General features: G+C 35.2%; 2 protein-coding genes and 1 long non-coding RNA gene across 6 annotated transcripts; 2 read left to right on the forward strand and 1 right to left on the reverse strand.

Moving 5' to 3' along the window:
• The first annotated feature begins 7,498 nt into the window (after positions 1-7,498).
• On the forward strand, positions 7,499-7,873 carry LOC110704063. Its single transcript, XM_021881849.1, has one exon. The coding sequence runs from the start codon at positions 7,499-7,501 to the stop codon at positions 7,871-7,873; it is 375 nt and encodes a 124-aa protein (XP_021737541.1).
• A 62-nt stretch (positions 7,874-7,935) lies between these two features.
• On the reverse strand, positions 7,936-17,210 carry LOC110704172 (DEAD-box ATP-dependent RNA helicase 39-like). Its single transcript, XM_021881957.1, has 9 exons — positions 16,568-17,210; positions 15,562-15,657; positions 15,260-15,448; positions 15,043-15,183; positions 14,550-14,690; positions 11,416-11,558; positions 10,329-10,458; positions 10,197-10,245; positions 7,936-8,826 (listed from the first exon to the last, which is right to left on the reverse strand). Exons 1-9 carry the CDS (start codon positions 17,135-17,137, stop codon positions 8,258-8,260), a joined length of 2,028 nt encoding a protein of 675 aa, XP_021737649.1. The 5' UTR covers positions 17,138-17,210; the 3' UTR covers positions 7,936-8,257.
• Positions 17,211-64,895: 47,685 nt separating this feature from the next.
• LOC110704173 lies at positions 64,896-68,708 on the forward strand. 4 transcript variants are annotated; one of them, XR_002507870.1, is made up of 3 exons: positions 64,896-67,660; positions 68,126-68,208; positions 68,312-68,708. It is a non-coding gene; the product is annotated as an uncharacterized LOC110704173 (long non-coding RNA). The 4 variants fall into 4 exon arrangements; XR_002507869.1 differs by having other exon boundaries at positions 64,899-66,864; positions 67,387-68,208; XR_002507867.1 differs by having other exon boundaries at positions 64,897-68,208.
• The last annotated feature ends 3,381 nt before the right edge of the window (positions 68,709-72,089 follow it).

Consider the following 72,089-nt stretch of genomic DNA (forward strand, 5'->3'; position numbering starts at 1 on the left):
AAAGGGTGGCACCACCAAGGGGAAGGGTGGCGCCGGGCAGCAGTAGCACCGTGGTGGCACCACACAGCAGCAGCTGCCACCCCGTGGAGCACCAACACCACAGCAACAGGGTTGGGCATACTGGCAGTCAAGGAATTGGGCATTGCCTCCCTGCCCTTATCCCTCTCAGGGCCCAGGCCCACAAAAATGGGTAGCAGCTAGGCCCATGACCTCTCAGCCTGGAGTTCTAGGGCCGAGACCACCTCTTCAAGCATACTTTGTGAACGATCCGTCTCAAGCTTCGGATTATATGCTGACCAACATTGAGCAAGCGATGCACACCATGTCTCTTGCCGACCCAAAATAATATATGGACACCGGTGCTACATCACATATGACAAACTCTCAAGGTGATTTGTCATCATATTTTCATTTGAGCAAAAATAATAATAATTTTATTACTGTTGGTGATGGTAGCAAAATTCCAATTCACGGTTATGGTCATAAATTCTTGAGCCAAAACACCCTTAAACTCAACAATATTCTTCATGTTCCCAAACTTGTCAAAAATATTATCTTAGTTAGAAAATTCACTTCTGATAATAATGTTTCAATTGAATTTGATCTTTTTGGGTTTTATGTGAAGGATTTGCAGACGGGGAGCAAAATAGTGAGATGTAATAGCAGTGGTGATCTCTATCCTTTCTTCACCGATCATCAACTCTTTTCAGCCTCTATTCCATCAACTTTTGCGGTCATCTCTCCTAGTGTGTGGCATTCCCATTTAGGTCATCCAGGAAATGCAATCTTAAGTTCTTTGCGTAGTAGTAATCTTATAAGTAGTAATGAGGCTAATAAGCATGTATTCTATTCTTGTCCTTTGGGAAAATTAATGAAAATACCTTTTTATGATTCTTTGACTCATACTACTATGCCGTTTGATATTGTTCATAGTGACTTATGAACATCTCTCGTTCTTAGTACTCTCGGTCACAAGTATTATGTTCTTTTCCTTGATGATGATACAAATTTTTTATGGACTTTTCCGATATCATCTAAATCTCAAGTCTATAATTTGTTCAATCGTGTTAGAGCATATATCAAAACCCAATTTGAGAGAGAAATAAAAGCATTTCAATGTGATAATGGTCGTGAGTTTGATAATGATTCTTTTACTAAATTTTGTCATCAAAATGGAATGACTTTCTGTCTCTCATGTCCATATACATCTCCTCCATATGGCAAAAGCCGAAAGAAAAATTAAGACGATCAACAATATCATTCGCACCATTCTATGTCATGCATCTATGCCCCCATCTTTTTGGCATTATGCATTGGAAATGGCTACCTACCTACATAATATCTTGCCTACCAAAATTCTTGGTTACAATTCTCCGACACAAATTCTTTTTCAAAAAAATCACGATTATTCTCATCTTCGAGTCTTTGGATGTAATACCCCGTATTTTCATACGTATTTTCCTAATTAATTATTATTTTTTGAAAAGGGTATTTTAATAATTCAATTTAGTATTTAAATCTTGGAGCAAAAATGATATTTGAATTTTGGCGCCAAAATTATTTTGAAAACTAATCATTATTTTGGATAAGATTTATTATCCATTTATCCTATTTTAAAAACCAGATTATTTATATTTCAGATATTTTAATTAAGGCAAAAGCTATATTTTATTATTATTTTAATAGGTCCGAAAATCCCAATTAATTAGCTAATAATTTCGGATTTTCCTATGTGAAAATCTGATTTTTATTTAGTTAAATTATTTGGTGAATATTTGGTATTTTATTATTTAATTATTTATTACAATAAATGTTATTTACACAATTATTTTTAATTCCTTTAAACTAGCAAAATATAATCCTGAATACTAAATAGGAAGGTCAAAATTATGAGCTTAGGAAAGCTCAATAATTTCGGTCATCCCATAAAGATTTTAGGAAAATATTTTGGTAATTTATATTTTTAATTATCTCCCTTAAATCTCCTATTTTCCATAATTCTAATTCTCCATCTTTTTGATATCCAATTATTATATTTTCTTGCGATTAATTCTTCTTAATTATTCCCCAAGCAATTCCAATTTCCTTAACATTTTTCATGACATACATACCTTCCATATTCAAGTATACACAATCCCTTCAAATATCAAAACTTTCCTTAAATCTTTGCTCACTTCTCCAAGTAATCTCTTAAACCCTAATTACCATAATTCTTCCTACGTTTTCCTACCATAATTCATGCTCATACTAGCCTATAAATACCCCTTCATACCTCTCACATTCTTCACACCAATTCTCTTCTTTTTCTTCTCCTCAATTTTACACAAATCATCCCGTTCATCTTTGAAGCCAATTTTAGGGTACTTCTGGTCAGTTTTTGGGGTAGCGACGTTTCACAAAAAGTTGTTCCTCTCAAAACATCCTTGAGGTTAGGATCAATAATCACCCAATTTGGATCTATATCGAAGGAGTTATAGCCTCTGAAAGTTCTGCCTTTTATTTCCTATGCAAATCCAATTCTTTTCTTCTCCTTTTCTTTTATTCAATTATTATTATTATGGGAGATTACTATAAAATTATTATGAGTAGTTTTAATAATATAAAATCAGATTTTAATAATGTTCATGTTGAATTAATTTAAGAGGTTCATGTACATTTAGTTGGGAGGGTTTAATTTAATTATTTGTGATTATTTGTTAACCTTATATTGATTAAGGTTATATTTATTTGTAGGGTGTTTTTGATCAAGCTACTTGAGAGTTCTTTTGAAGTGTTGTTGGCTAAGTGAAGATCAAGGTACGTTAGGTGGCTAGATACCTAGAAAGTGATCGATTTGAATAACATGTTTGAATGATTTTATTATGAATTGAATTAAATTGAATTGAATTATGGTTTATGAAATAAAAGTATGTTTAAAAGATTGGTTTTAATAATTAAATTGGAGTATTGATTTTTATAACATGTTTTGATTAATTAATTTATTATTCATGTTTAAAAAAGATTGATTTTGAAAGCAAGTTGGATTTATGGAAAAGGAGTTTGGATTGTTTTCATTAAAGGTTGAATTATTGGATTTAAAAGAGGATTTATTGAATCATGGATGTATTATTATTTATGCTTTATAAGCATGTTGGTAATCCCACTATGCGGATTTGGTTTATTGTTAAGGCCTTGGACTTTGCATGACCGGGTCTTTCCTCAAGAATAGCCTTGTAACATAAGGAGACTAGCTTGGGGGGTGTGCACACTTGGGAGAGGAACTGGTTTTAATATGAGGAATTGGTTTTAAAATAATTGGATTTGGTTTTATTGATTATTGATATTGGAATTATTGAGAATTGGTCTTAAACCATAAGTTTGGAATTATTAGATTATTTATTGGAAATTGGTTTTAAAGCATGTTTGCGAATAAATTGAGTTTAATTATCTTGCACTTATCGTACTTAGCATATTTTGCTAACTCGTACTTCTTATTTGTTTTGGTTCGCCCTATTTACCGTAATGGTAAGCAGTGTTGCTTATTATTAGGTTGGAGTCAATAAATGATGCATTAGAGTCCCGGGATTGGTTTTCACTAAATTAGGAATTTGGTCTTGTATCTATTTGGAGTACTCATAACATTGGTTACTATTATGGTTATTATTAATAAAGAAGAGTATTGAAGTTTCCGCTGCAAAGTATTGTTATTTTTAGTAAGTTGAGTAGCCTTGCGTAATCATGCGGCGGTAATACGCCTAAGTCTATCTCTACGGTATAATTATACGTATTATACTAGTATTTCTGTAGAGGGAGATTTGGGGGTGTTACATTGGATGTTTATGTTATCCTTTTCTTCCATCTTCTAAAATTCATATACTTCAAGCTAGATCCACGCCATGTGGTTTTCTAGGCTATCCTTTCAACCATCGCGGTTTTAAGTGTTATGATACGTCCATTTGGAAAATTATTATTGCAAGACATGTGTGGTTTGATGAGTCCGTTTTTCCACTTTCAAAAATTCACACACCCGAAGATCACACATATGATTTTTTGGGTGATGTTGAACCTCTCGAAGTTTCTTCTTCATGCTGTTAAGAAATTTAACAGAATTAGGTTTAAGTTTTATTTGATAGAGAATTTAAAAGAGCGATTTTTAAAGAACGTTGTTTTATGATGCCTCAAAAATTTGGAAATTGATTGAGTTCTTGATGAAAATTAGTTATACATAACCATAATATATACCTACTAACTAACATAAGAAACCTTTGTTTCTTGATTTGATAACCGACCAACTGCCCCTAACTACCTAAAAAACCCGTTATAGATATTACAAATCCATAGTCCCATACCTTATTTTCGATATTCAGTTTTACAAATTAGTACATTTCCATACAACAATAATTATCTCATGTATTTTGTTAATTATTTCTTTGTTTTATAGTTCCTGTTAGATTATGTAAGCTATGGGTGTGGGTGTTGCGTGGGGATGTGCTGCTATGTTTGGGTGCATTTGAGAGGCAATGTAATGCCGAATTACTTCAATTACTAGCCGAATTTTAAACTCTAGTCCCAAAGTTCATACTTCGATTAACAACAAAGTTGGTTGCTTACGTCTGAATTCTGACCTAGATTTGAAGATTAAGCCAAAAATACAAGATAGATTTCAAACGTTCGTGCAACAATTAAGAAATGCTTTGCGAGGGACGACCGAGTATAACGACATTGCTTCACTCACTCAAAATGTTGGTCAAGAAGACATAATATGTGAAACATGCAACGGAAGAAAAATATTGGAGTTTATGTTGAATGTGCATAAAGTCAATGGTTATTTCGATGCGGCGAGAATTTCAGAGAAAAAGCCCTGTAAACCATTCCCGAATAAGAAATATGACTTTAAGGGAGGTCCTATTATCATTAGCGCCCACTCGCTAAATATGTCACTGCAAGAAATATACTATCAAGTTGATAGTATCAACATGTGGTTAAACAAGAGTATATCAAATCATTCTAAAGACATCTCACGACGGTAGCCCTTTTCACTTTTTTGAAGCTTGTCGTTGTAAGGAGATTGAGGACTATGTTTACACTAATCTAAGTAAGTCTGAACAGAAAATACTGAGTGATCGCCATATATATTTGATTCACCAATGGGGGAATATTTCGAAACTCATTCAAGAAGTGGCGACAAATTTAAAAAGTGAAGAGGATTTTAACAAGGATAAAAGGATAAAAAATTGGACATTGAATACACAAAAGTTTCCACCGTGATCGCGTTACTTAATACGAAAAACGAATGAGGGAGAATGCGATGGTCTTTGTATTACATGTTTTAGCTTGTATGATTTGTTAAATTTTGAAACTTTCTTTCTCCTTTTTTTACCTCAGGAAGATATTAAGCCATATTATTAGTTGATTGCAAATAAAAGTGGTATGTCTTAGTCTAAATTATAATATAAACTCTTGTCGTAGCGCAGTGTTAAATGACTCCCTAATAATATCCACGCGTTTTGTGAAATTTTGAAGGTTTCGGGGCTCGGTGACGAAAAGTCTTGAAAATCCAGGGAATACTTCTCGGGGTCATATAATGCCATTTGAAACCACATATGATCATTATATGTTGTCATAAATGTTCGTGGTAAACTTGAATTAGTGAAATCGGTGCAAGTTGTAAACCAATAAATTGTTTGTTTAAAGGCAAATTGGAAGGTTTCACCCACCCAATTGGACTCCTAAAGGGTATTAGGGAATATGGTAAACATTTTGGCAATTTTTATTTACGGGGGAAAAAAATTCAAAAAATTCCAAAATTAAAGGCTAATATCCACGCTTTTTGAGAAATTTTGGTGGTTTCCGGGCCTAGTGTCGAAAAGTTTTTAGATTTTAGGGGATACATATAATGTTTTTTGGAACCATATATGATCATTATATGTTGTCATAAATGTTCGTGGTAGGCTTGAGTTAATGAAATCGAAGAAGTTGTAAACCAGTAAATTGGTCGTTTATATGCAAATTGGATGGTTCCTCCCATCCAATTGGACTTCCGGAGGGTATTAGGGACCATAGTTAAAATTTTGACAATTTGTATTTCCGAGCGAAAAAAGTCACAAAATTGCAAAATTGAAGACTAATATCCACGCATTTTGTGAAATTTTGAAGGTTTCAGGGCTCGGTGTCAAAAAGTCTTGAAAATCTAGGGAATACTTCTTGGGGGTCATATAATGCCATTAGGAACCATATATGATCATTATATGTTATCATAAATGTTCGTGGTAGGCTAGAGTTAATGAAATCGGTGCAAGTTGTAAATCGGTAAATTTGTCGTTTAATGGCAAATTGGATGGTTCCACCCACCCAATGGGACTCCCGGAGGGTAATAGGGACCATGGTAAAAATTTTGGCAATTTTTATTTACGGGCGAAAAAAAGTCAAAAAAATTCCAAAATTAAAGGCTAATATCCACGCTTTTTGAGAAATTTTTGAGGTTTCTGGGCCCGTTGTCGAAAAGCCTTGAGATTTTAGGGAATACTTCTCAGGGTCATGTGATGCCATTTGAAACCATATATGATCATTATATGTTGTCATAAATGTTTGTGGTAGACTTGTAGGGTTGAATTAATGAAATCGATGAGAGTTGTAAATCGGTAAATTGGCCGTTTAAAGGAAAATTGGATGGTTCCACCTACCCAATTGGAATCTCGGAGGGTATTAACAGCAGGCTCATTAGTAATTTAATTTTGCTCCAGGTATATAGAGTTATGATATCTGAACATTCGCTCATCTTTCACTACTTGGGTTTGTCTAGGATGTAGTTCTTAATTTGAACAAGGCATTATGCATTTTCCCCTTGAAATCTCAAACTAATTTAACAAGAAAAAATTGAAAGTGATCGAAACCAAAAAAAAAAAAAAAAAAAAAAAAAAAAAAGGTTGAAAAGGAAACAATAAAAGTTACTTAGGTGTAAATAGAGAAAATCAGGAGTCAACCCTTGAAATTCAGTCAATGCCGAAAAAAAGTGAACAGGTTTGAGTCATTTTTAAAAAAAAATTCTGAAAAAATTTTCTTAATTAAATTTTTTAAATCACTTTTTAATTTTCTTTACCATTTCTTTCTACTCTAAGATTAAATGAGCATTTAAGCTTACTTGTAAAAGAAGCCCGATTCGCCACAAATCCAAACCATGTACACACCCTTTATCTAACGTGGTTTGGTGATTAACAAATCCAAAATCTTGTACCAAAACCACTCTTCATAGGAACTTATTCCACATATAAAATAAATAATACTAAGTAAATAACAAAGTTTGATCTTAAATTAGTTAGCTTTATCCAAACTCCTAAACTTTAACAAACCCACTCATTGGTTTTTTTTTTTTTTTTCTGAAGGGACCCACTCATTGGTTTTAAAAACACCAACTACGCCACAAAAACTATATTCATATGGAACCTCTGTGCACCTATCATTATAAATAAGAAACTCGTAAACTTGACATGATACACCTTTACCTTCTTAGACTTTAGTCATGGCTCGCCTTCTCTCAGCAGCGAGTTCTTCCTTGAGTATGCCTCAAACTGGATTTGCTGCTCTCACGCTTTTCTTCTGTGCCTTTACGCTTTTTATGTGTGCATCTCACTCCAGAAGGTGGCGACGGTGGAGTGCTTGCTACACGAACAGGGGCAATGAGCCTGTTATACAGCAGCTTCACAACGAAGGGATGATATATAGTCCCACAGAGGCAGGGGAGAACCAGTATGTATCAGGACCTGTTTGGCAGAAGAACATACTCATGGGGGGCAAATGCCAGTTACCTGATTATTCTGGCGTCATCATATATGACTCTGCTGGAAATACCGTCACACCAAACAAGCCTGCTCGACTTGCTCTAACTTGGAAGTAAACTTTAGTTATCAACTTTGTAAACTGATAATCAATTTCATTTGACACTGAAACTCTATTTCATTTCACCCTGAAATCTCTTCTGTATTTATTTACAAGCTGTTCTTGATTTTAAAAATAGCTGCATCAGCAATAAATCATTTTACGTTGATATAATCTATATATCGATTAGTGTTGAACCAATACTTTGTATTATATAGTGAATTGCTAGTAGTATGTCGCAAACTCTTACCCATAATTTGACAAGAATTCTTCTAATTTACAAATAACTTTATAATTACCTTATTCTCCCCCCCCCCCCCCCCTCTCTCTCTCTCTCTCTCTCTCTCTCTCTCTGTTGACCAAAAAAGTACAGTTAACAAAATTTCAATCAACTTTTTGTCACCTAGGATGAACTTCGTCCTCGAAATCCAACAACACTTATCTTAGAGGGTCTGTTTGAGGTAGTTGCACTTGTAAACTTTGAACCCTTGACAGCTTTCTTTGTAGGTTTGAACTGACCAACTACTTTACCAGATTTCGGTTTCGACTGACTTGTTGCTTTTTCATATTTTCCTTTAGACTGAATAGCTACTTTTCCGAATTTTCCACCAGAGCTTTTCCTTTCAGATGCCTGAGTAGCAAACCTTTTATCAGCCATACGGGAGGATTTTGCAGAAGCAGCTCTGCCACGGCTTTTACCAGGCACAGCTGTGGACTTTGCTGGAGCAGCTCTACTATTACTTCTGCCAGGACCTGCGGATTTTTCTGGAGCAGTTCTACCTCTGCTTTTCAAAGCAGAAGTCCTAATGACCTTCACATTACTTCCTAGCTGTTGACTTATACGCGTCCTAGCAATATCCCTCCTCACGCTATCTACACTGAGGGATTCCAAGCACTCGTTTTTCTTGATAGCCTCCTCAATTCGCGTGGCCAATGGCACATCCCTCTTGGCAACCAAACTGGTTACTTTCCCTAATTAGAAAATGTACAAAATAAGAATGAGATCAATCATCATCAAGGATATATTGAACAGACTCACACAGAGACCAAACACACACAGCTAGAGAGAGAATATCTTACTGTGATAACAAGGGATGAACGCAAGAATATTCATTAGGAAATCAGATTATTGACTACAGTTAATATTTTGGTATCCACATAAAAACATAAGCAAAGCAAGTTTATAAATTCATATCAAGATCACGATTTTTGGGTTCTGTCAAGTCCTTGCAACAGTTATAGGAAAATCAAGCCATATATCGAATATTGGGCAAGTTAAAAGACAAAAAACGTTGATTGTACTTCCGCACCATCCAATAAAATGCCTAATCTAATGATCATTTAAAACTAAGCCCCTTCAAGTAAGGCTCGCCTTAAAAACCATACTCTGAGCACCATGTTTCACCTCAGATACCCTTGTCAAATTCTTAACTATGTGATGTGGATCATTTCGATACTAAGCTGAACCCAAAACAAAATAGGACAGTACAAACACCAGTATCATGGCTTAGTGTATGTAACGATGAAGTAGAGCATTGGGTTCATAACTATTGTTAGATTTTAAAAGTGAATTTATAGATTACAAGAGAACATGGAGGAAAAGCTGTCTACAAGAGTACCAAGTAAAACGATATAAAGAACCCAAGTCCTATAAAAGGTCCTGTTCCTAGGCCATGATTGCCATAGTTAGCTCCAACTTTCAAGTTTCAAATTTATTTCTTTATAATTCTACTACATATTTGTGGTGCTGGACAAAAAGCTAAACCCAAAACAATCTGAAATGACAGCAGAGAATCAGGCATATTTCTCCAATAAAGGGCTAAAACTATACCAAACAATAAAGGGCTAAAGCTTACCGAAGACCCAATATTCAATTATTCAGTCAAAAGCAGTAAACCTTAATCCACTACATACTACGTAATTGTTAAGATGGTATTTGGACTTAGAGGTGGTTTGTCCTTTGATATTGTTTTTTTCTCTTTCTAATCAAGAAAACATGCGTACTTGACAGCTTCGTGGGAAGCATGTGGCCAAGTCAGGTCAGCCGGAGACCAAACAATTAGAAGCAGCAGCCCTCAATCCCCAACCACATGGTCATAGAAAATAAGAATTGACCTCTGGTCATTACCCGCTAGCAACAGATCCACAATATGGAAAGGCCATATGATTAAAGGCCTTCGCCTATGTATTTCACACACCCAACTAAACATATATTACTAGTAACTACATGAATGAAAATCAATACTAAGATATATTCAAGAGAACAGGCCTTTACAGGTTTAGGCAAAACATTCATCGAATTGGACAATCAATTATCAATTTCAGTTGCAGTTTTTAGGTACCTTTAGCACCCATACGTGCAGTTCTTCCAGTGCGATGGAGATAATCAACCTGCACAATTGTTACTTGAGATTCAATAATTTGGAAGACTTCACATAACAAATAGAAAGCAAACACTATGCTCTCATACTCACAGAATTCTTAGGAAAGTCAAACATGATAACATGGTCCACATCCAAGTCCAGTCCCCTAGCAGCGAGATCAGAACAGACCAAAGTGGGACAATCGCCATCTTCATCTTTAAACTTTTTGAGATTCTCAACCCTTGAACAAGCATCAAAGAAATGAGTGAATAATCCAATTAATGTGTGAGTTTAACATGACAGTTCAATAAATGGAAGCAAGAAATATAATTGTGGGTGGGGAATTGACACAAGTATGGACACTTCATCATGGGCCCAAACATACATTTTTTCATGAAATAGCTGACTCTAACACCTAAACACGTATCGTGATGAACAATGGTAATCTAGTTTGGGTTGCCTAAAATAAGAATCCAAAGAACATCTGACTTTAGATTCTTCCATAAAAAGCATATTTTTTTCAGCAGCCAATATCACAATGCCTCTAAGAATAATCAGTTCCCTCCAAGAGACCTAGACACTGCATTCAAGGAAAGAATATACAATATTCAGGAAAATAGGGTACAACTAGCACCATTTTTCAGTGAATATCAAGTCTTCCACATGTGTGCAAAAATGATTCCCAAATATATATATGCGTTACTTTGCCATTCTAAATCAACCACACCCCACCCCTCTCCCTAAAAAATTATAAATAGAAGGAACAAGCAAAGAAATTTTCTGGTTGCAGCATGTCTTGTTTATATCCTGGATTGTAAGCATTGTCCCAAAGTATTGATATAGCAGGTGGTTTTCAGCTTTAGAGTCTTATCAAATAACTCAATAAACCCAATGAAGTGGAACAAGAGCATTATCACTAAAATAGGCTTCAGAAAATTAATTCCATCTGTATTATGCTGGAAAATGGACTAGTTGGCCATCATAGAGATGCTCCAGAAAGGAGCTTCCAGCAAACTCATGACAAAGTAATGCAATCAACCACTTGTTACAATAAAAGAAACTGACACTTATGAAAACTGCTATTAAGTAAGATTGGACCTAAGGTTGTGACGTTTTGTCTTTGTCATGTTTAGTTATATGATGATGCACTTCCATTAATTATAAATATCTACTCCAAAGTTAGAACAGTTTGCCTTACCTTTGTTCTGCAGGGACTTCTCCATGATAATTAACTGTAAAGATTTGATTTTCACGGAGGAAGTGATCGACAGCACGACTTGAATCCAAAGTATTACAGAAGACCATGACTTTATTTCCTTTAGACAGGCTAGGTTCAAGAACCTGCATTGACAATAAAACGAAAAAATGAGTGTCATACATAACAACACTTCTGAATTCAGATGAGTTAGATGTGGTGTCAGATATGCAACTAAGAACTTAAGATCCCATACCCACAAAGGCCCATGTCAGATATGCAACTAAAAACTTAAGATCCCATACCCATAAAAGGCCCATGTCAAATATGCAACTAAGAACTTAAGATCCCATTCCCACAAAAGGCCCAAAAATTTCTCAAATACTTTATTCCTTTGAGGTCTTTGCATAAGAGCAGTAAAATCCAAGAGAAAAAATAAAGGCAGGCTAGCTGGTAAGCAAGAAGATAGGCTATCCTCTAGTGAAAAATCTCCTTTCTTCAGCTATTCAAAAAAATCATTGTGCTGGCCTATCTTCCGGAAAGAAAAAATAAATAAATAAAATTCTGTTTAGTGACACAATTGTAGAGAAGCATTAAAAGAAATTCTATTATTTCATTCACTTGGAATTGGAAAAAAAGGTTACAGGCTAACATCTTACAACTAAAGGATTTAAATGATTGCATAAACGCCATGAAGTTTACTCTGGGGAAGCATGATCAAGAGCATAATAGCCAAAAGAGCACTTGATAGATGATGAAACTTGAAGTCATCATGAGTCATGAGAACTACGTGTAATTCTCCCTTTTCAGAAGAGAAGGAACAAAGAAAATTTCCCTTCTGTTAGAAATTATTCAAAGGAAAAAGTAAATCAAAAATAAAAATCTCACTAAATAAAAAAATGTAAGCTGAAAAACGAGTGATAAATTATTAGTCTAGAGCCCTATCTACTTCGTATGATTTTTAATGTTTCGTAAGCCTTTTAGTTTTAGTCATGCTTGTTTGCGTGATGACCTTTAACAGTGACATAGATCAATTTTCTAATGATTGTTGCACCTTGAAGCAATTCTTGCACCATGCTTTATAAAATCAAATAAGCCTCTGTACTTAGCCTTCACATCCAAGTTAAGCTTCATTACCAGTCACCATTCAAATAAACTAAGATTTGATCTTTGATCGAACCTATGCCTTCCTATCAGCTTGTGACTTTGATGTATTCAAACTCAACTCTCACATAATAGCCCCTTTCAATGTCCCTCTCATACTTTCACTTGTGCCCACTAGACACCCTCAAATTGCAATGCACAGCTAACAAAGAAACAAAAGTGTGTACAAGACTCTGACCCTAACGATCTAATCCATGCCAAAATTTTTAGCGCTCAAACTTGCAAGATGGAAATGATCTTTGGCTTTTGAGCATTCACATGCTTCCAGGTTCCATCCACCTAGAATTAAAACCGAAAGCAAGCAATGCCTGCACATGCATTGAATACTTTTGTGTGGCTTCGGGCAGGTGGGTTTTTGGACATATGGGACATGTTTGTAACAATAACATCAGAAACAATCATAAGTACGTGGAAAAGAATTATCATGCTCAAAACAAGAATAATAGAATGAAATCAAACTATGGTCATTATCATCAGCCACCAAAGGGCACTTGAGGTCATTGTTCATGATTACACAATCAAAAGAAATGCATTACACGAGCTCAAATTGATTTCACATTTATAGACCTCATAAAGCAGATTGATGCACTAAAAAGCAGAAAGGAAGTGAAATCACAAGCAAAGTAAGACCAAATGGAAAACTGCCAATAGATAAGTGAGCTTCAAACAATGAAATATACTGCATGAGCCTCAAGAAATCTGAATTTCAAATTTGTTTTGATAACGCACAATTTTAGCTATTAGCATATCACAGTGTTTTTTTTTTTTTTGGGTGGTATCGTGCTACCTCTTACCTAACAATAACCTTCACACAATCATTGAGATGATTTAGTTATTATAAAATTTCCCCTAAACCAAGATGAATTAGATAAAATAACGACACATTGTTCCTACAATAAAGAATGAAAGAATCAAATTCCTAAAACGATATTTACAACAACAAAGTCTTAGTCCTAAAATTACTTAAAAAATAATTAATAAAAAATACTTCCTCTGGTTTTTTTAGTTGACACCTTTCTATTATCACGCTTGCCAACGCATGTTTTTAACGCTTAACAACTCTAAATATCAACATTGTAAAATTATAAAAAGTAGATATTAATAAAATACATATCAAGACGATTTAAACAAGATCCCACATGACTATATTTTATCTCATCTATAAGTCACAAAAGCGAGTCAAAGTGTAATGTGTGAACAGTGTAAAAGTCAAACGGTGTCAACTAAAAAAATGAAGGAAGTAACTCTTAGGTGTACATGGATAAAACCCATCATAATGGGCCCAACTTTGGATTTCTAGGTCTTAAAGTCTTCCTAAAATAGACTTGAAGGTCAAACTTTATATGCTTTCCCATTATGGCATTATGTCACCTGACAACATGCCTCACTCATAATTAGAGTTCAGGTTACTACATTTTGCGCTGTCTTTTTTTCTCTCCCAGACTTCAGGATCCAGGCCATCATGCTAATTACAGCCAAAACGTCACATCCCATAAGGACCATGGGCAAGACCTCTGCCAAGTGAAGAATCTGAGACTCCAAGTAGCACCTCCTACAGAGGTTTAAGTCTGAAAAAGCAGTATACCCCTAGGTTTTTTAATTTGCACAAAGTTGAGTGATCACTGAGAGCTCTCAAGGGATGTCGCTGCTTTAGATAGAGCAACCTAAGTCTTCCAAATTCAGGAACTAAAGTTGGTTACACTTAAAGCTAGGTGGACTTCCATGATCACATTTTTGCTGGGAAGTCCAAAGAATGTTTAAACAGATTATTCTTCAGAAACAAAAGGATAAAAAAAAATTTAAAAAAAAATAGTATATTTTGGTATTTACAGCAAGCCAGTGGAATGCATAACTTTGAGACACAAACCCTAAAAAAATGTAGGAATACTAACATAAGTTATATAACCTTATGCAAAGCAATATGCGGAATCAATATCATCAACAGGGAGGTAATAACACATGACAAAACAAACCTGTAACAGCGCTTCCAGCTTGTTCTCAGCTCCTGCAAGTCTTATAAAATCATGACGAGCAGATGCGACCTTTTTATGTAACGTTGAAGTGCGCAAATGTGTAACGCCTTGAAATTCCTCATCAACCAGCGTTTGAACTGCCTTTAATCCCATAACTTATTAATAGTGAAACAATATGAATCTAAAGGTTGCATAACCTGCTGTTAACTGGTGAAATTCCAGAAAGTAGACATTGTAACAAATCTTAACCAGCAATATAGTCAAACTTTAACAAGGCAATCATCCAGAGTCAAGGAAGGTACACTAGCACTATGACGTTGGGATACCAAAGCAATTTTCACACAGCTATCTTGGCTGCTTTTACATGACATCTTAATCATTTGAGCTCCTTTTTTTTATTATTATTATTAAGATAGGAAAACGTCAATAAATAAAAGGAAAATGTGAACAGTGGAACTTTTAACAAGCCCTGTAACATCAATAAAGAACATACCTTTGTCATTGTTGCAGCAACTAAGACAGTCTGAAACCCAGGGTCATTAGGTTTAGATGCACGATTCTTGAGCGGGGCAAGAAACTTACGAATATCAGGACCGAAGCCATGATCAAACATGGTGTCTGCCTCATCCAAAACCTGACATATTTGTTAAGTCATTGTTATAAGCTAGTCTAAATTCAAGGAAGTCAATAATTTATTTATATATACTCACCACATATTTGATATCACCATAGACCATATTCCCATCCTCAATATGTTGTAAAATCCTCCCTGGGGTTCCAACTACCATATCTATGGGGACATTAAGTGAGTCTTCCTGGGGTCGTAAACGACCACCACCACTTACCATAATAGACCTGAAACGTGCATGATGACTGATGGACTTTGCCACACGAAATACCTGTAAAACCAACCCAAGGTCTAGAATAAAAGTCCATACTCATAAGAACAGACCTGTCGTTCAAAATCTAGTTTAGTGATCAAATAAATTCTGAATGTAAGAGAATGAAGTACCTGTTCAGAAAGCTCCCTTGTAGGACTAAGGACAACAGCTCGTGGACGCCTGGGTTTAATCCGGATGCCTGAGATTTCTTCATCTCGCCTCAATAGCTAATAAGTTTTAGTATCATTAGCCAATAATAGCATAAAGCATGTAGCACTTTAGCTCAAAAAAATATTTTGGCCTCAATGGCTAAACTTGCATCATAATTCACAGATTGAAGCAAATATGACTTCTGGCCAGCAAGTAACAGAATTAGAAAAACTCTCAGCAACACAAAAGATACAGATATATTGTGGATCAGAAAAAATTATAATCAAAGATAACAAGTAGTCAAATCTTGGTATTGGTACCAAGCCATTTAGAGAGGTAACAAAATTTTGTTTTAAAAAAGTTTGTGAAAAGGTTTCATCAAACCCCAAATATTGGGTTTATCAATTTAGTGTTTGCTGTTGTCTCATCAAACCCAAATACAACTCTACCTACTGAAAGAATTGTAAAGAAACTAATACGAAGTATGAGAACTCCTCTCAGCTCCCCACCCCCCATACCCACCCCAAAATTTGTGGAATTGGTGATATAGGATAGACACAAGCTATTATTGTTACCGATATAGAATATATACCAAACAATACACTCCAATTAGTGAGTTCCACGATTTTAACAAATAGCACCATGACACCATCTGATGTAACCGTCCATTGTATGAAAACTAAGAGAATTAGGACTATACAAATTACTAATTATGACATACTGAATTCTCTATGACTGCACATTAAACAAATAGCAAAAACTTGTAATACATCAGGTGTATTATAATACAACATTCCCAATTCACATAAACTAAACCTCACATAAGGGGTGATTTCTATATAAATAGGGGTGTGGCTAATCCTGTCGTATGCAATACACCCGTTGTAAATCGTACAGTAATCAAATACATCATTTCGAGTTATATCCACATAAAATTACCAATAGACAATCAAACAAATTAAAAAAATGAGGTTAAAAAATCTTCACCTGAACAATGGGCAACATATAAGCCAAAGTCTTGCCAGACCCAGTATGAGACCCTAAAACCACACTATTCCCTTCAAGAACAGCAGGAATACCAATACATTGAATTTCAGTAGGAACAGAAATACCCATTTCTTCCAAAGCAGCAATTACCTCTTCACTCAACCCCAATTCACTAAAATTTGAAGCTAAACTATTAGCACCACCCCCTTTCTTCTTTGAATTTTTGCCAAAACCCTCTTCAAATTCACCATTACTAACCAAATTAGAAGCAGATTTTGGAGATGGGGTTTTGATTTCTGGGCTTTTAGGGACATCCTTGAGGTGTCTAACCCTTAACTTTTCGAGAAGGATTGATTGTTTGGTGGGGTTAGAGAGTTCTGAAGCAGCTTCAACAGTGGTAATGGAAGAAGAAGAAGAGGAGCAAAGAGGCCTAAACCCTAGTAAAACCCTGTGAGGGTAAGTGAGTTTGCGAAGTGAGCAACAATGCTTGGATGTTGAAGAGAAAAGGGAGTGAGATAATAGATTGGAGGAGAGAGAAAGTGTGAAAATTGTTCTTCCTGTTCCTCCCATGTTTGCTTCTTCCTCGTTTGAAGGTTGAGGATTGAGTTTAACCCGATGACAGTTGGGAGGAAGGTGTAAGGCAGTAAGGGTGTTAAATTGTTAATTGAGCATACCAACTAGCGAGCAACTTGACTTCGACTCGGTCCAAGCTCAACTCGGGTTGAAACTCGATAAGTGTATAAAAAATTCAATATTTTTTTGTTATTCTCTCTTTAAAACAAAAATTTATTTTAACACTTAATAATTCTAAATTAAGACATTAAGACATTTTAGTAAGAAAAATTAATATAAAAGAAGAAAATATGAATTTAAGAGACCTAAACCTTTAAACAAGTAGCTCATCGTAATCGACTCGGCTCAAATTGAAACTTAACGAGCACGAGTCGACCAACATTCTTCTCGTGATCGACTCGCTCTAAAGCCAATAATAATTGCATACTCAAAAGTCAAAACTAGTTTATAAAGCAAACATAAGTCAAACTGATGCACTAATTAAAACATATGCAGTACAGAAAAGAAAAAATAAATAACTTATATTAAGAATTATTTAAGTAAAGATCACGCAAGTTGTCAGCTATTGAACTGCATCTTTTTTAAAAGAATTGAGGCCGATGAAAACCATTAACATTTTTTTTTTTTGAACAAAATGAAACCCATTAACTTGGGGTTCATTTGGGATCACTTGTTTTCTAGTTTTTTGTTTTTTATTTTTTAAAATCATATTATATATGTCATATAACAAATAAAAAATTAGTCCAACTTTGAAGACTGACAACAAAATAAGTGAAAATACATTTTTCTAGTTTCCTGTATTTGATTTTTTTGTTTTTAAAAAAATCTAGAAACTGAAAACAAAAACAAAAACAATGCCAGTTATTGATATTTTAAAATTAAAAAAAAATCCACTAATTCATTTAGTCATTTATACGGAGTATTTAATTAAACCCACTAATTTCAATCTCGAAATATTTAATTGAACCCGCTAGTTTTAATTTTTATTCTCGTCACATGCTTCCTTAAAGGTATATCAATTAAAAGAGTATTAGTATGTTTGAATCGTGCTTCATATGAAAACTCAAATTCAAGCTTAATTAAGCTCTCATATAGTATTTGAAAAAAAGCTCTCATATTGTTTATATATAGGGTTGGCTAAGAGCCTGTGTAAACAAACTCTTAGCACTGGGCTCCAAAATATTGAGGGCCCAATTTTGCAAAGAGCCAAATATTAATAAAAATAAATAAAAAAAAATGTATGTTTTTCTCGCGCTTTAGGCAACTTTCCATCTTCCTCCCATTTACTCCAATTCAATCCTCAATTTATTCTCTTTGGTCAAATAATCTGAATTTCCATAAGATTTCTAAACCTTCTATCTTCCCTCATTCAATTATTATTTGTTATTTATTTTACCCAATTTTCCAATTAAATTTTTTTCCCTCCTTAATCAATTTCAACGAATATGCAAAGGATATTCTTGCTTCTAAAGGAGGAATTAACTTCAAATCTCTTAATTTTTGTATTTTTAACGACAACTTTGTTTTTTTTTAATTAAAAAAAAAAAGAATTTCCTTTCTTCAGTTTTGCTATGAGCTTATTATTTCCCAGTTTTCCATTTTTAAGATAGAAACTCAAAATAATGTTGATAATCGATTAATTAGGGGTTGTCGAGTTGCAACAAGCAAGTAATCCCTGTATTATACTCCGTATTAATTATTGCAAAAAATCTTGTTTCAATCCTCTTTACAATTTCAAATAACGTAAAGTTTTTTTAGGGCTTCATTTAAAATGGTGAGATATTAATATATATATATATATATATATATTGAAATAATTCCTTTTTTTTACTTTTTTACCAGGACCCAATTTTTAAGGTTAGAACAGGGCCCCAAATTGATTAAGACGGTCATGTAATTATATGCAAAAGCTTTCGATTAGGGATCCAAGTTGATTAAGACGGTCCTATTTGTATATAAAAGTTCCCGATTAAGTTTGAGGGTAATTTATCACATCATCACTAATAAATAAAGTTGGTCTCGCAGCCAGGCCATGAGTTAGCAACAGGTGGCATTCTAGTTTTTTGCTAAGTGTCGAGACACGTAAGCGACTAATAGGTTTTATTGTGACACATATGATTCTACGTTAACGAATTTTGGATAACTTTTTTAAGATAAAATATTGTTATATAGAGTTTTATTATCGATATATTTCTAATATTTCATATATACAAAATTAATCATTAACTTTTAATAAATATCCTACAATGCAGTTTTATTTCCACTATAAAATTCGTTTTAAAAAGTTCTTTAAAATAAGATCATTAATAATATATTTGATTTATTTAAAAAAATAAAAAGATAGTAAAATTAAGTTTAATCTGTAAAAAAAATTGTTTGATAAAGTAATTTCAATTCAGTTCAATAAAAAATAATTTTAAGTCAATAATAACATAAATATCTTATTTTATACTACTTGAATAATCCTTTTTGATAAATTTAATATATATTTTTTTTTAAAATATATATATTATATAAAATTAAGCGATATAAGATCGTATATTTAAGTATCCTGCATTATAAAAAAATATTAAAAAATAAAAGACTAGTTTTTGGACCCGTTCTACGCACGGGCTGTGCTTAAGTTATTAGTTTTATTTAAAATTTTACAAATTATTTAAGTCATCGTCTTTTAACAAGTTATAACATTTTATGAATTAATAGTAATAATTGTAGAAAAATGGACAACTAAATTAGGCTTGTAATTTTCTTCTCAAGAAATACTATCGCAAATTATAACCAAATTAGATTTTCGGACCCTAAACACTATAAACATTAGATTGCGTTTATTTGGAATCTGATAAGCATCTTGACCAAATTGATATGCTAATATGATGTTTGGAACACACTCGTATAACCATATTTCCCCTTATAATCTAATCTTCAGAATGCTACTCTTTTTTTTCCTCCTTTTTCATTTTGGGTAGAAGCAAAATGGTTTACATGCTGAATCCCTATGCATAAATCTGTTAATGTTATAATCTTGTCAAACTTGCAAACCTAACTTATTTACTGATAATTTAATAACTAATATTATTGCTTCAAGCTAACCATGCAATGCTAATACCTGTAAGGAGGGTGTTCCCAACGTAGGGGATCCTTCTTTAGATGTCCATGGCCCTTTAAAAGCCCAGGACTTTACACTTGTTAGGGTCTATTAGGATTTGAATTTCTGACTATTTGGGATACCTTGAATAAGAAATTATACTCTCACCACGCTTTTTTGTAAGAAACAAGTAGGAGTCGCCAATGAGTTTTAGGAAAACTCATAAACCTCGTTCATGTCTTTCTCCCAAATAGAGTTCAAGGGATAATTAGCACGAATTGTAAGTTTACCCATGCCAAAATTAGTCTACATAAACCAGAAATGAGTTCGGGAACGAGGATACTAAGATAATGTTCCCTTTAGAAGGGAATCGCTATCTTAGCCCTAGTACGGCCTCTACTAGCTCTTTCTTTTCACAATTTCATTACCAAATAATATATGCAACGTGATACCTAAAGACTAAATTAGTTGATTTTATTTACAAGCATTAATCATGTGGGAATTACATTGCAAAAGTCTTTATTCTTTGTTTAATCAATATTCGTGAAAAGAACAAAATAAACAATATTCGCCTTGTCTTAAGTGATAAAACAACCATTAATTATCAAATTCTAGTCTCGATTAACGAAAGAATACTATGTGAATTAATTAATTAAAATTTTATTTAAAGTGATAAAACAACCCTATTTATTCAATTAAAGTTATTTAAACAATAAAAGAAAAGTGATTTATCTAAGTGCTCAGGAAACTAACCGTTCTTCTTATATATTAAATCTCCGTTTAATGCGTTTATGGACTTTCTTTCTTTTTCGTATCTCCAAGAACTTCAATGGATGGATCATGTTTTAAGAATAGTTGGGAAGAAAGAGGAAAAAGTAGTGTGATAGTAAGAGGGTTTGAGAGAGATTAGGGTTTTCAAAATTTAGGGTTTTGAATTCTGATTTTTCGATCCTCGTAATGCTGAACGAAGACCCCTATTTGTAGGCGTAGGGATCTAGGTTTAGGTTTTTAGAGCCGCATCGTCAGGTGGCGTGCGCAACTCTATGAGTCGCGCGCATCTCAATGAGTCGCGCGCGCCATGCGCGCGCAACTTACTGAGTTGCGCTGGAATACGGTTTGCCTTATACGAAAATGCGTTTTTTAAAACTTCAATAACTTTTTATTGCAAAGTTGGATTTAGGAGTGTGAGATATCATTGGAAATATATGAATGTATAATTCCAATGCCGTTGGAATTAGGTTAAAATCTGTTATGGATCAAAAGATATGGCCGTTGGAGTGCAAGGGTGTCGGTTTTAGGGCCCGGTTTAGTGTTTTGATCATAACTTCTTCGTTTTAGCTCGGAATTGGGCTTATAGTATACCGTTGGAAAGATCTTTGAAAGGTATATCCATCTTTAAAGTCCATTTATGGAAATTTAATGGTTTTTTTATCTGTTTGGCTCGGTTTTCAACAATGTAAGATCCATTAGATCGAATCATTGCATTTGCCGCATTTGGGTCCGTTATTAATCAAGTTTAAACATGTATAAGCACGTTTTAGGCCTAATTAGTAATCATACAAGGATCTAAGATTACTTGGTCTCAAATATGAGTTTTAATTTACTTCATAATGCATTTTGTAGTTCATAAACACTTTAACTTTGATCTAACATGAAGAATGGATTTTTGTAACATCATCGCACTTCCTTTCGAGACAAGATGCCAAGAGTAGGTGTCTACAATACCTAATGAGGCCTGTATCTTTGATGTATTTGTTGCACCATTTGAAGAAAGGGTATTTTATTGAACCCACCATTATTACTGATATCTCCCCATCCATACAAATATGGAAAGAGGAAGTATTTGGTCCTGTTATATGTGTTAAAACATTTAGTAGAAATTGATAGAAAGATTACAAATAGAAACAAACCTTATCTTGGTTCATTTTGTTTCTAAAAGGTATAAGGAAACTCAACCTTAGAAGTGGAGAACGTGGAACGGTGAAAGAACGTGTTTTTTTTTTGTTTTTTTTTTTATTTTTTGTGTTTTGTGTTTTGTGTTTTGTGTTAAGTAAATTTGTTTATCTTAAAGTTAAGAGAGAAAAATGGTTAGAAGGTTAATGATTATGAGGGTTGTGGTTCCCTCCGGTCCATTCCCAGGTTGGGTTAGGGGAACATTGCATATGAGTGATTGCCTTTGCGTATCACAAGGGTTTCGAAGATTATTCAAAACTGTATGTAACATGAAAAATTACGTGAAAATTATTAATAAATTAACAAATCATGTAAAATTGCATGTATATTATATTATAAACATTTGACACATATAAATATATCAAACTGATAGATTATTCTCTTTTCATGTATCCCTAACTTACTGATGTATTGCACCAGCTAAAATTTAGTATATATTATATAAAATTAGTATATATTATATCATATAAAATTATTAGAAATAATCTGTATTAATCATAATTACTTTTTTGGAGATACACAACTACAATATTGTGACGTGAATACTCAATTAAGAATTAGCGATGTAGGTGTCATTTGAATCGAACTCGAGAACAATTGGCAATATATATCGAATTATAAATTACCGGTCAGTCGGTTGAATTTTGGAATTACGAGTAGTGAAAGCACGGAACATGTTCTTAGTTAAATAAGTTGTCATATTTTCAACGAACGCTCGATATTCGATTGCAATAAAATTTGTCCCTAAATAATACAAGACTATATAATTGGAAACTTATTCACATTAAATTATTAAAAGAGAAAATTTTAGTATATATATTATATAAAATTTGTATATATTATATCAATCATATGAGTATAAAAAAATTATACACTTTCATAACAACTAGATGATGTCCGTGTGATGCACGGTTATTTAACATAAAATTTAAATAATTTTTTTTTTTGTATTTATATGATAAAATTTGTTATAAGTTTAGATAAAATTCCTAATATAAAGAGATAATATTTTTTTTAGAAAATTAATTTAAACTTACAAATCTCATTCGCCAATTTTGCTTACATGACATTTGAATTATTTAATTTTGAAATAAATTAATAATTTCTTATTTAATTGGCTACGACTAAACTTTATAATCCTACCTGGTGCACTAACAAAATCAAATCCTACGTAGCTCTCTAAAAAATCGGGAAAAAAATTCCCCTTTATATATATAGTAGTTTTGTGTCAGGTCGTTCAGGCGATGCCCGGATAGTTGATAAAATTTTAAGATACTGTAGGGAATATTTCAAGCATCCCCACTTGAGCCCCACTGTGATCATACACTTAAATATGGTGGTGTCCTAAGGGAACAAAGCTAGAGTAAAAGTGTAACTGTAAGGAATATTTCAAGCGTTAATTCCTAGCTTGAACCCCACTGTGATCATACACTAAAATACGGTGGCGTCCAAAGGGAAAGAAGATAGAGCAAAAGAGTCGCCAACAAGTTTTTTAAGGAACTTGTAAACCGTTCACGAGGTGAAGATTACACCCCTTAACGATCCAAGAGAACGTCAACTCCATAAGGTCTTGAACCAAATAGGGTTCGAGGATGAAGGTACAAATCCAACCTAAAAGAGATTGAACTTCCCCTAATAATAGGCCTCTACTTTATTCTGATCGTATTCATGTGCGCTTTCTGACTAACATGCAATCAATAGGTTTACCCTAAACCTGTTTATCTATGTTAGTTGAGTATTAATGCACAAATAAATCTATTATTGGCGATCACTTGGATTATAATCAAATTAACCCTAAACAAAGATTATTAATTATCTTATTAAGCGTGATTACAAGTACCAATTCCCTTTAAACATGCATAAAAAGGTGTGATCAAGAAATAACAATAAATATCAAGCAACATAATAATAATCATCAATAAATTATAATTAAAATAATCATGTTAAAGCATAATAATAGCAAGATCCTAGACATGATACTAACAAGATTAATAACAAACCCTAGCATGTCACTAAACAATAAAGATCAAAGCTTTAACCTTAACATGATACTAACAATCTTAAATATTAGGAAGAACATAAAAGGCATCATACTTTTAATCATACTTGATATTAAAGTTACCCTAAACATGATACTAGGAAGATCAAAACGCCATAACATAATATTAGGAATCATAATAACAATCTAAGCATGATTTCTACATAATAACATCAATAAAAACCATTAAAGTACTTACTTGGATGTCTCGTACCTCTTTCTAATAACAAAATACACACGTTAGTAACTTCAAGGAAAATAATAATTAAAACAATAATTAAATTAAATAATTGAAAGAGAGATTTGGGATCAAACTCTCAGAAATTAAACCTTTCACGTCTAGGGCGAAGGCGACTTCGAATATAGCTAGGTGTATCTAGATCTAATGAATGCGGAATTTTGTATATGAGAGAAGGCTAATTTAGAAAAGAGAGAGAAAAGTAATCAAGAGAATCTTAATGAGAGTTGGTGAAAATAGAGAGAATCGGTGATTGTAGGTGATTGTGGATGAATGTTGATGATCAAAACGGTGTTTTTACGGCGTTATTTATAAAGAAAATCAGCCAAAAAGATAAAATATCAAAAACAGAGTTCTGACGCACATAAAACGATGTTAGCGCTGTAGACACCCATTTGTGTCTCCCCAAAACCAAACCCAGTGATGAGTACCTTTCACATCAAATCATAATCGAATGAAACGAAAGTGTGGAAAGGTCTAGTGTTGCGGAAAGTTTTATTTCTTTTCTCTTCTCTCTGTTTTTGAAAACTTTATTTTAAGAAAACAACCAATCCAGTTTGTTTGGTCCATGATATGGGTTCAATAATGGTGTAGTCAGATGGGGTTTGCAAAGACCTTTCCAACGATATATTATAAGCCCAATTCTGATGAATATTGAGGAATTTATGGCCAATTTACTAAACTGGGCCCGGTTTGAGTTTTAAGTACGGCCCAATGATCTAGGAGAGGGTCTAATATGATTTATCATTCCTAATGTAATTAGGAATGGTTTTGGTCTTCTAGAACATTCTAGAATGTCTTATCATTCTTAATTCAGTTAGGATTCTTCAGAGTTTTAATTAGATCAAATAGCATTTTCGACTGAAATTATATTATTTTATCTTCCAGTACGAGAAATTTATCAGATTTCGAAAACGCGTTAAAAGCCGGTTTGGCGTCCAACCCCAGGCCTTGGCGCCTGGAATCAGGATTGGCGCCAGACGCCAGCCATTGGCGCCTGGCGCTAGCCACTGGTCCTGGCGCCAATGAGCCAGGGCTGGCGCCAAGTTAGTTTTTCGATCTTCAGACTCTGTTTTGATAAATTATCTTTTTTGGATGATTTTCTCTATAAATATCGTATCAAAAACTCCGGTTTCATTCATCATCTACAATCATCAATCATCAACAATCACTTTATGAATTACCAATAATCAACTCTCTTTATTCATTAATTATTCTTCAACTCTCTTCATTCATCATCATCATTCATTCATCAATTTTCAATAATATTAATCTTTTAGCATTCTTTTCTAAACTTTACTTTTTTCACACAAAATTCCGCATTCACAAGATCTTGATACACCTAGCCATATTCGAAGTTGCCTTTGCCCTAGACGTGAAAGGTTTTAATTTCTGAGGGTTTGGTCCCAAATCTCTATTTCAATTATTTAATTTAATTGCTTTGATTATTATTTTCCTTGAAGTTACTAACGCGTGTATTTTGTTATTAGAAAGAGGTACGAGGCATCCAAGTAAGTACTTTAATGGTTTAATTGATTCATGATGTAGATATCATGCTTAGATTGTTATTTATGATTCCTAGTATCATGTCTAAGGTATCTTTGATATTAAGTATGATTAAAAGTATGATGCTTCCTATGTTCTTCCTAATATTTATGATTATTATTATTATTATTTATTATGTTGCTTGATATGCATATTATTTTATATTGTTATTGCTTGATCACCTTTTATTGCAGGTTAAAGGGAATTGGTATTTGTAACCACGCTTAATAAGATATTAATAATCTTGTTAGGTTAATTGTGATTATAAATTCAAGTGATCGCCAATAATAGTTTAGTTGTGCATTAAATTCAACCAACATAGATAAACAGGTTTAGGGTTGATCTATTGATTGTATGTTAGTCAGAAAGCGCACATGAATACGATCAGAATAAAGTAGAGGCCTATTATTAGGGCAGGTTCAATCTCTTTTAGGTTGGATTTGTACCTTCATCCCCGAACCCTTATTTGGTTCATGACCTTATGGAGTTGACGATCTCTTGGATCGTTAAGGGGTGTAACCTTCATCCTGTGAACGGTTTACAAGTTCCTTAAAAACTTGTTGGCGACTCTTTTGCTCTATCTTCTTCCCTTTTGGACGCCACCGTACTTTAGTGTATGATCACAGTGGGGTTCAAGCTAGTGGGTTTTTTAAAGGCTTGAAATTATTCCCTCCAAGCGCCAACGCTGGCTATTGGCGCCAGACGCCAACATTAGCGCTAGTCGCCAATCGTAGCGTTAGGCGCTACAGCTGGCGTTTGGCGCTGACTCAGAAATCCATGTGTTTTCTTAAAATTAGATAAAAATTGTCGTACAGGAGGATAAAATTGTATTTTCCTCAAAATATGTTCTTTGATTCTAATTTAAACTCTAAAAAGTCAACAAAAGTCAATTTATCAATGCTAATTAAATTAGGAATGAAAAGAACCTTCTAGAAGAATCTAGAAGACTAAAACCATTCCTAATTGCATTAGGAATGATAAATCTATATTAGGCCCTCCCCTAGATCATTGGGCCGCATATAAGGCTCAAATCGGGCCCAGTTCACTAATTTGGCCATAACTTCCTCAATATTCATCGGAATTGGGCTTATAATATATCGTTGGAAAGCTCTTGTCAAGCCCCATCCAACTACACTACTATTGGACCCATATCATGGACCAACCAAACTGAATTGACTGTTTTTTTAAAATAAGTTTTCAAAAACAGAGAGAGGAAAAAAGAAATTAAAACTATCTGCAACACTAAACTTTCCACACTTTCACTTCATTCGATTATGATTCGACGCGAAAGGTACTCATCACTGGGTTTGGTTTTAGGGAACACAAATGGGTGTCTAAAAAAGCCCCCACTTTGACTGAGTTTGGAGAAACGCAAGTTTCGAAAACGAAATTCAAAGTATTGATAGGGACGGAGAATGATTCAGAACGTTCTGTGATTCTAAGTCACTCTTGTAACACCAATACCTGCAAACTAGCGTTAGTTAAACAGATAAAAGAGTTAAGAAACGCGTATCTTGCACCGTCGAGCACACGTCTCTGAAAGTAACCGATTTGCTACCGCATTGCCGTTGTTTTGATGACCTCCTGCCAAGAGAATGCCATCCCGCTTGAAAACCGCTACGCTTGTAACTGCTTCCAATATAGAAGATTGCTTCGCTTGAAACAATCCTCCCCCGCTTTGATAATATTCCACGTCCAAGGGAATACCATCGAAGATTGCTTCGCTTGAAACAATCCTCTTCCGCTTTGTGACCATCTTCCACGTCTAAGGGAACATGGTCGAAGACAACTTCGCTTGAAATCACCTTCAGTTTTTTGTGACAACTCTCCACAATCTAGGGAATGCCGTCGAAGATATCCTCGCTTGAAGCTATCCTCATTTGTTGCGATGATTTTCCAAGGAAATTACCGAAGATCTCCGCGTGTCGATCTTTAAAAGCTCGCTTGAACTTTGCTTCCGCTATGCCTGTACGTCGATGCTTTTGTTGCTTTTGAACCTGTACGTCGGTGCCTTTTGCGAATGAACCACTATGTTGGTGCCTTTTGTTAATGAGTCAATGCTTAGGCGCTTTAAGCTAAGTGAGACGATCTTTCATTAGGTCGATCACTTTGTGTAATCAAGCCGATTACTGAAAATCATGTCAAATTGCTTAGAGGGGCTAACTGGCGTACCAAGGAACCTAAAATATATTGCAAAAAAGTAGAACAACCTCACTGAGTGGCTGAACATTCTAACGCCGCTGAAAACACATTAGCGCCACATAACTGGCTGTAGCGCCAGACGCTGGGATTGGCACCAGGCGCCAAGCCTATATGTTGACGCCAAGATCTAGCGCTTGGCGCCATAATAGGGTATTCCTTAAATACCCCTTTCTTCTTCATTTTCGCTGCTGCTCGTCGTGTTTTTGCTCGAAAATTTCCAGAAATTCATTTGCTTCGTTCTTGCTCGTTTCTCAACCAAATTCGCTCAAATTTGTTTCAAATCAAAGCTTATTTTCATCCATTTTCCCGATCTATGTAAGTTTTCTTCAAACTCACACCGGTTTTTATGAATTTTGCATGTGCTTATTCTTGAATTTCATGAAAATTCGAAACTTAGAATGCTTAATTCTCTTTGTTTGTCGAATTTTATGCCATGAAATTGCTTGATTATGTTTATATATTGTCTTGGGAGTAATTTGAGACTTGTTTGACTCAATTTCGTGAAGAAATGAACGAATTGCCATTGTTGGACCTCTTGAGGTCAGGAGTACAATGTGGCCCGTTCTTGATGTTTTTGCTAGAAATTATTGTCCAATTTGTCACAATAATTACTATAGTATTGCAAGAAATTGTTTGATTTCTTGAAAAAATGTCGTTATGCTCAATTTGAATTTGTGCTCTGTTTTAGTACTACGTACTCTGTTTCTTTTTTTGCGAACATAGTATCATGCGGCTAGGCGAACCTTAGATAATATAGAACCTTAATTTATGATAATTCTGCACAATGTAGCATGGCTAGATAGCGAGGTTCTGGTTCACGATCTCGAGACATTCGACGGGAGCATGAGCCCGTGGAGGACGATGCCGAGCTGTCCACTTCGCTTGGTCGACTACCTGAGTGGGACGAGAGGACCTTGTTCTTTTCCCCCGTCCACCACATTTCCGAGAGGGTGAGACGAGGTATCACCGTTGGGAGGATGCGTTGTCATGGCTCCGGCTGTGACGGCTTGGGCGACCTGTACAAGATGTACATCGCCTGAGATGTCGAGACGAGACTTTTGTGGGAGTCTTGCGGTCTTGCTGCGCTGTACGAGACCTCCGAGGCAATGGTTGCCTCCAGCGGGGGTCACCATGTAGTTCGTTCTCTGGTGGAGTTCTTTTGGGACACCACCAACACTTTCCACTTTCCTTGGGGTGAGATGATGGTCACTCCTATCGACTTCAGTCTCATCACAGGACTGGAGTTTAGCTCCGTGCCACTGCCGTTCGACAGCGGGATTGACGTCTTTTCCCCTGAGGTCGAGGAGCTGTTGGGGCCGATTACCATTCGGGCTCGAACTTAGGTAGAGTCTTCTCAGTTCAGCGCTAGGGGGATTCGCCGTTCGACTCTGGCAGCGACTTTTGACGATGGTGCGACCACCCGAGAGCAGCGGGTGCGCATCTTTGCGCTTATTTTGTTGTTTGGGACGTTCTCCCCTGACAAGGGTAGTTAGGTGCTGCTTTACTACCTTCATGCCGTCCGGGATCTACATCGGATCGGGACTTACGACTGGGCCAGCTTGGCCTATGCTGACTTCATTCGAGCGTTGAGGGATTCGTGTCGACACCGGTCCTTTGGGACGAATGTTGCTTTGTCCAACTTTTGGAGGGTCGCAGAGGTAAACATTATTCCCAATAAAGTTTAGCTCTACATTTTAGCTAGCACTTGCTGATAATTTTAACTCCTTGTAGATCTGGTTCTACAAGTACTTTCTTTCTGCTGCACCGGCGAGGCCATCGCCGCGCAGGTTTCCAGTCAGTGCTTCATGGGGTAGCCGTCGTGTGGGGATTTCCACTGCGTATGTCCGAAAATGGATCATCGCGGTATGATTCTTTTCTTATTTGCCATTTTGTGATGCTTTAGAGAGACTCTCGCCTGACTAAAGCTCTTTGCAGGAGCCCGAGGTGCTATACCGACCGTAGGTCGGCCTGGCAGTCCCTGGGTTATCCGCACAGTATTCTGCTAAGCGTCGCTATTTCTAGGGGACTTATGGAGCGACTGCATGCCTTGAAGAGAGGGTTGCTAGACAGAATTCCTCCGATATTTTTGTCGTTCCTGCTCCTCCACCACATCACATGTTTAACGCCGCGAGGTTGTTAAGCATGTTAGAGGGAGCTGGTACCCCTTGGAGATTTTACACAATCCTTGGGCGATACTATGCGGAGGAGATACTGTCGTTTTTAGCTCCAGTTCCTGTACCGGCTGAGGATGTGGCGGTACGATTTTTCAGCTTTTACCTTTCGTTAAGTAGCCCCCAAGTGACGCTTCATTGACTTTGTTTTTGCTTTATCAGGACGATGTTGCTGAGTTCGTGCCACCCCGTATGTCTATCCATTACCAGGGGACATATGGGCCGATTGAGGAGATGATTCCTCCGGCGGCTCCTGAGGACGAGCGCTTCGTGGAGTTTCCCGTGTTGCTGTAGAAAGCATGTTGGAGATGCTATGCGGAGGAGATACTACCGTTTTTTTTTTGACATCCACCGTGTCGCGGTAGAAATTTTCCGTGACACGGTAGAGTTTCCCGTGGCGCGGCAAACTTTTTTTTTTATGAAGATCCACCGTGCCACGGTGGACTATGCCGTGACACGGCAACTATTCCCGTGCCACGGTGGATGCTGACGTGGCACGAGAATTTTTTTTTGCTGCAAGTCCACCGCGCCACGGTGGAATGTGCCGTGACACGGTGGACAGTCCCGTGTCGCGGCAACCATTCCCGTGCCACGATGGATGCTGACGTGGCACGAGAATTTTTTTTTTTACTTTTTTTTTATTTCTAATTACTAAGTGAGTACGGTCCATTGGCAATCGTTAGTCATAAAATAATCCACCATAGACAAAGAAAGATCGTTAAGGTTAGGATCAAAACGACCAAAAATAAAACATGTAGGCACAATGATGCAAAGAATAGTTCGCAACCTAAGGTCAAGTTCTATGTTCGACTATGGTCAAGTTTATTTGGTGTCAATAGGGTACCATGGTTAAGAGTTTGGACGCGTTAGCAAGGAAGCCTCCCTTGAGGGTGTATGCCAACGGGCGGCTCCGCGAGTTCGTGATGAAATCGAACTCGACTCCATGGTTTGGGTGGATTTAATAACTCGGATGAACCCTTATTGCATGAGCGTTTTTGGGTTGATAGAGCTTAAATCCCCCGAGGCTAAGACGTATGTAGAACACATACGTTTTTTCAGAAAAATCAAAGGAAGTTGACTGTGAGAAGAGAAAATAAGCCACCGGATTGATTTTAGGACTGCCATGACACGGCAAAAATTCCCGTGCCACGGTACTGTGCACCATCAGACGGTGCACTGTACCGTGACACGACAGATTTTGTCGTGGCACGACAGTCAGAAGATCTGACTGGTTCCCTGTTTTCCTTCGTGCGCAACCAAGTTATCCAATTTTTCCTACGGGACAGACCTGAATGCGACATTAAAACGTCTATGCAGATGCAAAAATGCCAAATTAATCACAGGAATATTTTTTCAAGAATCTTTCAAGTCTCATCCACTCATCTTAATTAAATACCGATCACTCAAATCGATAAATAATCAAGAATCCTCCCCAGTGGAGTCGCCAAATTGTAGGCTTTGAAGTGCGCCTACGTTAAAGCATGTTGTGAATATGCTTGGCACTCATAGGAAGTGAGAATTGACATTACGATTAGCGACAATGATTAGGGACAAATAAAGTAGGGAGCCGCCAACAAGTTTTTAAGGAACTTTTAAACCGTTCACGGATCATAAAAAGGCAACCACGATAAGGGACAACGATAGGCAACAACGATTGACCCGTGAAGGTTACACCCCATTCATAATCCATGAGATTACTAACTCCATGTGGTTCGGAACCACGAAAGGAGGATTGGGGATGATGGTACGAAGTGAGTCATGGAGTCACATTCGCCCGTATTGGCCTCTACTCGATTCTTATAGTGAAAGTGATTCCTGCGATCTCAAAGGCATACAAACAAAGATTCAATTTGCTCCAATCTATTATTAAGCTAAATTGGTTGAATATTAATGCAACATATAATTCTAAAATATTGGTGATCACTTGATTTAATAACAAGATTAAAAAGGAACCTAAACCGGTTGTCCAAATTATCTTATTAGGCGTGATTTTCAATTACATATTCCCTTTAACATGCAATATGGTGATCAATAAATATAATAAAATAAACATTAATATTGGAAGCAATTCAACAATAATAGCGTTAGTCAAATCAAATATAAAATAACCTAATCATGATACTAGCAATAAGAAAATAAAATAAGAGTAATTAAATTAATTAATAATTACTCACATTTCGCGCGTTCCTTTAAATTGCTACATCATGAATAAACTGTTAGTAACTTCAATAAAAAAATATAAAGTAAATGAAAATTAAATTAAATAAAAAGTAGAATTGATTTGGTCCAAACCCTCAGTTATTTGTACCTTTCACGCCTTGGTTTAAGGACGGAACATCGGGTTAAGTATAGACTCCTTGGAGTGCTTAGGGGAATTATTATGGAAGAATAAGGAGGCTAGAAATTAGGTTAAATAGGGAGAAAAGAATGTTTTTTGGTGTAAGGTGAGAGATAATGATCCTTGGTGCCCCGTACATTAGAAATGAGGGGGTATTTATAGATAAAAGGTGCTGAGGGAGCACACGGAACCCTAAAATGATAAAAACCCTAAAAAAGTATCCTGCGACACGGCAAAGTGTACCGTGACACGGGAAATCCCACCGTCAGACGGGAAACTTTCCCATGACACGGTACAAATTTGCGTGACACGGGAAATATTTAGGTTACGGGAAGTGAAAACGCGTTTAGGGATTACGCGGAGAAAACACGGAGCAATCCCGTGGCACGGGATGTGCACCATGACACGGGAAGAAATGCCGTGACACGGCATTGTCCACCGTGGCACAGTGCAGTATGACGTGTCACGGTGTAAAAAGTACGCGGAAATTACACAGAATATTCCCGTGTCACGGAATGGGCACCGTGACACGGGAAATTGCACCGTGACATGGGAAATTGCACCGTGACACGGGAAATTGCACTGTGACACAGTGCAAAATCCCGTGACACGGGGGAAAAACGTGCAGAATTACAAAGATGGGCACCGTGTCACGGGAATAAGCCCCGTGACACGTCAGCTTTTGCCGCGTCGCGGCATTTTTGCTGTTGCGCGGTAATTTCAGTTTTTTACCCGTTTTTAAAAATAATCATAACTTTTGATCCGTAGCTTGGAATAAGGCATATAATATATCATTGGAAATATTATCAAGTCTACTTTCCAACCCAATTGGAATAAAGTCAAAATAATATGTATATTTTAAGATATAGCCGTTTTAGTGGAAGGGTGTCGGTTTTAGGCTGAGTTTAGTGTTTTGCTCATATCTTTTTCGTCATAGCTTGGAATTGGGCTTATGATATATGGTTGGAAAGCTTATTTAAATTCCTATCAAAAAAATAATAATTGGATCAAAATTTTATATCCATAAAATCAGTTTCTCTCAGTTTTGCGATGTGGACACGAAAAGTGGAAAATAGGTTATGGTTTAGGGAAATGAGCTAGAAATTGGATTGGTTCATAAAATATATTGGATAGAACATGGATTTAAGCACTCCAAAGATTAAATACTCAACTCGACCAATAATGGCGGTGAAAGTTGTTCATCAACGGGTTTGGTTTTGGGGAGACATTTTTAGGTGTCTACAGTATCCGACTTTCTCCCCCAAAAAGAATAAATGAAAAAAGGAAAAGTCAAATAAAATATTGGGTTTATAAAAACTTGGAAATTAAGCTAAATAGAATCCAAAAAAAAAGATAATATAATTAATATAATAGCTATATTAATTAAAAAAAAAGAAATAAAAATATGGTTAGAAAAAGATAGGGAAGCCATAAAGTCATTAGCAGACTCGAATTAAGGTAAAACGCGGTTTTAGAAAGCGTGTACGACAAGGAAAATTGGCGCCAGCTGGCGCCATGCGTATTGGTGTAGCGCCTGGCGCTACACTTAGCGTTTGGCGCTACACTTAGCGTTTGGCGCTAAGCTTTGGCGTGTGGCGCCAATAGCAGCGTTTGGCGCCAAATAGCGCTGACTCCGTATCCTTCCCTGATTAAAACTGCTCCGATTTTGTGCATAATTAGCCCCCCGCCCAACCGATTCTTTTCATAATCTCAGCAAATAAAATAATTCTTAGCTTTAAAAAAATAATATCATGTCTCTAGTCACCAAAACTTTTACCCAATAATCCCATGAATGGTGTCGGTCTCTTAATGCCAAAGAAAGAAAATAATTAGATGTGTTCCACTTGGGGGGAATTTATGGTATCAAAGGGGTAGATCTTGACTTAGATTTTATTCATATCGCTCTAGTATATTGGGATGTTGATACTCATTGCTTTAGAATATGGTATGATGAGATTAGCCCTTTGCCGGAAGAATTTGGTGCTATTCTAGGTTTCCCTGCAATAGACCTCATAGTAATCCCTAGAATAGATGCATATTATTACAAGGATTTTGAACGCTTCTTTAATTTAAAAGAAAAGGATCTATCAAAAATAGTGGATGGCAACATAGTTAATTTGAAAGAATTTGCTCGCCATTATTTTGATAAACCTTACTCCGATTCTTTTCATATATATAGAAGAAGAACTTTCTTATTTTGTATGCTTAATCAATTTTTTCTTACTAGTGGTAAAAATAATGAGGGTCAATCAATTATGACCACCGTACTAGAACAAATTGAATCAGGGAGAAATCCAATGCCATTGATAGTTGGAGAGACTATGATTAGTCTTGATGAATTGAAAAGGAACCCAAAAGCACCTTTTCGAGGTTCTCCAATTTTATTATAGGTAGAAAAATAATATTTTTAATTACGGAAATCAAAAAATATATTTTTGTATAGTAATAATAATTTATTTGCATTGCAATTGTTTTACAGATGTGGCTAATGGAAAGGCTAGAAATAATTAGCCCTCCGGACAACATTGAGAAGTACACTCCGAATTGCTTCGTGAGGAGGAAGAAACGCTTCTCTAAAATGGGGCGCCACGAATGGAAAAGGGTCTTCGAATCTCGCAGTTTTGCTATCAAGTGGGTCGTCCCGTGGTGGAAAATAGAAAGGATGGTTTGTGTCAACAAGCAACCTTTCTGCCGTCTTCCAAGTTTGTCTCATATGACTTATTACTATCCCTGCAGGGTAAAAAGACAATACGGCTTACTTCAGAATATTCCTTCCGAAGATCTTCGTCCTCCCTAAGAGTTCCCTGTCTCCCAGGAAGTAGACATATTTGATGCTTATTGGAGTGCTAGACCTTTATGGGAAGTAATTACCCAAAAGGTTCCTCCTTCCTTGCCCAATGATGTGAAGAAGTGGCTGCTGAAGAAACCTTCAAAGGACTCGAAGAAAAATCAGGGTAAAACTGATGTGAAGAGTCGTCTAGATGACAAGGTGGTTCCTGTTAGGGAACGCTTAGGTGAAAGAATTGAATTCAAGACACCTACAATGCCTAGGAAGAAAAGTACTACAAAAGATAAGGGAAAAAGGAAAGCTGACACCATAAAGAAAAAAGCTTGGGTAGCTGAAGGGGAAACTATATACTCTAAGATTGAATGTAGGTCCTCTAAAGGATGCCTACTAGCTAAGGTTATGGATGAGGAGGAGGAGGCAGACAAAAATTGGAAAAGGGCTAGGAAAGAAAAAAAAGATTAGGAGCATTGCTTAATTTCCAATTATTAGACTTAGTTTATATTTTTTATTTAAAGTTAATTTATTTCAGCTTTATTAAAATTCCATCAATAATGTAATTTTATTTTATTAATGAAATTTCAGCTTTTAATTAATTATTTACTTTAAATTTATTTATTAAAGCAATGAAAACCGAAAAAATTAATTTTCCAAAAATTCTTCGAGTACGGAAGTCGAAATTTTTTCGAAAAACACCGAAATATTCCCAGATTTTAAACTGTGAATTGGTGCCACCTATCTGCGACTGGCGCCGGCCACATCGGTCTGGCGTCAGGCGACGGTGTCGTCGTCGGGAGCTAACGGTCGTCGGCTGGCGCTAATGCTCAACTGCTGGCGCTGGAACGTTTTTCGTGACGCTGATATTTCGCCGATCTTCTGTCGAATTTTTAATTAATTCTGGGATGCGAGATTTTCTGAAAATAAAGTGGCCGCACTTGTAAAGGGTTGCCTACGTATCCTTTCTTAAGGAATCAGGCCAAACATAGCTCTCTTGAGTATCCTACTCAAGTAATTATGGGTAGTATTTCTTAAGTTGGTCAAGATTTGTCATGTTCGAGAACTCATTGCCATCCATATCAGTTAGTTTTGCTGCACCTCCTGACAGGATTGTTTTGACAATGTAGGGTCCAGTTCAATTAGGTCTAAATTTTCCCCTTGGATCTAAAATATTTTTCCTTAATGCTTTTAACACCAAGTCTCCTACTTTTATGTTTCTTGTCTTGACCTTCTTATTAAAATGCCTAGCCATAAGAGTTTGATAACACTTAGTGTGATGTAGAGCTTCTAGTCGCTTTTCATCGAGTAGAATTAGCTCTTCATATCTTGCCCTAGTCCATTCGACTTCATCGAGTTTACTCTCTAATGCAATGCATAGAGATGGAATTTCTAGTTCGACAGGTTGTACGGCATCCATGCCATATACCAAGGAAAATGGGGTATTTCCTGTTGATGGCGAATTGACGTGCGCTAACCCCACAATGCGAAGTGAAGTTTCTCAGGCCAATCCTTATAATTTTCTGTCATTTTCTCGATGATAGTCTTTAGATTTTTGTTGGCTGCCTCGACTGCTCCATTTTCTTGAGGCTTATAAGGGGAAGAATGATGATGTTGAATGTCGTATTTTTGTAGCAATTCTTCACATTCGGCTTAAAAGTGAGTTCCATTGTCACTTATCATTTCATGTGGGACTCCGTATCGACAAATAATATTTCTCTCGATAAAGAGTGCTACATGTTTTGCAGTGAGTTTAGCGTATGATTGCGCTTCGACCCACTTTGTGAAGTAATCAATTGCTACTAGTATATATTCGTGGCCTCCTGTTCCTGGGGGAGTGATTTTGCCGATGATGTAAATTCTCCATGTAAAGAATGGCCATGGCGATGTGTAGGTGTAGAGCAAGGATGGAGGAACAAGTTGTTAATTGGCATAGATTTAGCACTTAGGGCATCTTTTTACATATTGATGGCAATCCCTATTCATTGTAGTCCAATAATATCCTTCTCGCATTATTTCTTGGACTAACATTTTGCCATTTATGTGCGTACCACATATTCCTTCGTGGACTATTCTCATTGCTCTTTGTGCATCCTTTTTTCTTACACATAAGAGAGCTCGACCCTTAGGTACCCTTTTATGTAGCTCGTTGTCTATGAGTACATATTGGGAAGCCAAAAGCCTTAATGCTCGTTTTGTTCTTTTGTCAGCATGGGGAGGGTATTTTCCTTTGGTGACATAATTGAGTATATCCGTGTACCATGGTTCTTCTTCTTCTTCTTCTTCTTCTTCTTCTTCTTCTTTCTTCTTCTTCGTCTTCTTCTTCTTCTTCTTCTTCTTCTTCTTCTTCTTCTTCTTCTTCTTCTTCTTCTTCTTCTTCTTCTTCTTCTTCTTCTTCTTCTTCTTCTTCTTTTCTTCTTCTTCTTCTTTCTTCTTCTTCTTCTTCGTCTTGGACTACTTCATCGTCTTCTATAGCCTAGATGTATACTGGTTTGTGCCTTTTCTCTATAGTCACAGGCATTTGCTCGATTTCCATGGGAATCCTAACATTGAGGCTAGTCTTGCCAAGGCATCAGCAAATTGATCGGTAAGAGTTTCCAGATAGGTTTGGTAAGGGGCTAGACTTTTGCTCCTTACTTTCCACCTTTTAGATATTTGATTGATAATCAAAGAAGAGTCTCCGAATATCCTTAACTTTTTTACTCCAAATGCCAAAGCTGTTTCAAGGCCTACCACGCATGCTTCGTATTCAGCAGCGTTGTTGGTAACGTCGATAACAAGTTGTATGGAGATTGGGACATGCTCTTCTTTAGGTGATACTAGTAATACTCCAACGCCACATCCCTTGTGGTTTGAGGCTCCGTCAAAGTACAAGGTCCAGGTATCATCTTCAGTGACCATTAAATCTTCATCTGGAAATTCATTGTCTTGTATTGGCATCGAGTCTTCTATTGGAAAGTCTGCTAGAAAGTCTGACACCACAGATCCTTTGATAGCTTTTTGCGGCATAAACCTTACATCAAACTGGGCTAAATTGACTATCCATCTTGATATACGTCCATTGAGTGTAGATTTCTCGAATAGATACTTGAGTGGATCTAACCGGGAGACTACGAAGACAGTATGCACTAACATGTAATATCTTAACTTGGTTGTGGCCCACACCAAGTCGAGGCACAACTTCTCAAGTGTTGTATAGCGTTTTTCGTATTCCAGCAATTTTTTGCTTAGATAATAGATTGCGTTTTCTTTGCCTTCTACTTCTTGTGCTAGCATAGCTCCCATTGTCTCTTTGGTAACCGTCAAATACAACCTAAGAGGTATTCCGGGAAGTGCTAGTGCTAATACGGGAGGATTTGCAAGATAGGCTTTGATCTTTACAAAGGCTTTTTGATACTCGTCATCCCATATCACTAGTACATTCTTCTTGAGCTTTTTGAAGATTGGTTCACATATTGTCGTCAATTTTGATATGAACCTACTTATGTATTGCAACCGGCCAATAAATCCTTGAATTTGTTTCTCGGTTTTGGGCGGTGGCATCAACATGATTGCTTTGATCTTGGTTGGGTCTATCTCTATTCCTCTAGAGCTTATGAAATAACCCAAAAGCTTGCCTGAGGTGACTCCAAAAGTACACTTAGATGGGTTCAACCTCATATTATATTTTCTTAGCTTTTTGAAAAATTTTCTTAAGGCTACTTGATGGCCTGGATGGTCTTTTGATTTTACAATCATGTTGTCGACATATACTTCGACTTCTTCATGCATCATGTCATGGAGTAAGGCAGTTGTTGCACGTTGGTAAGTAGCACCCGCTTTTTTCAACCCGAATGGCATTACCGTGTAGCAGTAAGTGCCCCACGGTGTTATGAAAGTTGTTTTCTCCATGTCTTCTTCTGCCATGAGAATCTGGTTGCAACCTACGTACCCATCCATGAATGAGAGAAGCGCGTGATTTGTCGTGTTATCTACCAGAATGTCGATGTGTGGTAAAGGGAAGTCATCCTTTGGACTTGCCTTATTTAGATCTCGATAGTCGACACACATTCTTACCCTTCCATGTTTTTTCAGAACTGGGACGACGTTGGCGAACCATTCGGGGTATTTAAATACCTTGATGAAACTTGCAGTTATTTGTTTTTGGACCTCTTCTTTTATTTTAAGAGCTACGTCGGGTTTCATTCGTTGTAACTTTTGTTTTACAGGTTTCATTCCTGGAATTAATGGTATAGTGTATTAAGCTATTTCTCTATTAATGTCTGGCATATCTTCGTATGACCAAGCAAATACATCGATAAATTCTTTAAGTAAGTTAATAAATCGGTTCTTTCTTGTTCATTAAGTGTTAATCCGATTTTAACTTCTCTTTTATAGGTTGAATAATTTGAGATATCAACCGTTTCAGTTTCTTCAATTACCGGTGTTTTCTTTTCGAGTGTTTCCATTGCTTTAAAAATTTCTTTGTCTTTCTCATTGTTAGTTAAGCAATGCTCGTCATCTTTGGTTAGAGAAGAACACAAGAAATAAGGAGAAGAAGAAATATTATTATACTCTGAGATCATTACATCAAAGAGTGATATGTCCTCAGAGACTTGATCACTAACTATTCTAGGAAGAGGGGAAGGTGTTACTACTAAAGACCTAGATGACTCTATAGGGAGAGACTCCGACTCAAACTCTGACTCAGACGACTCTTCAAACATTGGTCCTTGCCCTGTCGTGATGGATATTTTTCTTCTACTTGGAGTAGTCACCTTGACGGTCTTGCGCCACCCTTGTAGTGATCCTTCAGTTGGAGTGATTAGCTTCGAGGGATCGAAGCTTTCGCTTTGGGAGTTATCTTCTCTGTAAGTTGGCTCATTCTTTTCTCGCCCAAATAGTAATCCCATGACGTTAAAGTCAAAGCATGGGGGTGCTTTCTCCTTATGGACAGGAGTTGGGATTTCATCTATGAAGTAACAATCCAAGAAAATCTCAAATCCCGGTTGCCTTATGCCGTTTACAACAAATGGATCGGGAAATTCATGGCATGGATAGTCCTCTCCTTCTTTTATAAATTGACCATTAAGTGTAAGAGGGTACTGATCTATTGGGATTGCTTTCTTTTGAGTGCGAGCATCTCTACGTGCCTTTTATTTTTCCTGGGCTCGCTTGAGATCTTTCCGAATCGGTTCGAAACCAAGTCCGAAAGTGTCTAACTTAGGGAGGCCAGGTGACTCCAGCGATTTTTCTATTCCCTTCTTCTTTCTTAGGGTCATCCCAGGAAAATGTCCTTGTTTTTTCAGAATAACATTTACAATCATGTTGGAATGGGGGTCATGGCAAAGAGGGGTCCTTTCATCCTCCTGGATTAAGGAGACTTCTTCGTTAAAGCCCCATAAGTCTTCATCATCCTCGTCGTGCTCCACATTAATGATTGGATTTTCTATAGACTTGATCCTCATAGGCGAAGCATCGATGGTGATAGAAATTCCCCAACTATAGCTTTTACTTGTTGGTGGAGAGATGAGGGGACGGCCTTTAGGTCATGAAGCCAAGGGCGCCCCAATAGAAAATTGAATGAAGCTTTAATGTCTACTACTTGGAAAGTAGTAGCATGTTCTATTGCTCCCGCCGTTACGTTCATGGTAATTTTACCAAGAGCTTGACGATGAGTGTTGTCGTAGGCCCTTATTCCTTGTGTAGACGGAGTTAAATCTTCATCCCTTATGCCTAGCATCCTTGAAGTTCTAAGTGGACAGACGTTGATGGCCGATCCATTGTCTATAAGAGTCATAGGGACATTCATTCTCTTGCAAACTACTGTGAGGTTTAATGCCTTGTAATGTTTGTCACCTTCTGGAGGTAAATCCTTGTCAGAAAAGGTGATCAAATTGATTGGACTAGGAAGATCACTTGTGAGGAAGTTTGCTAACCCCTCAGGAGTAGTGTCAGAATCTATCTCTATTTTGTCCAAGGCATTCATTACAGCCAACCTATGTTCTCGAGATGTCGCCAAAAGTTTCCATACGTTCATCTCAACTTTTGTCTTCTTAAACTACTTAACGATATCATTGTCTTCAATGATAGGTATGGGAACTTGTTGTGTGGTCGGCATAGGTTGTGTTGAAACGGGAGGTTGCATTCTCCCAGATCTTGTGAGGACGTCTATTGATGAGTCTTCTTCAGCCCAAAAGTCATCCATGGCGTATGACACAGACGGTGGAGACCCTACTATATCTTTTAAGTAGACATCTTCTTCATCACTATCCCAAACTCCATTAATGGTTGCATCGTCTTCTTGTGGAGCTTGGACTAGTTTCTTTTCATCAATCATTTTCTGAACTAAATCCTTGAATTTGAAACAGTTTTCGATAGTGTGACCCCCTGATTGATGATACTGACAGTAATACCTATCTGTCCTTTTCAATGATTCGAATGGTCTCGGTTCAAGAGGTTTGATCTCGCCACTCTCGGAGAGCATTTCGAACATTTGTGCATATGGGATCCCAATCGGAATGTAAATTCTATTACTCTTCTTGGGTTTTTCAGTGACTTGTAAAGGAAAACACTTTGCCTCATAAGTCATTCTCATGGGTGTGAATTCTCTCTTGGGTTCATCTTTTGGGAGTGGAACCTCGTCATATTTCTTTTGAAGTTCCTTTATAGCCTTGAGAGTTTCACGTAGCAAATGCGATCCTTCCATCATAGACAATGTGAGCGATTGTATGTCTTCTTTACTTGCCGGTTCTGGAAGGTTATCCATGGCGTCGAAGAATATATCCTCGTCTTCTTCAATGGCGTGGATTTCTTTGACGGGTTTAATGAGAGACGAGGGGTCAACCTCGCTTTTCTCATCAGAGATAGCCAAGGCATGAGCGAGAGGTGCATTATCAATGCTTGGCTTCTTACTGGCAGGGGGCAATGGTAACTTGTTGTTATCGATTAAGTCTTGGATATCTTCCTTAAGCTTCCAATAGTTTTCGGTGAGATGACCCCTTCCTTGGTGATACTTACAGTGTGCATTGGGGTTCCAATTAGCCGACCTGTTTTCGACTGGTGGGTCCCCAAATGGTCCAATAGGAGTTGTAAGACCTTTTGCATTTAATCGATCAAATGCGGTGTCATAACTCATGCCAATAGGGGTAAAGTTTCTCCTAAATGGTTTCTTTTGTCCTTGATTGTTCATAGTAAGGACTTCACCTAAATTAAAAAGTGCTAATGTTGTTTGAGTGGGTGGTTTTGGAAGAAGAAGGATTGTCGTTCTTCTTTCATTTCCAACCACTGTTGGAGTTATTGTTGGCAGCTTTTAACTTCGCCAGGTCGTCTTCAATATTGATCCCAATGTCATAGACGACCTTGAAGGTATGGAGATTGTTTTGATACTTGAGATGCTTGGAATATTTTTCTTGAAGGTTTTTGATGAACAACCTTACAGACTCTTTTTCATTGGCACCTCAATCATCTTAACTGAGGTTTCTCTCCATTTGTTAAAGAAAGAGGTGAAGCCTTCCTTCTCTTTCTGCTTGAGGATTTCAAGTTCTCTATGGTCAGTCTCAACTTGAATGTTGCACTTGTATCTATCAACGAAAGCGTTTGCTATGGACTCCCAGGTAGAGGTCTTTTCTTTTTCAAGAGAAAAGAACCATTGTTGGCAAACAGTCTTGAGAGATAGTGAGAACATAGAGGGGAAAACCTTCTTATCGATACCCTTAATACTCATTATTGTTTCGAAGGCTCTTAAATGAAAATAAGGGTTATCAATTGCTTTGAATTTCGGGATGTCGTTGGCATTGAACTTCTGCGGAAGAAGATCTTTGTCCACCGAGACCCTTTGTGAAGTAAGCCCTTGAAACTTGTAGTCGCTAGATAGCTTGCTTAGACTTTCTTCCATGAGGTCCATCTGTTGTTGTTTCACGGGATCATTGATCTTAAGTGTGAGGAGCTTCAGTGCCTCAGTCACGGTAACCAGTTGGTTCCTAAGCTCATTGAATTCTTCTTGTGTTGCCATTAGTGTCCAAGCTTTCCTCTTACGAGCTATGGGTTTGTCAAAAAGTTGGACTTGTACGAAAAGGTTGTTTTTGATTAACCGTCCTTCCTTTCTTGACCACGCGCTATAATTTAAACCATTTTGCGTTTTAATTACTTGACTCGAATCGACTTGACTTTACGGTTTTTAAAGAGGAAAAAAAAAAAAAAATGGGTGCATATCAAAAATAAGCAAAAATAATGTGTATATTTTTAAGAGCTAAGTATAGTAATTTTTTTTAGAAGAAATGGAGGATTAATATCCGACTTACCCCCCTAAAAAATGACGGAGAAAACGCGCATACAAAACTCTCTTAGACATGGTCAAAGTATGTATATTGGTGTATGCGTTGAGTGTAAGTGACATATTTGGACACTTGTGTAAGACCATGGGACTTTAGTGCCTAAACTCAATTAATGACTCTACAAAGTATTATTGACAGTAAATTTAACCGAATTAACTAGCAAACTGGTTAATTAGACACTAGGTGATGACTCGATCAATAATCCGAGCTGTCGTCAAAACGACAGGACTGGCGCCTCTCTTTGCAGTGTAGCGCCAAACGACAGAGATGTCGCCAGGCGCCATACTCAACAAAGTGGCGCTACAGTTCAGACTTTGGCGCCAATGCTGGAACTTCAATCTGAGACTGTTTTCGGTGTTATTAATCAACAGGGGTATGGCTAAAGTCGTACTAGGTCAATTCTGATTAAAATATTAGACTTTATTTACTCAAATTAATTAATCAATTAATTAATTAGGCAAAGTTCTTTAAGTCATTAATTTATTAAATCTCAACACAAGTCAAAACAAACAGTTAAGAAAACATATATATGCACAACAAATAATGCACAATTAGTCAAGTAGGCACAATATGATGCAATGAGTTTGCAACCTAACCATGGCTCTAGTTCTCTAAAGTTTGGGATATGGTTTAGTCAATAGAGGGTCCATGATTAATTGTCCAGATGCACCGCGCGGAAGCCTAACCGTGAAGGGTTGGCACGAGTGGATGGGACACCGCGAGTTTTAGAAAAACTCGCTTCCATGGTTTGGTGAATTCAACATTCTCGGATGTACTCTTTGTTTCTCAGAGCGTTCAATCAGGTAGATGGAGTATGAATTCCCAGAGGGTTATGTCCATATGTAGAACACATATGGGTTTCAGAAAAGCGAGCAAAAACTCAATCAGGAAGTAGGATCGAGCAAACAATGCGAAAAACTGGTCGAAATTAGAACGCATATTTCTGGCTCGGTATTGGAAGTTGGCGCCAGCAAACAGATGTTGGCGCCAGGATTTAGCTGTAGCGCCAGGCGACATGGCTGTCGTCTGGCGCTACGGTTAAATGTTTGGCGCCAGCTTTTGTTCGCTGACGCTAATTCCTACATGCCTCAGTAGCTTTCTGTGCTCGATAAAATTTTCCAGTATCGCGCAGTGTTATTTCAGTCCTAGTTGTGAAAGATATTTCTCAAATTTCCTACGTGTAAAATCCTATGTTTTAACTCATTACGGATGGTCTTTCCCATGAGATCTTTTTTATGCATATGACAATAATGTTAATCAAAATTACGCACATGAAATACTTAGAACTTTTCGAGTCTCATCCACTCATTCTAAATCATTGCCGAAACAAATTCAAGAATTAAAATAGAAATCCTCCCCAGTGGAGTCGCCATAAATTGTAGGGAATATTTCAAGCGTTAATCCCTAGCTTGAACCCCACTGTGATCATACACTAAAGTACGGTGGCGTCCAAAGGGAAAGAAGATAGAGCAAAAGAGTCGCCAACAAGTTTTTTAAGGAACTTGTAAACCGTTCACGAGGTGAAGGTTACACCCCTTAACGATCCAAGAGATCGTCAACTCCATAAGGTCTTGAACCAAATAGGGTTCGGGGTTGAAGGTACAAATCCAACCTAAAAGAGATTGAACCTGCCCTAATAATAAGCCTCTACTTTATTCTGATCGTATTCATGTGCGCTTTCTGCCTAACATGCAATCAATAGGTTTACCCTAAACCTGTTTATCTATGTTGGTTGAGTATTAATGCACAAATAAATCTATTATTGGCGATCACTTGGATTATAATCAAATAAACCCCAAACAAGATTATTAATTATCTTATTAAGCGTGATTACAAGAACCAATTCCCTTTAAACATGCATAAAAAGGTGTGATCAAGAAATAACAATAAATATCAAGCAACATAATAATAATCATCAATAAATTATAATTAAAATAATCATGTTAAAGCATAATAATAGCAAGATCCTAGGCATGATACTAACAAGATTAATAACAAACCCTAGCATGTCACTAAACAATAAAGATCAAAGCTTTAACCCTAGCATGTCACTAAACAGTAAAGATTAAAGCTTTACCCCTAACATGATACTAACAATCATAAATATTAGGAAGAACATAAAAGGCATCATACTTGATATTAAAGTTACCCTAGACATGATACTAGGAAGATCAAAACTCCATAACATAACATTAGGAATCATAATAACAATCTAAGCATGATTTCTACATAATAACATCAATAAAAACCATTAAAGTACTTACTTGGATGTCTCGTACCTCTTTCTAATAACAAAATACACACGTTAGTAACTTCAAGGAAAATAATAATTAAAACAACAATTAAATTAAATAATTGAAAGAGAGATTTGGGACCAAACCCTCGGAAATTAAACCTTTCACGTCTAGGGCGAAGGCAACTTCGAATATGGCTAGGTGTATCTAGATCTAATGAATGCGGAATTTTGTATATGAGAGAAGGCTAATTTAGAAAAGAGAGAGAGAGTAATCAAGAGAATCTTGATGGGACTTGGTGAAAATAGAGAGAATCGGTGGTTGTGGATGAATGTTGATGATCAAAACGGAGTTTTTACAACGTTATTTATACAGAAAATCAGCCAAAAAGATAAAATATCAAAAAACAGAGTTCTGACGCACATAAAACGATGTTAGCGCCAACGCTGGCTATTGGCGCCAGACGGCAACATTAGCGCCAGGCACCAATCGTAGCGTTGGGCGCTACAGCTGGCGTTTGGCGCTGACTCAAAATCCACGCGTTTTCTTAAACTCAGATAAAAATTGCTGTACAGGAGGATAAAATCGTATTTTCCTCAAAATATGTTCTTTGATTCTAATTAAAACTCTAAAAAGTCAACAAAAGTTAATTTATCAATGCTAATTAAATTAGGAATGAAAAGAACCTTCTAGAAGAATCTAGAAGACTAAAACCATTCCTAATTGCATTAGGAATGATAAATCTATATTAGGCCCTCCCCTAGATCATTGGGCCGCATATAAGGCTCAAATCGGGCCCAGTTCAGTAATTTGGCCATAACTTCCTCAATATTCATCGGAATTGGGCTTATAATATATCGTTGGAAAGCTCTTGTCAAGCCCCATCCAACTACACTACTATTGGACCCATATCATGGACCAACCAAACTGGATTGGATGTTTCTTAAAATAAGTTTTCAAAAACAGTGAGAGGAAAAAAGAAATTAAACCTATCCGCAACACTAAACTATCCACACTTTCACTTCATTCGATTATGATTCGACGCGAAAGGTACTCATCACTGGGTTTGGTTTTGGGGAGACACAAATGGGTGTCTACAGTAACACCCCCAAAATTCGAGTCGAGTAACCTTTTAACTTTCAAAGCCCAACCATCGAACCCTAGGAGTGTTACTGCTACACTTATTTTCCGTAGAAAATAAATTCAAAGCAAAACGAAATACTATGCAATAAACTAAGTGGTCTAAGTGGTGGAAAAAAGAAATAGTCATTACATCAAAACTGCAAATTATTTTAAAACAATAGCTAAAAAGGGAATAATTTAATTCAAAAATAAACTGAATTGTCTTAGCTACGTGATTATTCGAAATTCTCCTCACACGTAACCGAGTACCCTCTTACCAACCTGCAAAATAAATCCGACACAAGAAAAGAGAGAAAAAACCAAAATCAGATAAACTAAGTAATTCCACCTCCATCCCGTAAAATAAATAATTTTAGTTCAAAAACATTTTATACATAATATAGTCTCATAGAAATTATAATACTCGACCAAAATCAATTTGTCACTGTAGGCACCCAAACATGTCTCCCCAAAATCAACCCAGTGATGAATATCTTTCGCGTCGAATCATAATTGAACAAAGTGAAGGTGTGAAAAGTCTAATGTTGCGGTTAGTTTTTATAAAAAAATCTTTCTTTCTGTTTTCGAAAACCTACTCTATTTTATGAAAATAGCCAATTCAGTTTAGTTTTGTGTATGAAAAGGGTCCAATAATAGTGTATCTGGATAGAGCTTGAAAATACCTTTCCAACGATATATTATAAGCCCAATTACGATGAATAATGAGGAAGTTATTGCTAAAATACTAAACTAGGCCCGGTTTGGTTCTTATATGAGGCCCAATGATCTAGAGGAGGGCTTATTATTAATTATCACTCCTAGAGATATTAGGATTGATTATAGTCTTTTAGAATATTCTAGAAGGTTCATTTGAATCCTAATGGAGTTAGGATTGATAATTATGTTTCAAAGAGTTTGAAATTGAATAAAATTTCTCCTTTTAAGAATCCTTGTTTTGTACGAGATGGAATATGTTCAGATATTATTTTTAAGCTCATAATCTTTATCCAAATTTTATATGGTTTGATAGATCTTGAAATTATCTTTTCAATGATATATTATAATATTAATTCCGAGCTATAATAAAAAGATATGAATGGAATACGAAACTTTATCCAAAACTGACACCCTTCCACTATTTCGGCCATATATTTTTATATACAAAATATTTTAATCTTATTTTAATTTTTTTAGAATGTAGAATTCAAGAGTTTTCCAACTACATATTATATGACTTATTTGGACTTCTGGATCAAAAGATATGATAAAAACAAAATCAACAAAAACTCTCTTGCAGCGCTGGACGACAGGTTTGTTGTCTGGCGACAGACCCTGTTGTTGGCGACAGAGACGAGTTTTATTCCTTTTTCAAACTCTGATTCTTTTCTATCAATTCCGGAATATTTCATTATAAATAGGGTCCTTAGACCTCCATTTTTAATCATCAACTCTTAACCAGAATTCTCTTATTCTCTTCTCTCTCTAAGCTAAAGCTTATTATTTCTCTCTCTCTCTTTCTAAGCCTAAGTTTTTACAAACAAAATTCCTTATACACTAGCACTAGACACACCTAGCCAATTTCGAAGTTGCCTTCATCCTAGACGTGAAAGTTTTGATATTTATGAGGGTTTGGTCCCAAATATCTATTTTAATTATTTAATTTAATAGTTTGCTTTTTCCTTGAAGTTACTAACGTGTGTATTTTGTTATTAAAAAGAGGAACGAGACATCCAAGTAAGTGCGTTAATTATTTTATTGATATTTTGATATAGAAATCATGTTTAAATTGTTATTTTGATTCCTAGTATCATGTTAGGATGCTTTTCTTAGTATGATATTTATGGTAGGTAAAGAATAAGTTCTTTATATCAATTATGATTTCTGTGATGCATCCTATTTTCTTCCTTTATAGCATGTTAGTATCATGTTAGGGCTAAAGATTTGATTTTTATTGTTTAGTGACATGATAGGGTTTTTTTTATTAATCTTGTTAGTATCATGCCTAGGATCTTGCTAATATTATGCTTTATTTTTAAAATGATAAATTTTTATTTTTATTATAGTTATAATTATTTATGATTATTATTATTTTGAATATTATTATTATGTTGCTTGATAGCTGGATCACACCTTTTATGCATGTTTAAAGGGAATTCGTACTTGTAGTCACGCTTAATAATATAATTAATAATCTTGTTTAGGGTAATTTGATTATAATTCAAGTGATCGCCAATAATAGATTTATTTGTGCATTAATATTCAACCAACATAGATTAAACAGGTTTAGGGTTAATCTATTGATTGCATGTTAGTTAGAAAGCGCACATGAATACGAGAAGAATAAAGTAGAGGCCTATTATTAAGACAGGTTTAATCTCTTTTAGATTGGATTTGTACCTTCATCCCCGAACACCAGTCATGGTTCCATACCTATTGGAGTTGACGATTTCATGGATCGTTAAGGGGTGTAACCTTCACCATGTGAACGGTTTACAAGTTCCTCAAACTTGGTGGCGACTCTTTTGCTCTAGCTTCCTTCCCTTTGGATGCCACCATGCTTAAGTGTATGATCACAGTGGGGTTCAAATTTGGGGTAATGCTTGAAATATTCCCTACAGTCACATAACACTTTATTACTTAGTTAAGAAAAGGAAAGAGAACGTCAATACTAGTCCCTGTCACCACCTACTTTATACAGGGTCGCGCGTAACCCCAATTGGCCATAAATTAAAACAGAATGTCCCTAGTATGCACACCCCTCAGTAATACCTAGTGATTAGGAGGAAGACTAACAGCCATATACAATAATTTAAACCAACTAGTAGCAACCATAACTACTGGTGGGCAACCTGTTCTTCACTCTTTCGAGTTTCATTTCCCTTCTTAAATTAAATTTCACTGTACAATTTATTAATATATTGTCCGATCACATTGCGTACGAGTATTGCACAAATCAATTTAATCCCAAGTAACAGCATTTCAATTCCAGTATTATCAAAACATAGTCATCCTACATGGCAAACAAACTATCAATCACATATAATCCATCATCCAATTCCCAAGATTTTTTTTTAAAAACTAGCTCATACGATAACAAATAATCAAATTTTTTGAAAATACATAAATTAGTACAAAAAATAGAAAACTCGTATATAATATGATTCCATAATATCATACGATATCACACTCATCACCTATAATTACATAAGCACGTATTTGACACACAGTATTTCAATACAATTTCCTAACGGGATTCTAGAGATGATGGACATTAAAAATTATTACCTTGATCGTGCGTAAAACTCAAGGTAATTAACCTCCGAAACGTTCACCTAGTAGCCTCCGTCTACAATTAATTAAAGAAATAACCTAAATTAGATAGTTGTACGACTAACGGAAAAAAAATGAGCGTAAAATTTATGGGAATTCTACATGGTAACCTCAAGGTTTCCATTTTTCTAAGTGGAAGACGAAGTTTTTTCCAACTCTCTTAAGTGGCCCCAAGGTTTTGAAGAATTATGCATAGTGCCCATTTTTTTATTTTTTGGCTAACTTTTTTAGCTTTTGGTCGGCCATAAGTAAAAAAAAATTAAAAAAAAAAAAGAAAACCACCGGCCAGCCACCCACGGTAGCCCACAAGTGTCGTACCCACTGCCCCCAACGCCGGCGGGCCTAACCCCCTTCCCTGAGAGCGCCGGCGCGCCCTGAACCCCCTCCCTCAATGTCTGCGCCACCCCGACCTCCCTCGCTTCCCCTTCCCTAATCAATCTTGTAACCCCAACCCTCACCAATCAAAAACCCCTAAAAGAAGCCGAAAAAGTCTGGCTGCCCCTCCTCACACACACGAAACCCTAGCAGTGACCTTTTCGAGGTGTAGGGGAGGGGCGGTCATACTTTTCTGGCCAATTTTTGGGGTTTTCAAAGGGTGGAGGTTAGTACTTTGGGTTACGGGTTTGGCCTGTTTAGGGTCGGGTTACGATGGTTGGGTAAGGGAGGGTGGTCAGGGTGGCGCAGACGGCACAGGCGGCAATGGGGTTTTCACAATTTCAACACTGGTGTAACCACGATACACCTTTTAACACGACTTATTTAGATCTAGTGAATTGCAATTAAATTATCAACCACATTCTTTCATGTAACATATCAGCACATATAGACAAGAATTAAGCGATTTATTAAATCTCAATAGCATTCATAGAGTCGGCCAAATTCCAAACCAAATAATGCATCAATTTAGTATTAGATTATAAATTCACGCAGTGCTTTTGTGATTTCACTATCATTCAACTATGTCATTACTATACTTGACTAAAATAATCACAGGAAAATAAGATCTTTGTTCTCCATAAATAAAATAGATAGAAAATTGAAAGAATTTTATTGCGTTAAATAATAATCATAAAATACCAAAGTATAATATGTTAATCAAATATATTTTATTGCAAACCAAAGGAGAATGGAAATAGTTGTTGTTTTTTTTAAAAAAAAAAATAGTACTAAACAGCTCAATAAACTATTAGTTACAAATAACCAAAACTATAGTTTCTAGTCATAAGAACTAGCTTTTATTTGTAAAATTTTAACTAAATAAACTAAACGCAACTTTTTTTGTTTTAAAAAAAAAATATTCAATCATTATTTTTCCCTTGAGTCTCACGAGCTTCACTTTCCTGGGGCTCATCCTCCTCATCATCATCTAGGTTATAGTCAAGGTCTCGCTTGGCGTCCATCGTTGCCTTCTCAAGGTAGTCCACCATACAGTAGGGATCCATCTTCCATCATAATAATATTTATCATTTGGTTCACCATTAATGTATAAATCAACATACTTCTTTTTAAGTTGAGCAAAGGGTCCCTTCCCAATTAACGTGTGTAGAAGAATTTGAGATCATCTCTCTGGAGTAAGGTAATCAGATTGGCCCTCAAGTACATTGTAATGGAAGTGTTCAATGTAGAGATTTAAACAGTGCACGTAATGTCGAATGTTTTCATTATAATTCATACAAATCATGTAAGGAGAATCAGGTAATACATGTGTACTCTTCCTAGCACTCAACTTTCTTGCAGTTTTACGTACTCGTACCATCTAATAAAAGAAAATAAATAACCACATAATAAGTATAAAATAAAAGTACTATAAAACACATAAATCCCTTATCGTGATTCCCACACTCACGACTTTCCTAAGCTTAATTCAATTTACAAACTTATAAACAAGTTTTAAACCTAAGTTTTAAATTTAATTCATTTTAGATCCTAAATTTTGAAAAATCTTGGGTCTACATACCAATTTGTAACACCCCCAAAATTCGAGTCTTTTTAAAACAATAAGAGTAACCTTTTAACTTTCACAACCTAACCGTCGAACTCTGGGAGTGTTACTGCTACACTTATTTTCCGTAGAAAATAAATTCAAAGCAAAACGAAATACTATTAAATAAACTAAGTGGTCTAAGTGGTGGCAAAAAGAAATAGTCATTACATCAAAAGTGCAAATTATTTTAAAACAATAGTTAAAAAGGGAATAATTTAATTCGAAAATAAACTGAATTGTCTTAGATACGTGATTATTCTAACATCTCCTTACACGTAACCGAGTATCCTCTTACCAACCTGTAAAACAAATCAGAAACAATAAAAGAGAGAAAACACCCAAAATCAGATAAACTAAGTAATTCCAACTCCATCCAGTAAAATAAATAATTTTAGTTCGAAAACATTTTATGCATAATATAGTCTCATAAACATTATAATACTCAACCAAAAATCAATTTGTCACATAACACTTTTTTACTTAGTTAAGAAAGGGAAAGAGAACGCCAGTACTAGTCCCTGTCACCACCTACTTTACAGAGGGTCGCTCGTAACCTCAATTGACCATAAATTAAAACAGAATGTCCCTAGTGTGAACACCCCTCACTAATACCCAGTGATTAGGAGGAAGACTAACATCAATATACAATTATTTAAACTAACTTGTAGCAACCATAACTACTGGTGGACAACCTATTCTTCACCCTTTCGGGTTTCATTTCCCTTCTTAAATTAAATTTCACTGTACATTTTATTAGATTACATTGTCCGATCACATTGCATACGAGTATTGCAAAAATCAATTTAATCCCAAGTAACAACATTTCAATTCCAATATTATCATAAAATAGTCATCCTACATGGCATAAAAACTATCAATCACATATAATCCATCATCCAATTCCAAAGATTTTATTTATTTTAAAAACTCATACGATAAAAAATAATCAATTTTTCGAAAATACATATATTAGTACACAAAATAGAAAACTCGTATATAATATGATTCCATAATATCATACGATATTACACTCATCACCTATAATTACATAAGCACGTATTTGGCACACAATATTTCAAAACAATTTCCTAACGGGATTCTAAAGATGATGGACATTGAAAATTACCTTAATCGTGCGTAAAACTCAAGGTAACAAACCTCCGAAACGTTCACCTAGTAGCCTCCGTCTACAATTAATTAAAGAAATAACCTAAATTAGATAGTTGTACGACTAACAGAGAAAAATGAGCGTAAAATTTATTTATCACCCCCTATAATCTAATCAGCCCAAAAATATAATTATCAACAACTAATTAAGGAGTTAAACGATTGATACTATTACAACTAGTGCTGTCAAATTTCAAACCGAAACCGTTTAACTGCCCGAATCCAACCGACCCAAATGAGAATCGAACCGATTAAAAACCGTTTCTTTGAAACCGAAAACCAACCCGAACCGCATTTTAGTAAATCCGAAACCGAACCAATCCGAGTAATGTTAAACCGTCTAAGAACCGAACATGTTAACAAACCGAACCAAATATAAACCGAACTGAAAGAAAACCGAACCGAAAAAGAATCGAACCGTATCTAACCCGAAACCGATTCCAACCCGAAACCGTTTGAACTGGCATAAAAACCGCTTACACCGAACTGTTAGCAAACTGCTACTCGTTTGCACCGAACCATTTAAAAACCGAACTGATTGTAAACCGAACTGCTTATAAACCGAACTGTTTATGAACCGAACTGCTTATAAACCGAATCGTTTATGAACCAAACCGCTTATAAATTGAACCGTTTACAAGCTTTTTTTGTATGTAATAATAATTTTTTTATTTGGTGCACTTTTTTATGTAATTATATGGATTAAGTATTAGAAATCTTAGAATATATTTAGCATATATTTCATACTTATCAATTTTTCTTGAGACCATATACTTATCATATTAATTGTATATATCTTAGTAACTTAGTTAATACTAAATTCCCTTAGAAATAGCACTTCGTTAGTTAATTCGTGAGTATTGACTTTAATTTGGTTTTTGGGGAATAATCTGCAATTTTGGTTTTTTGGGCAATAACCTACAATTTTTTGGCCTTTTGGGCCTTATTCATCAACATAGCAGTATTCCAGTAGCATAATAGGATTAATAACATTAACAAGTTATAAAACTTCTAATTCAACAAGTTTCAACTTAACAAAACCAAAACAAACTAATCCAATCCATACACATAATTAAACAATTTTTAACAACAAAGTAACAAAATCAAACCAACCAATCCATACAAACAAGTTTTAACAACAGAATTGTACAAGTTTTTAGCATAACAAGATTAACACCAGCACCACGGCCTGCAGCAGAATGGCACATCAGCAGCACTGCAGACTGCAGCAGCAGAATGGTAGAACTACAGCGATGGAAGAAGAGCAGCAGAACAACAGAATGGAAGAAGAGCAGTAGAACAACAAAATGGAAGAAGAGCAGCAGCAGAATGGAAGAACAACAGCAGAACAACAAGTCAGTAGCACAGCAAGTCAGTAGAACAGCAGTAAGGAGAAGAAGCAGTCAGCAGTAGCAGCACCCTATACTTATCATTAGTGTAAGAAATGAAGCTACACTTTTCTCACAAAAAAAAAACAAGAAAGCTTGAATTAAGCAACACAATATAAATTAAGCATCAGTAAAATAGCAACATCCATACCTTTCTAATTAGATGCAAAACTTTCATCTATCACCTCTTTACCAATTTCAAGGACGTCTTATTCAATATCACAATCATAACCACGTAATCAATTTTGTGTGGTAACCAACGCCTCAACATTCTTAGGCAAAAGTGCACTCCTATACTTGTTTAAAATACGACCACCGATGCTAAAAGAAGACTCAGAGGCTACCGATGTAATAGGAATGGCCAAAAAATCCCTAGCCATAATAGCTAATATGGGGTACACATTAATTTGAGATTCACAATACTTGAGAACATCATAATTCTGCCCTTCAATTGATGGTTGACGAGGAGTATTCAAATAATTATCAATCTCCATCGATGGTCGATTTAGGCTATCATCAACATCAACATCCTAGAAAAGTGCAAAAAATATGCTTTTATTAAATAATAAAAATTAAGACATATAATTATTATTTTAGTAAACCACAATAAACAGAAAATGATTACCTTGAATATATCATCATCATCCAAGAGACTATTTGATTTATCAACCCCAATAGGGATGGAGGGTGGAACAATTGTACTTGACTAAAAACTGGAACACATAGAAGAATAAAAGTTATACAACTCCAAAAGAGCATCTTTAATCACCTTCACCTTTTCAACACATGCCTCCTCAACATAAAGCACTTTCAACATATTCATCAATCGAAAAAGCTTATAGCGAGGATCAAGAACAATAGCTATTGAAAGGATCAAACTATAGTCATCCCAATAGCCCTCAAACTTTTCAAGCATAACTTTTGCCATGGGTGCAAGTTTAGGGTTTATATGGGCTTTAGTTATTGTGTGCTCAATTTTCAAAACACTAGCAAAATACAAATTTGCGGTAGGATATTCAGAACCAGAAAATAACATAGTGATTTCATAAAATGGCTTTAGGAAATGACATATTTTTGCAAGGGTATCCCATTCATCATCCGAAAGTTTGAATTCATAACCCATATACTTATCGATAACCACTTTCAAGGCTTCCTTTGCTTCTAAAGGTTTTCGGAGCATCGTATAGGTGGCATTCCAACGAGTCACAACATCAAGACGTAACTTACCGTTAAATAGACAGTTAACCTCAGAAAGAGCTTGCTCAAATTGAGTAAGTCTAGAGTCCGAAGAATCAATATATTTACAAACCTCACGCAATTTTTGAACACTACTATCAACTTCTTTCAAACCTCTTTGAACAATAATGTTCAAGACATGAGCTGAACATCGAATATGAAAAAAATTACCATTACAAGGAAGAGGAGAAGTCAACATTAAATCTTTCTTCAAAAGTTTAACCATAACATCCATAGATCGAGCATTATCAACAGTAATTGCAAAAGCTTTACCCTGAAGGTTCCACTCCCCAATAAGTTTAAACACAAATTTTTCTATCTCAACACCAGTATGAGGAGGACCACAATATCTAAAATTCAGAATTTTAGACCTTAGACACCAATTTTTATCAACATAATGTGCAGTTAAAGTGAGATAACCTCGATTAGTGCATGCTGTCCACAAGTCACAAGTGAAGCTAACTCTACCTTCAATTCCTGAAAAAAGATTGCAACAACAAGGACTTAAACTTATCATGCTCAGCAATACAATATTTCAACATAGTGTTTCTACACACATGCTTCACATTAGGATTCAGATTCGTAAAAACTTCCCTAAGGCCATGATGCTCCACAATATTTAAAGGATAGGAATGCAAAATTATAGCTTTAGCAAGCAATTGTAAATGACGAGTTTGATTAAACGTAGGATCAACAACACTTTCAAGATTTGCAGGATGATGTATATTTTTACCCATGCATGCCTTAGTATGAGCTTTACAAGTGGAAGTACCAGCCTTACCTGGTGCTTTATATTCATTACCGCAAACATTGCATCGCGCATATCTTATCGGAGTAAGACCAACAATCTTATCAAAAAAGGTGTAATGCCTCCACACATCTGATGTTCGTCCACGCTTACTACCACTAGTGGTAGTGACTTGTTGCTGAGAAGAATCTTGATTCTGAATAGTGTTTTGAGAATCTGAAGTTTCTAAATAATCTTGTCTGTCCTCATCATAATTTTCATACCCTTGATCCATTGCTGAAAAAACAGGATCAAAACAACACATTTCAGCCTTATAACAAATAATTGTCCCTATCAATGCTAACACATTTAGGTACTTTTTACACTCTAGTTAAGAGTCGAAAACCCATTACATTGAGATGTACACTTAATAGTGAAACTAACAAATAGAATAGAGAGTGAAAAGTCATTAATCCCATATTATTTTTCTATAAACGCTAATAAACTCATATAATCAAATTTCAGTAGCAACCCATTAATTTTTAACTACTAGAAAATTAAATAAGGTGAACCCATATTATATACTATTACCACTAACTTACAATTATACAATTATATATTCATTAAGGGGAATTATAACTATAATAATGCAAAACGTAGTGGACAACTATGTTATATAGTGTGGTAGCTTAGAAAACCTAAATTTTAATGTCAAATTTGATTATTGGTCTTTCACTCTTTCCTGTTCAATTCTTTAATCTTGATTCATTTTGATTGATATGCAAACAATAATGTAAAGCAATCAAGAAATACAACCGTCAAATACTAACTAACTTAAGATAGACCACTAATCAGAGTTATACAGTAAACCACTAAATTACAATTATACAATTATATACTCATTAAATCAACTACAACTTTAATTCTTCTACTTCATAAATCAGATTAAATCAGTTGCAAGAAGTACGAGGAAGAGAGATATCATACCTGGACAAAAAAAGAGAGGTTTAGAGCAGCAACAACACTGATAAGCGAGGATTAGAGTAGCAACAACACCGATGAGCAGCAACAACGAACGAAAGGCGCCGTGAATGAATTAGGGAGAATTGAAAATGAATGAGAGAGACGACAAACGAAGAGGCGCCGTGAATGAATGAGTGAGATCTGAGAGGAGATGAGAGAGAGAAAGAACTAGGAGGCGTGAAAGTGAAAGTGGAATTAGGGTATCAAAATAGTTGAGATGTAAATCTAACCATTGATTTTTTAATCTATGGTTGAGAATGGTGATCCGTGTGTGTTGTGGGGAAAAAAAGCTAACCGTAGATTGTTTTTAATCTATGGTTGAGAGTGGTGATCCGTGTGTGTTGTGGGAGAAAAAAATTAACCGTAGATTGTTTTTGATCTATGGTTGAGACTGATTAGATGATGTTTTGTGTGTTGTGTATTCATTTGATCGGGATCAGTCTCCAAGACGCGTATTAAAACATCTACGTAGTATATCTTTATTTTCATACAAGTAAAAATTATAAAAACGTTATATTAATAAAATATATAATGATACAAATTTAAAAAGATCACTCATGAAGTCATGAGTCATGACTCATGAGTCTCGTGACAAAATTAAGTTTTACTGTTTTATAGATTAGTGGTAATTTATGGTCAATATTTTCAAAGTTTGACCCCAAAAATGACAAAGGGACAAAATAAAGGGACGGATGGAGTATTAAAATAATAGTTAGAGATGGTGTAGATCATTATACTTAAACTACACGAACAATGATCCTAATTTAATTTAAAACAACAGCTCAAGTTATTGATCCAATCAAAATAATGTTCACTAATTTATAACTTTGTACTAATACATACAAAGTATTTAACTATGAGATGGTTAGATGCTATGCGTTAATGTGTACATACGATCGATTGAACTAATCAATATTACCTTGTTAATAAATCATTAATGTTTTCTTTCATTACACAAATCAAACTACTTTGTAATATCTTCATAATTTCATGAAAATATATAAAGATAAACAAGCCATAATTATCAGTCTTGTTGATTAATCAAGTATCGAATTACCAAATTGCAAATTTCCATTTAATAAGAACTCATCAAATCATGACTATGACACTAGTATTTAAATGATTAAATAAGAAACATATAACAACCTAGTTGTAAAACAATAATACATTAATTCACTAACTTTTATAATCTACTTCGTAATACACTAGTAAGATCAATATGACTAAACTTGAAACAGAACATGATATATATTTATAAAATCAATGTGAATTTGTTTATAATATGATGCCTAAATATGAAATGATGAAGTCTTTACTTTATATAAAACTTGTTAACCAGCAAATACTATCAAATTTCAAACCAAAACCATTTAACTGCCCAAATCCAAACGACTCGATAAACAATTGATTTTTTGAAACCGAAAACCGACCCGAATCGTAATTTAGTAAACTCGGAATGGAACCGATCCGAATAACGTTAAACCGCAGAAGAACCGAACTAGTTATAAATTGAACCAAAAAAGAACCGGATCAGTTATAAACTGAACCGAAAAAACCGAACCAAAAAAGAACCGAACTGTTTCCAACCCGAAACCGCTTCCAACCCGAAACTGTTTGAACCGGGATAAAAACTGTTTACACAGAACCATTAACAAACCGCAACCCGTTTGCATCGAACCGTTTACTACCCGGACTGTTTACAACCCGAACCGAATTAAAACCGATCAAGATTAAACCGAAACCGAATCGAACCGATAAATATTTAAACCGAACTGAAACCGACCCGCTAGACACTTAAACCGATTTAATACCGACCCGATTTAATACCGAACCGATTTCAAACCGAACCAAACCCGAACTGTCAAACCGTTTGACAGTGCTAATTACAACCATCACCATCATCATCATCATCACCGACATTCACCCCTAAAATCCACTACATCAAACATAACTATACTCCACCAAGCCAAGGGAATCGGTAAAGAAATTAAAAAAATTACAGGAATAGTGATTAGTTATCAAAACCAAAACCAAAATAAGGAGGAAGGTGACGGGTTGCAGATTACTTTTGAATTCGGTTCTTCGGCTTTGATTTTCTTTTTTTCTTTTTCTTTTTTTGAGAAAAGATTGAAGGAGATGATGAGTATTCTTTGGGATTAAAAGTACGTATTGAAATTTTAAGGTTAAAGGGGCTTTATGTAATTGAGTTGTTTAGCTTTGACTCTAAAAATTTCCTAAGATAAGGGTCAAACTTATCTTGAGTTTGTTACATTATCTCAGTAAACATATTTTCAAAACTTCTTTTTATCAGTTTTCAAACAAGTTTTTGTATATTATCCAAAATCAGTTTTTTTTTTTTCAAATCCGAAAATAATAATAATAATTATACAATTTGAAAATAATAATAATTAGTTTAAAATTTTATTTTTAAAAAGAAATCGTTGACTAAAAATACTCCAAGATTTAGGGTATTACAAAAAGAGTCTCCAACAAGTTTTAGGAACTTGTAAACCGTTCACATGGTGAAGGTTACACCCCTTCACAATCCATAAGATCACTAACTCCATAGTGATCTGGAACCATGACTGGATATTCGGAGATGAATGTACAAATCCAACCTAAAATACATTGAATCTGCCCTAAAATAGGACTTTACTTTATTCTTTTCATATTCATGTGCGTTTTCTGATTAACATTCAATCATAGGTTAACCCTAAACCTGTTTAGTCTATGTTGGTTGAATATTAATGCACAAACAAATCTATTATTGGCGATCACTTGAATTATAATTGTTAATAAATCATATTAGCCTAAACAAGATTATTATTATCTTATTAAGCCTGATGATATTTAGGGTAGGTAAAGAATAAGTTCTTTATATCAATTACGATTTCTGTGATGCATCCTATTTTCTTCCTTAATAGCATGTTAGTATCATGTTAGGGCTAAAGATTTGATTTTTATTGTTTAGTGACATGATAGGGTTTTTTATTAATCTTGTTAGTATCATGCCTAGGATCTTGCTAATATTATGCTTTATTTTTAACATGATTATTTTATTTTTATTATAATTATAATTATTTATGATTATTATTATTTTGAATATTATTATTATGTTGCTTGATAGCTGGATCACACCTTTTATACATGTTTAAAGGGAATTCGTACTTGTAATCACGCTTAATAATATAATTAATAATCTTGTTTAGGGTAATTTGATTATAATTCAAGTGATCGCCAATAATAGATTTATTTGTGCATTAATATTCAACCAACATAGATTAAACAGGTTTAGGGTTAATCTATTGATTGCATGTTAGTTAGAAAGTGCACATGAATACGAGAAGAATAAAGTAGAGGCCTATTATTAAGACAAGTTTAATCTCTTTTAGATTGGATTTGTACCTTCATCCCCGAACACCAGTCATGGTTCCATACCTATTGGAGTTGACGATTTCATGGATCGTTAAGGGGTGTAACCTTCACCATGTGAACGGTTTACAAGTTCCTCAAACTTGGTGGCGACTTTTTTGCTCTAGCTTCCTTCCCTTTGGATGCCACCATGCTTAAGTGTATGATCACAGTGGGGTTCAAATTTGGGGTAATGCTTGAAATATTCCCTACAGTCACATACATTGTTATTAAAATCCTGATTTAAATCTTAGAATCTTACGGTTTTACGATTCATGTAGATCATACGATTCGATTTGCGATTCTACCCGATTTTACATATTTTTCTGATCTAGCGAAATCCTTACAAGTAAAAAACATGTTTATATAGGTTTTTATAAATAAATATTGTCAAGTATTGATTCCTTAATGGTTAAATAACTATTATCTATCAATAATTAGTTTTCAAACTAATAATTTCAATATATTTAGTTAAATTTATATTTGACGTCTTGATTATGCATGTCGGTAGAATCTTACGATTCTACGATTCGATTTTACGATTCGATTCTGATAGCCCCTTCCGATTCAAAGTAGAATCCCGATTTTAATAACTTTGGTCACATAACACTTTATTACTTCGTTAAGAAAGGGAAAGAGAACGCCAATACTAGTCCCTGTCACCACCTACTTTATAGAGGGTCGCGCGTAACCCCAATTGGCCATAAATTAAAACAGAATGTCCCTAGTATATACACCCCTCAGTAATACCCAGTGATTAGGAGGAAGACTAACAACCATATACAATAATTTAAACCAACTAGTAACAACCATAACTACTGGTGGGCAACCTGTTCTTCACTCTTTCGGGTTTCATTTCCCTTCTTAAATTAAATTTCACTGTACAATTTATTAATATATTGTCCGATCACATTGCATACGAGTATTGCACAAATCAATTTAATCCCAAGTAACAACATTTCTATTCCAGTATTATCAAAACATAGTCATCCTACATGGCAAACAAACTATCAATCACATATAATCCATCATCCAATTCCCAAGATTTTTTTTTTTAAAAAACTAGCTCATACGATAACAAATAATCAAATTTTTCGAAAATACATAAATTAGTACACAAAATAGAAAACTCGTATATAATATGATTCCATAATATCATACGATATCACACTCATCACCTATAATTACATAAGCACGTATTTGACACACAGTATTTCAATACAATTTCCTAACGGGATTCTAGAGATGATGGACATTGAAAATTATTACCTAGATCGTGCGTAAAACTCAAGGTAATTAACCTCCGAAACGTTCACCTAGTAGCCTCCGTCTACAATTAAACAAAGAAATAACCTAAATTAGATAGTTGTACGACTAACGGAAAAAAAATGAGCGTAAAATTTATGGGAATTCTACATGGTAACCTCAATGTTTCCATTTTTCTAAGTGGAAGACGAAGTTTTTTCCAACTCTCTTAAGTGGCCCCAAGGTTTTGAAGAATTATGCATAGTGCCCATTTTTTTATTTTTTGGCTAACTTTTTTAGCTTTTGGTCGGCCATAAGTAAAAAACATTAAAAAAAAAAAAAAAAGAAAACCACCGGCCAGCCACCCACGGTAGCCCACAAGTGTCATACCCACTGCCCCCAACGCCGGCGGGCCTAACCCCCTTACCTGACGGTGCCGGCGCGGCCTGAACCCCCTCCCTCGACGTCTGCGCCACCCCGACCCCCTCGCTTCCCCTTCCCTAATTAATCCCGTAACCCCAACCCTCACCAATAAAAAACCCTTAAAAGAAGCTGGAAAAGTCCGACTGCCCCTCCTCAAACACACAAAACCCTAGCAGTGACCTTTTCAAGGTGTAGGGGAGGGGCGGTCAGACTTTTTTGGCCAATTTTTGGGGTTTTCGAAGGGTGGAGGTTGGGACTTTGGGTTACGGGTTTGGCCTGTTTAGGGTCGGGTTACGGTGGTTGGGGAAGGGAGGGTGGTCGGGGTGGCACAGACAGCCCAGGCAGCAATGGAGTTTGCACAATTTCAACACTGGTGTAACCACCATACACCTTTTAACATGACTTATTTAGATATAGTGAATTGCAATTAAATTATCAACCACATTCTTTCATGTAACATATCAGCACATATAGACAAGAATTAAGCGATTTATTAAATCTCAATAACATTCATAGAGTCGGCCAAATTTCAAACCAAATAATGCATCAATTTAACATTAGATTATAAATTTGCGCAGTGTTTTTGTGATTTCACTATCATTCAACTATGTCATTACTATACTTGACTAAAATAATCACAGGAAAATAAGATCTTTGTTCTCCATAAATAAAATAGATAGAAAATTGAAAGAATTTTATTGCGTTAAATAATAATCATAAAATACCAAAGTATAATATGTTAATCAAAATTATTTTATTGCAAACCAAAGGAGAATGGAAATCGTTTTTTTTTTAAACAAAAAAAATAGTACTAAACAGCTCAATAAACTATTAGTTACAAATAACCAAAACTATAGTTTCTAGTCATAAGAACTAGCTTTTATTTGTAAAATTTTAACCAAATAAACTAAACGCAACTTTTTTTTTAAAAAAAAATATTCAATCATTATTTTTCCCTTGAGTCTCACGAGCTTCACTTTCCTGGGGCTCATCCTCCTCATCATCATCTAGGTTATAGTCAAGGTCTCGCTTGGCGTCCATCGTTGCCTTCTCAAGGTAGTCCACCATACAGTAGGGATCCATCTTCCATCATAATAATATTTATCATTTGGTTCACCATTAATGTATAAATCAACATACTTCTTTTTAAGTTGAGCAAAGGGTCCCTTCCCAATTAACGTGTGTAGAAGAATTTGAGATCATCTCTCTGGAGTAAGGTAATCAGATTGGCCCTCAAGTACATTGTAATGGAAGTGTTCAATGCAGAGATTTAAACAGTGCACGTAATGTCGAATGTTTTCATTATAATTCATACAAATCATGTAAGGAGAATCAGGTAATACATGTGTACTCTTCCTAGCACTCGACTTTCTTGCAGTTTTACGTACTCGTACCATCTAATAAAAGAAAATAAATAACCACATAATAAGTATAAAATAAAAGTACTATAAAACACATAAATCCCTTATCGTGATTCTCACAATCACGGCTTTCCTAAGCTTAACTCAATTTACAAACTTATAAACAAGTTTTAAACCTAAGTTTTAAATTTAATTCATTTTAGTCCCTAAATTTTGAAAAATCACTATTACAAAGTTGGGCTTAAGTAACATCAATTGGTAACATTTTAAAAATTTCATGATTATTTGATTTTTAAGTAACACTTTTGTAACATTTTGATAGTAGGTAACATTTTTTGTAACACTTTAATATTAGGTAACACTTTATATTAACACTTTAATATTAGGTATTACTTGGTTGTAACACGTAGTTGTAAAACTTAATTTGATATAAATAAAAAAGACCCTCACAAGTTACAATCTATCTTCCTCCCTTGTATTTCTCGGTTTCTCCATCAACCTTTCTCTTTTTTTTGAATTTGCACCTCGACACCTCTTTTTCACCGCTACCCCCATCTCGCTCCTGGTGCTGCACTATAACCCCCGTTCACCGCAGCCTACCTCCATCGCAACCTGTGCTCCAAACCAAAGATGTATAAAACACTCCGTGCTCCAGTGATTGCCACCTCCAAAGAGGCAAAGATAGCGATTGGCACCTCTAGGCTTCCATCATCGGCGACTTCTATCTTAAAGTTTAGGTTCGGCTTCCATCATCGCTCCCTCTCCCTTTCCATTATTAACAAGAAGTTGAGTTAGCTAACCTTAGGGTTTCAATTCCTTCTCTCTAATCTTGTTGATGATTTCTTAAATTGACGTTTAATTTTCCATTTAACATGTTTAATTTCACTATTTTCATACTCAATTTTACATGCATCTGAATTGGTCGAATTATTTTGATAAAATTGGGATTTTTGTTTTTTCTTCTTTTCATTTATTGCTGATTTGATTTACCTTGTAATTTAATCTTTGCTGACTAATCTAACCAATTTAAGGTTTGTATTTTTCTTTTCTGAATTTAATCTTCTTAAGTTTGTCAAGGATCCAAGTAATTGTGGGCAAAAATCAAAGGCAATGCTAGTTATAATCGGAGGAATAATATTTGATATTCAATCTAATGCATGTCACTATTCCTGCTACTGTCAAAACCACCACTCCTTAGGTTTGCTATTTTATTTTTATTTTTTTATATATTAATCTCTAATTATTGAATTGGGTTAATTTTATTTGTTTGAGTTAATTAACATTCTAGCGTCAATACTTGTGTCAAGCTTTGACGATGTTAGTCGAATTAAGTGATGGCTGAATATCTATATTGATTTATGGAATTCCTTGATTTATTGAATTTGTATTCTAGAAATTTGAGAAAATTTCCGATATAATTTCATAAACTATGGACTTATGACATTTTAGCTATCATTGAAGATGTCAATTCTCTATTTGATATAAATGGACTAATTGATGAGCTTTAAGCAAACAAGATCTTGATGGTTTTTCTGTTAATCCTGGTGATTATATTGTGAATTATTTGTTGATTGATATTTTTGACTTGGACAATTAACATTATAGAATGAGGTGACCAATTATATATATGTGACCAATTTTATGTTTACATATATATATGACCAATTTTGAGTTCAAATCTTATTGAATGACACTTAATCCAAACAAATCCATATTAGTTAGATACAAGAGTATAGCGGGCAAGACCGAGGTTGCAAATATAATTATGCAATACCTTGACTATTTGGTTAATTCATCGTGCCCTTACCTTCAGTGGATTGGTGAGCTTGGTGATTTGTCTATTTGGTTAATTCATCTTGCCCTTACCTACAGTGGATTGGTGAGATTGTAGGTAAGAGTTCAATGTAGATAATTGATTTGTCTTCATGCCTTAATTGTGTATTCAACTCTCACATTTGAATTCATAAAAAAGAGTTTTATGAGGAAAGAAAAAAAGAGCATTTAATTTAAATAAAACAAAGATGACTTTATACTTAAATTACTCCAAACCCCCCCCCCCCTCTACGAATATAGAGAGCATCTCTTGTTTGTTATATATTTGCTATTGACAAGTAAGTACTTCTAGAAATTGTGAATTTTATAGCCACTTTTGTAGTTCAATGCTTGTCCTAGTGTAAGGGATATTTTACCTTATAACTCCAAATTGATTGTATAGTGGCTACATACATATCATGAATCATTGTACTTGTTCTTTATGTAGCTTTTGTTTTTCTTTCAAACCTAAACTGTCTTATATTTTTAAGCTTTATGAATCATGCATTTCATTCTAGACTTTTCCGTTATCTCTTTGCCTTTTTTCTTTTGGTCAAGGTTTGGACGGACTATGGACTAGTGGGAATGTTTGATACGGTGAGTAAAAGAAAGTGATTATATTTTTTGAAACTAATTTCTCATTTTATTTCTTTCCATTTTTTCAGTTTTGATGCTTATATCTTCTAAAAAAATTTCCACTTTTGGCTTATATTTAATTCTGTAAATTTGATGCTGTAGTTTTGATGCTTATATTTTCTGAAAATAATTTTCCCATTTATTAATTCTTCAAATTCCCACAGATGATTAGGATCACATAGTTTGTTATTTGTAGCCTGACAACCTGATATTATGTCGGATGCCAAGGCTATTTCCGACATTAATCATGGCTCTTATGATGCCATATTGCCATGAGAACTTCCTAAATGCATGTGACTTGTTGAAAGTATATATAAAGTCTACTCTTATACTCTTAGTTCTAATATTCATTGTATAATTTTTTACCATTTGGGTTGTGATATCAGTATTTTTAATACTCTCTTTCCTGCCATTTAGAAATTTAATGTAGTAACATTTATTTTCTTTGTACTAATTTCTTAAAACAAGTATTTCTTGTTCTAGGGAGATTGAATGGTATGACAAAGTAAAGTGTGAAAAGTAGCTGGGTTTCAGCAAGGGTTCCTATGGCAAGAAAGAGGGAAAGGAATATTGGCTGGTAAAATAATAATGGGTCTCCTCGTCTGTTTTTGTTAGATAAATAAAAATTTTCTTTCTTTATTTATGTGTGGATATTGCTAAAGTGGAGTAAGAGAAAGTGGGAGAAGAAAATGAAATTGTGGTGTTGTTTGATAACGGTAGTTGGTGAGTTGCTGCTACTCAATTTGAGTGTTTATGGGTATGCTTTCTTTTCATATATACTCTCATTTATATTAAATTTAGAGTCAAAATTTCATATACTTATTAGACTCTATTATCGATTTGGTTATTTTGATCTGGTTGTATAGGTTAGGATATTTTGGATTTTTAAATGTTACAAGGCTTGGTTAATGATAGATAAGTATATACTAACATGAATAATTCTATAATTGGAATGTTATTTTTAGACAGTCGTGAATAGAAAAAGAGCGATTATGAAAATTTTTCTATTCTATATTTTGTTTGAATTGATGCATAAATTTTATGTTCTGGGTTTTCTCTAGTATAATAACTCTATATTATTTTATGTCCAGGATCAATATGTTAGTTAAAGTCTCAATTACTTAGCTCATTAATTTATGTATATGTTTCTTAACCTCTCGTGCAAATGAAGCTTTAATGGCTATCACATTATATGTAAACAATCATTATCCTGAATAACCAGGTTATACAGGGTTCATTGTCGCCAATGGATCATGTAAGAATGTAAGCAGTTGGTTCAGTGTCGCCATTGGATCATGTAAGAATGTAAGCAGTTGGTGCAGTATCATTTTCTAGCATAAGTTAGTCGTAACAAGTTGGTTTTTTTTAGCTAAGTGGATTGTTCATTTTCTTTTGGTTGTGTATGCAGGAACTCAACATGGCTAAAGACAGAACATGTGCAACTCCTTATATGAGATTACATTGGTAGATGAAATCATGTCTTTCTTTTCATGATGCCTTGTCTAAAGCAAAGAGCTGTATGCTGCTGTTGCTGTCATTGTTACTGCTGACTACTGCTGTTACGGTGATCTCCTGTTGTAATTGATGTCTGCTACTACTACCGAGCTAGCTACAAGATGCTATTGTCTTCAATTATTAATGATGTTTGTTTGCAACTACGTTGATTGTGATTTTGCCTATTCTGTTTGGAATTTGGTGGCGAAGTTGATATTTTATTTTTATTTTTTATTATTAGATTGTTTAGCGAGATAAAAAAATGGTGTTTATGGTTTTTTTTTTGGGAAGGATATATGAAATTTTATCAATTCCAATTATTATTTATCGTATATTTTAATTACACGTTTGTGTCATGGTTGTACATTTTAATATACAAGTGATACATAATGTCAAATATAGTGATACTTAATGTCAAAAGATGATTGTAAAATGTTACCTAATAATCGATAAGGTGTTATATTAGTTTGCAAAAGTGATACATAAAGTATGATAAAGTGTTACTATATGATTGGAAAATGTTACTAGAGATAATTAAGTGTTACATAAGAATTAAAAAGTAACACTATATAAATGATACTAATAATATAAAAAGTGTTACATAAGATGTTTTATAGTAACACTTTTATCATATGTTACCCAAAGTGTTACATAAGACCTTAGGTAACATGGACGGATGTATCACCCACTAAAGTGTTACCTATTGTCTATAATAACACTTATACCATTTTATATAACACTTTTAGGGTGTTACTTAAGGTTAATTATGTACTAGTGAATCTTGGCTCTACATACCAATTTGTAACACCCCCAAAATTCGAGTCTTTTTAAAACAATAAGAGTAACCTTTTAAATTTCACAACCCAACCGTCGAACTCTGGGAGTGTTACTGCTACACTTATTTTCCGTAAAAAATAAATTCAAAGCAAAACGAAATACTATTTAATAAACTAAGTGGTCTAAGTGGTGGCAAAAAGAAATAGTCATTACATCAAAAGTGCAAATTATTTTAAAACAATAGTTAAAAAGGGAATAATTTAATTCGAAAATAAACTGAATTGTCTTAGCTACGTGATTATTCTAACATCTCCTTACACGTAACCGAGTACCGTCTTACCAATCTGCAAAATAAATCAGAAACAAGAAAAGAGAGAAAACACCCAAAATCAGATAAACTAAGTAATTCCAACTCCATCCCGTAAAATAAATAATTTTAGTTCGAAAATATTTTATACATAATATAGTCTCATAAACATTATAATACTCAACCAAAATCAATTTGTCACATAACACTTTTTTACTTAGTTAAGAAAGGGAAAGAGAACGCCAGTACTAGTCCCTGTCACCACCTACTTTACAGAGGGTCGCTCGTAACCGTAATTGACCATAAATTAAAACAGAATGTCCCTAGTATGAACACCCCTCACTAATACCCAGTGATTAGGAGAAAGACTAACATCAATATACAATAATTTAAACTAACTAGTAGCAACCATAACTACTGGTGGTGTAGACACCCATTTGTGTCTCCCCAAAAACCGAACCCAGTGATGAGTACTTTTCACGTCGAATCATAACCGAATGAAGTGAAAGTGTGGAAAGTTTAGTGTTGCGGATAGTTTTTTTATTTCTTTTCTCTTCTCTCTGTTTTTGAAAACTTATTTTAAGAAAACAGCCAATCCAGTTTGATTGTTCCATGATATGGGTCCAATAGTAGTGTAGTTGGATGGGGCTTGCAAAGACCTTTCCAACGATATATTATAAGCCAAATTCCGATGAATATTGAGGAAGATATGACCAATTTACTAAACTGGACCTGGTTTGAGCCTTATATACGGCCCAATGATCTAGGGGAGGGCCTAATATGATTTATCATTCCTAATGCAATTAGGAATGGTTTTAGTCTTCTAGATTCTTCTAGAACGTTCTTTTCATTCCTAATTCAATTAGCATTGATAAATTGACTTTTGTTGACTTTTCAGAGTTTTAATTAAAATCAAAAAGCATTTTTGAGGAAAATATACGATTTTATCCTCCAGTACGGCAAACTTATCTGATTTTCGAAAACGCGTTAAAAACATGCTTGGCTCCTGACTCCAGGCAGTGGCGCCTGGAACCAAGCCTGGCGCCAGCCATTGGCGCCTGGTGCTAGCCATTGGCGCCTGGCGCCAGGGTTGGCGCCAGCTCTGTTTTTTGTACGCTAGACTCTGTTTTGTTAATTTATCTTTTTGGCTGATTTTCTCTATAAATAACGTATTAAAAACTCCGTTTTCATTCACCAGATTTCATCGATTCTTATTTTAAAACCAATTTTCCATTCTCTCTTATTCTTTCAATTCACCAATTCTCATCAACAATCAGTTCTAATTAGCATTCACTTACAATCAGTTTTCATTCAATTAATTCACTAATTTCCTTAATCAATTAATTAATTCATCTCTCTCTTTTCAAATATTGCTTTTTTACATACAAAATTCCGCATTCGCAAGATCTAGAAACACCAAGCCATATTCGAAGTTGCCTTCGCCCTAGACGTGAAATGTTTAATTTCTGAGGGTTTGGTTCCAAATCTCTCTTTCAATTATTTAATTTAATTGTTTTGTTTATTATTTTCCTTGAAGTTACTAACGTGTGTATTTTGTTATTAGAAAGAGGTACGAGGCATCAAAATAAGCGCTTTGATGGTTTTAATTGATATTATGATGTAGAAATCATGTTTATCATGTTATTATGATGTTCCTAGTATCATGTCTAGGGTAACTTTAATATTAAATATGATTGTTACGATGCTTCCTACGTTCTTCCTAATATTTATGATTGTTAGTGTCATGTTAGGGTTAAAGATATGATTTTTATTGCTTAGTGACATGCTAGGGTTTGTTACTAATCTTGTTAGTATCATGTCTAGGATCTTGCTATTTCTATTATGCTTTAACATGATTTATGATTATTTTATAATTGTTTTGATTATGATCATAATTTTATTATTGCTATAATTATTATGATTAATATGATTATTATTATTATTATTATTATTATTTTTATTATTATAATTATTATTCATGATATTGATTATTAATTGTGTTGCTTGATATTTATTTGTTATTGCTTGATCACACTTTTTATGCATGTTTAAAGGGAATTTGGTACTTGTAATCATGCTTAATAAGATATTAATAATCTTATTTAGGGTTAATTTGATTATAATTTCAAGTGATCGCCAATAATAGGTTTATTTGCGCATTAAATTCAACCAACATAGATAAACAGGTTTAGATTTAATCCTATTGATTGCATGTTAATTAAAAAGCGCACATGAATACGGTCAGAATAAAGTAGAGGCTTATTATTAGGGCAGATTCAATCTCTTTTAGGTTAGATTTGTACCCTCATCCCCGAACCCTTATTTGGTTCAAGACCTTATGGAGTTGACGATCTCCTGGATCGTTAAGGGGTGTAACCTTAACCTCGTGAACGGTTTACAAGTTCCTACAACTTGTTGGCGACTCTTTTGCTCTATCTTCTTTCCCTTTGGACGCCACCGTACTTTAATGTATGATCACAGTGGGGTTCAAGTTAGGGGATTAACGCTTGAAATTTATTCCCTACAGTTTTTGGCGACTCCATTGGGGAGGATTTCTATTTTAATTCCTGAATTTGTTTCGGCAATGATTTAGAATGAGTGGATCAGA

The sequence above is a fragment of the Chenopodium quinoa genome, unplaced genomic scaffold, assembly GCF_001683475.1.
Source record: "Chenopodium quinoa cultivar QQ74 unplaced genomic scaffold, ASM168347v1, whole genome shotgun sequence".
Classification (NCBI taxonomy): Eukaryota; Viridiplantae; Streptophyta; class Magnoliopsida; order Caryophyllales; family Amaranthaceae; genus Chenopodium; species Chenopodium quinoa.

Coding starts and splice junctions, on each gene's coding strand:
- LOC110704063 (XM_021881849.1), top strand. CDS start 7,499: ATGGCTCGCCTTCTCTCAGCAGCGAGTTCTTCCTTGAGTATGCCTCAA.
- LOC110704172 (XM_021881957.1), bottom strand. CDS start 17,137: ATGGGAGGAACAGGAAGAACAATTTTCACACTTTCTCTCTCCTCCAAT. Junction 14,691..15,042: donor TTGCTGCAACAATGACAAAG/GTATGTTCTTTA, acceptor ATGGGATTAAAG/GCAGTTCAAACGCTGGTTGA. Junction 8,827..10,196: donor TGCACGTATGGGTGCTAAAG/GTACCTAAAAAC, acceptor TTTTCTAATTAG/GGAAAGTAACCAGTTTGGTT.